The 70,756-nt window shown below is 36.8% G+C and overlaps 1 protein-coding gene and 2 long non-coding RNA genes across 3 annotated transcripts; 1 reads left to right on the forward strand and 2 right to left on the reverse strand.

Annotated features, from left to right (window-relative positions):
* Positions 1–12,432: 12,432 nt before the first annotated feature.
* Positions 12,433–13,914, reverse strand: LOC148771473 (uncharacterized). Its single transcript, XR_016030192.1, has 2 exons — positions 13,288–13,914; positions 12,433–12,702 (listed from the first exon to the last, which is right to left on the reverse strand). It is a non-coding gene; the product is annotated as an uncharacterized LOC148771473 (long non-coding RNA).
* Positions 13,915–44,660: 30,746 nt separating this feature from the next.
* LOC148771474 (uncharacterized) lies at positions 44,661–45,653 on the reverse strand. Its single transcript, XR_016030466.1, has 4 exons — positions 45,310–45,653; positions 45,128–45,170; positions 44,808–44,894; positions 44,661–44,724 (listed from the first exon to the last, which is right to left on the reverse strand). It is a non-coding gene; the product is annotated as an uncharacterized LOC148771474 (long non-coding RNA).
* A 17,468-nt stretch (positions 45,654–63,121) lies between these two features.
* LOC148771475 (uncharacterized) lies at positions 63,122–65,781 on the forward strand. The gene is made up of 3 exons (XM_088815367.1): positions 63,122–63,286; positions 64,612–65,409; positions 65,517–65,781. The coding sequence occupies exons 1-3, from the start codon at positions 63,277–63,279 to the stop codon at positions 65,543–65,545; spliced, it is 837 nt and encodes a 278-aa protein (XP_088671493.1). The 5' UTR covers positions 63,122–63,276; the 3' UTR covers positions 65,546–65,781.
* The last annotated feature ends 4,975 nt before the right edge of the window (positions 65,782–70,756 follow it).

Here is a 70,756-nt window from a genome sequence, read left to right on the forward strand (position 1 = left end):
CAAGCCCAGTCAAGATCCTGTTACGTCGAAATGGTCAAAGTGGCGGAGAAAGGGCGACGTGATACCTTCACTAAAGAAGATCTAGGGGACGAGAAGCGCCATCGAATTGATCCGGAAGATAAATTCGCTCATGTACAGCCCATGGATGAGTTGATGACAATTGACCTTGACCCCGGCATGTCAAAACAGACCCAGATAAGCAAAGAACTAGAACCACCTTTTCGAGATGAGTTGATAGCACTATTGCGATCTAATGTAGACATCTTCGCTTGGCAACCCAGCGACCTGACTGGCATCGCACCCCGCACCGCTGTACATAGGCTCAATCTGCGACCCGAGTGCAAACCTATCAAACAAAAGCGGCGACACTTCGGCGTCGAAAATGACGAAATTATCAAGCAAGAAGTCCAACGACTTCTCGATATTGGGCATATTAGGGAAATCCAATTCCCTACATGGTTGTCTAATGCGGTGTTGGTACAAAAGACTAATGGGCAGTGGCGGATGTGCATTGTTTTCCGGGACTTAAACAAGGCCTGCCCGAAGGATGACTATCCCTTGCCCCGTATAGACCAGCTTGTAGATGCTACCGCCGGATGCGAGCTACTTAGTATGATGGACGCTTCGCAGGGGTACCACCAGATCCCGTTGGAGGAAAGGGACCAACCTGCAGTAAGCTTTATCACAGCCACGGGCACCTATTGTTATGTGGTGATGCCTTTTGGCCTAAAAAATGCAGGAGCCACGTATCAGAGATTAATGGATAGGATGTTTCGAGCTCAGCTCGGGCGCAACATCGAAGTTTACGTCAATGACATGCTGGTCAAAAGCAAGAAGTGTTCCACACACCTTGCTGACTTGGCTGAGACATTCGCCACCCTTCGCCTTTATGGGATGAAATTGAACCCTGCAAAATGTGCGTTCGCAGTAAAGGCCGGGAAATTTGTCGGATACGTAGTTAACCGAGAAGGTATCAAAGTAAACCAAGATAAAGTCGAGGCGGTACTCCAAATGACCCCTCATCGGTCCATCAAAGAAGTTCAATCTTTAGCAGGAAAGGTGGTGGCCTTGGTTCGCTTCATATCGCGAATGGCTGATAAGAGTCTGCCTTTCTTCAAAGTCTTGAGAAAAGCGGCACAGTTCGAATGGACCGAAGAATGCCAACTCGCATTCGAGGCGCTAAAAATTTCACTAACTCGCATGCCCATCCTTAGCACCCCTGAAAAAGGTGAAACCCTATTCGTATATTTATCGGTGGGAGACGAATCGATTAGCTCGGTCTTGTTCAAAGAAGTAAGTGGTCAACAACGACCGATCTATTACATCAGCAAGATCCTCACCAATTCGAAAATTAGGTATTTAGAAGTTGAAAAAATAGCATACGCGCTGGTCCTCACTACGCGGCGAATCCGGCCTTACTTCTTATCACACACAATGGTAATCTGTACGAGCTTACCACTTCGTCAAACTCTAGGCCAGCCTACGGCATCCGGACGAATTGTTAAATGGGCGGTCGAGTTAGGACAATATGAAATCCAATATCAACCTCGTACCTCGGTTAAGGGACAAGCGTTGGCAGATTTCATCCGAGAAACCACTAGGATACCTATGGAGAAAGAGTGGAGAGTCTACGTGGATGGGTCATCCACAGCGACAGGAGCAGGGGCAGGGATAATAATCATCGATCCTACGGGAATAAAGGTGGAATTTGCTGTTAAATTACCACGAGTATCCCATAATGAGGCGGAGTATGAAGCCTTCATCCGAGGTATGGAAATCGCCCAAGAACTTGGTGCGCGGGTGGTGCGAATAAACTCCGACTCTCAATTGGTTATACACCAGTTAGAAGGAGATTACGAAGTGAAGAATGATAGAATGAAGGGATATGTAAACAAAGCCCGAGCGATACAAGAAACTTTCGAAGCTTGCACTGTGCATCAGATTCCGAGAAATGACAACCAGCGAGCTGATTTCCTCGCTAAAATTGGGTCGTCAGCCGTCGACTGCGTTGAAAGAAAGATCTCCATTCTCATTGCCCCTACTCCGACACCCGGAGTCATGATGATCGACGAGGAGCCCGATTGGCGAACACCTTTGTTCGCATATTTCAGAGGAGAGTGAACCGGTACAACTAGAGAGCAACATCGCTTAGCATATAAAGTCAGACACTTCTACGTGCGACATGGGATATTATATAAAAGGAACTTCACCACGGTGGATGCGAGATGCTTAGGAAAGCAAGAGGTGAAACACGTTCTGGACGAAGTACACCGAGGAGGTTGTGGAGAACATGGAGGAGCTCGGGCCCTCATACAGAAATTACATCGGGCTGGATACTATTGGCCCGGCATGAAGAGGGACACCCATCAGTATGTGCAACGCTGCATACAATGTCAGAAATTTGCCCCACTTATCCATAAACCAGGAGAGGAAATGATCATCATGAGCGCCCCATGCCCCTTTGCCCAATGGGGAATTGATCTAGTAGGACCTTTCCCTCAAACCACCGGTAGGAAGAAATTCCTCATTGTCGCGGTGGATTATTTCACCAAGTGGGTTGAAGCCGAGGCCTTGTCAAAAATAACAGAGGACGAAGTCATGCATTTCATTTGGAAATATATCTGTTGCCGATTTGGCCTCCCCCGAAGCCTCGTGTCGGATAATGGCACTCAATTCAATGGCAAGAAGATTCGCGCGTGGTGTGAAGAGATGAAAATTACACAGAAGTTTGTGGCAGTGGCGCACCCGCAGGCCAATGGTCAGGTCGAATCCACAAATCGAACCATCATCAACGGCCTAAAGAAGAGGATAGACGAGCTAGGAGGCAGCTGGGTAGACGAGTTACCTTCGGTCCTTTGGTCTTATCGAACCACGGCCAAAGCAGCTACCGGTGAAACACCTTTTCGGTTAACCTACGGAACCGAAGCAGTCATTCCAGTAGAGGTGGCAATGGACACACTCCGCATAGCCACATTTGATGAAGAGACGAATGATGGTGCATTGAGAACCCGACTGGATGAGATCTTTGACTTACGAGAAGCAGCCTATTTACACATGGAACGAAGCAAGAACCTGATCAAAGCCCGATATGATCAAGGGGTCCGATCTCGCTCGTTTCAGATTGGTGATCTCGTTCTATGACGAGCTGACGCCCTAAAGCACACAGGAAAACTGGAAGCCAATTGGGAAGGACCATACGTGGTCACAAAGTGTTTGGCTTGCGGAGGATACGAGCTGGCGGATATAGAAGGAAAACCATTGCCACGGGCATGGAATGTCATCCACTTGAAGCGCTTCCTCGCGTAAAAAAAAAAAAAAAAAAAAAAAAAAAACAAAAAAAAAGGAGAGAGAGAAATAGTCAGAGAAGCAGAGAAGCAACACATCCTGTAAAAGAAAAACCATCAATAAACATCTATTTTCCGAGCTGGGCTAGGCCCCGTGGTTTTTTCTCTCCTTATTTGGAGGGTTTCCACGTTAAAAAATCCTTGTGTTATTTATTTAAGTTACCACCGAGGCGTTAAATCGCGTATCACACCGAGGTGTTAAATCGCGTATTACACCGAGGCGTTAAATCGCGTATCACACCGAGGCGTTAAATCGCGTATTACACCGAGGCGTTAAATCGCGTATCACACCGAGGCGTTATATCGCGTATTACATCGAGGCGTTAAATCGCGTATCACACCGAGGCGTTAAATCGCGTATCACACCGAGGCGTTAAATCGCGTATCACACCGAGGCGTTAAATCGCGTATTACACCGAGGCGTTAAATCGTGTATTACACCGAGGCGTTAAATCGTGTATTACACCGAGGCGTTAAATCGCGAATTACATTGAGGCGTTAAGTCGCATACTAAAATGAGGCGCTAAGTCGCGTACTAAAAAGAGGCGTTGAGTCGTGCGCATAAGTGAGGTATAAAAACCAAGTGTTAAACTAGAATGAAAGCAAATTGTTGCACTAAACAAAAGTAGCTTGCCAAAAATCAGGCTAAGTCCTAACTCGATGAAATCAAGGGATGATCACTGATGTGAATTGTTGGTTCAACCCGAATTCATAAATAAGTTGCTAAGTCTAAAAACCATTCTTGAGTACATAATATCAGGATATAAGAAACACCAGTGGGTATGGAAAACGAAACTTAAACAAGGCGGATTTCCGATACATTGAAATACGAAAGATGAAATAGATTGTTTAAAACATACAAGAAGAGAAAAAAGAACACATCGTTCAAAAGTACATAGTCAAAACAAAATATAATAAACTAAGTATTTTCGGGCACTACTACGGGCGGGTCTACCCTGGCTTCAGCTTGATCCCCAACAGGCGGAGGGGAGGACGAGATAGAATTCGGCTGCGCCTCATTAAGGCTAGACAGCGCCTCGATGGCTTCTATGTCCCCAACGAAGTCAGTAATGGCTACCGACGAAGCCCCTTGGCGAGAAAAATCTTCAACAAGTCCTTGGTGAACTTGTCTCCACCACTCCAAGTTGGGATCTTTGTTCACGTCTCCCTCGAAACCCGGGATTTCGTCATCCGGAAGGTCTTCGGCAAGTTCGTTTTTGACTAACGGGAACTCGATCCCGGCACCGCTCAATCGTTTCCGAACAGCTGTTACCGCTGCTGAAAAGAATAAGCGAGCTAGACCCGACGCCTCTCGAGTGAAGGTAGTCGAACGCCATAACCGATGGAAGAAACGGCGGACGAACTCCTCCATGAAGCGAAGACCTTCAGGGGACCCCGGAAATAGCTTGTGCCCTTCTCTCACCCCCTCGGTGAAGTTAGAAGATGCCTGCACCCCGGCCGCAAACAGCTCGTTAGAAAGCCCTTTCGCCTTTTCCTCCAAACTTGCATTGTGAGATGCTAGGGAGTCCTTCTCCGCCTGCAAAATCTTCTCCTTCTCCTGCAGCCTCCTCACTTCGGCAAACAACCCCTTCTTCGCCGACTCAGACACTGCCAAACTCTCCTTTAAAGCTCGGACCTCTTTCCGGAGCTGGGTAACCTCCTTCTTCTGATTATCATACGCCTCACGAGAGACGTCATCCCACCCTAAAGGACCCGAGAAGGCAATGGCGAATTGCTGCACGAATAAGAAACTCAAACCAAGTTAATTTTTTAAAAGAACACACAGAGACACACATTAAAAAGCACGGGTACAATATAACAACGCTCAACCTGAGTAATATTGTGTAGAAGCAGCTCGAGCCGGTCACCTTTACTCATTTGCCCGAAGTGGGCAACGTCTCGGGGAAAAGCCAGAGCCCGGCAGGCAGCAATGGCATTCTCTGCATTCTGGCAGAGATGGAGTGCAAAGTTCGGGGGTGGAGTTGACCCAACTGGCCCAAGGGCCAAATCGGCCCTCCTTTTCTTCGAAGAAGGCTCCTTCTCAACCACTTCTTCAGCGGAGGAAGCCGGCGGAGGAGAAGCCACAACTATGGCTGATGATTGCCGAGGAGGCTCAGCATCCTCAACGCGTGCTCCACTTCGCGGACGCGAAGGCCCGGTGTTCTTCTTAGAAGGCCTCGGCCTCAAAGCCCCTTCCTCCGAAGACCGTTTCTCGGAGTCAGCAGCTAGAGGACGCTGAAACTCAGATGCCTGGAACTCAGGTTCTGGCTCGGAAGGACGGGTTGTCGCCTTATCTCCTCGGAACATCCTCTTCATCCTTAAATCTGTTCGCAAAATTTGGGAATGCGGGGTGAGCAAACAAGGAAAATAGACAAGTATAAATATAGTCCGAACTAAGACAATAAATCTAGACAAAAACCGATGTCGCGTCTAAACCCACCTAAATCCTCCTGAGTTAAGGAGTGGGTGCCGTTGTCATGAAAATAGAAGTGACGGAGCATTGGCGGAAACCTGGTAAGGCTATCCGGGACACCGTAGCTCGGTTGAAAATGAATTATCATTCGCAACAAACATTCATCAATCACCAAGGGTTTTCCCCTCCTCTTTTCGGGCAGGGTGGCGAGCCAAGGGCATAGATAGGGGGTGTCGACAGGTTTCTCGCAAAAAAGTAATGACCTTGCCACCCATCAGTCTTGTTAGGTGGCATTAATATTTTGAAACCCGGACGAGCCGAGATAGAGATATGAAAGGGACTGGAGTTTTTCAACACCATAACACTCCGGAAACGAGCTGGAGTAGGAATCACTCCTGACCAGGCACAGAGCATGCGAAACCCGGTCATGAGGATTATAGCATGAGGATGGAATTGGTTAAGGGACACGTTACATAATTGGGCAATTTCGGAGAACCAAGGCGAGATGGGGAAGGAAAAGACCGAAGTAAAACTGTTCTGAAAACCAGGTGCTAAAACCTAGAGGAGGATTTAACGGACGGTCGTCTCGGGCGGGCAAGACTAATTCAACATCGGTGGGGAGACCTATGTCGCGAGCTAAATTAATTAGATCTACTTCGCTTAAGGTGCTAGGCCCCCATTGGTCGTCTAAATCCCGCCCCTCAGATAACGAAGGAGAATCACTCCTCGCAGAAGACAGAGCGTCATCTCGACCCCTCTTCTTAGATTTTTTCAGGAGTTTGCCTGAGGGGGAGAAGTAAGGTCCCTCTTCCGAAGAGGAAGAGATAGTAAGAGTGGGGTGTTCATCCCCCTCCCCGGAACAGTGGCTAGAGGGCATCTTTTGGCCAAAGGGTTCAGGGGAATGCGAGGACATAGCCGATCGAAAGAATAAGACGAGGGTAACAAACCAACTAAAAAGAAAAGTAGTACCTTTGTCGGGGAAGAAAATGGGCACGAAGAATAGGAGCTCTGTTTCGGGAAAGCAGGATCGCCGGAGAAGAAATAATAAGAGAAGAGAAAGCACGAGGGTGGAAAAAGGAAAAAATTTAGAAAAATGACAGGGGTCAGATACTTATAGAAGGAGGAAAAGAGGAAAACTCGATCGTAACCGTCTATTCGGACGGACGAGATTCAAAGTAGATCGTCCCGAACCCGATGCAAGAAGCGCCGATTGGAATTCCTCAATGATGACCTAGGAAAGAGGGGAAATCAATCATAACCGTTTATTCGGGCGGACAAGATTTAATGCAGAGCGCCTCGAATCCGGCGCAAAAAGCATGATGACCTAGGGAACTCGAATCGACCAGACGGGATGTCAGAGTAATTAATGGAGGAAAAAGGGGAAGGGTTGCGTGTACCAACTATACGTGAACCGAAATCCGAACTCACACCTCGTACTCCGTACTTATAAAACGAGATAAGGAAAAGCGAACTCGTCTTATAAATAAGGAGTAGGGGGGATTAGTTGATACGGGCCACTATGACGAGACGAGTAAATACAAGTTGAGAAGAGCCGAATAATAAGACACGATGTCGGACGGCGACCTTCGAACAACGAACTGGCAACACCATGACTGGGATTCTAGTACAAGCATGACCTAAAGCAGGCCCAGTAAAAGAGGCCCAAACACTTGACTTGAGGGGGGAGCAAACCCTAAAAAAGGAAACCTTGGAGGCCAAGGTTTCCTCATCTATAAATAGGGGGATCATTAAACACACATGGACACGAAAAATACATTATTTGCTACAACATTATATACATACTCATCTTTTCCGATCACTGACTTGATCGTCGGAGCTTTCCCGCCGGGACCCCTCCCGGCGTTGCAGGTACCCTCATCGGAGTACGGACCAAGGTGACTTGGGGAAGACGGAAGCCCCACGGACCAAATCAATAAAATATGTATACTTATTTTAACAATAGAATCCGTGTATAATATATTTAATTTTTATGGATATATTCAAACAATATAGATTTTATTTCCTTTCTACTAATTAATATCGATTTAATCTTTCATATTTGTGTAGGTTATCTATTATTAATATAAATTAGGCATATAAATATGTTCCTAATCGAAACTTATGCAGCTTATTTATAGGAAATTGCTTATTTTTAGTTCATTACATGTAATATGAATAGTTATTAACTATAATTTACTCTAATTATAGAACTATTAATTAATTATATTCCATTTATTATTATGATTTAGGAAATAATAGAATCCGTATATATATATATATATATATATATATATATATATATATATATATATATATATATATATATATATATATCCGTAACAATAGAAACATGCTTTTTTTATGATGTAATCTTTTATATTTATGTAGGTGATCTATATTTAATATAGATTAGGCATATAAATATATGCCTAATCGTAATTTATGCATTTTATTTATAGGAAATTGCTTAATTTTAGTTAATTACATGAAATATCAACATTTACTAACTATAATTTACTCTAATTTCGGTACTATTAAATATAATTGTATTTTATTTACTATAATTACGGAACTAAAATTTAGGAATTATAATTTTACTTCCATGATTGTATTTCATTTACTATGATTTAGGAACTATTAAATATCATCATATTATAAATACACGGATCATTTCATTGTTATTTTAAACTGCAGGATAATATTGTTCTCTCGATACTTCATCAGCCGAACATCGTTCTCTTTCTGTGAATCGTGAGTATAATATTATTTTAGAATAATCTTTTACTTTTTTTATTTTTTTTTATTTTTTTCTTTCACGATACCCGAGCATATGAATTAATGTAACTTTATCATATAGATTATATGATTATATATTATACTTTATTCATATTTTGGAATATATATAATTCAATAGTTGTTATCGTATATTCATCTTTTATTATTGTTTGATTTAATTCGCTAACAAATTTTTGATTATATGTATTAAACACATATAGATGTCAAGGCAAGTAGATCTCATTAGAAACTTGGGAGGTGAAAAAAAGTCATGGAATCTCAAAATCCGTGTTTTGCACATTTGGAAACAACCAAATTATTTTAAGAAAGATCTTCAAGACATGGAAATGATATTCATTGATGAACAGGTGATTATTTTATTTTAATACGTCAAATAAGATTGTTAGGAAAATATATTTTTCACATTTGTTTTTTCATTACGCAGGGTGATACAGTGCAAGCTTCCATTAAATATACACTGTTATACAGATTTGAGTCTAAGATCAAAGTGAACTGATGTTATGTAATGTCAAACCTATCTGTTTTTTTTAGTGTCAAGACCTACAAGCATGCCTTGAATGATTATAGAGTCACTTTTGAATATACATCTACTGTGAGAGAAGTTGACGTTCCGTCCATTCCAATGTATTCATTTAAGTTCACACCTTACGCAGATATACAACAAGCGTCAAACAACAATGAGTATACAATAGGTATTAAATTTTTCCATTGATGTTTTTCTTAATATTTAACATTTATTTACTGGATGTATTCTTACAATTGTTTAATATTAATTGCAGATGTTATTGGTTCGCTTTTGTCGATAGGTTCATTGAATCACCTATCGGGTGGAACAAAACAAAACATTCCATTTGAACTTGAAGATATTGAGTATTTTAAAAAATCACTAAAATATATTTTTTTGGATTTTAAATCATTTATATTTTCATGTGTTTTACATATCAATTATCATTCTATTTGTTATGCAAGTGGTTCGAATGTCAACTGTTTGTTGTAGGGCCGTATATTGTTGTAATACAATTTGCAACGACTGAGATAAATAATGGTATTAGTTTGTTCAATAATTTCTTTTATGCATTTGGTATAATGAATGTTAGGGAAATTTATTACATTTCATTATTATTGTTATGTTTTCGTAGGTCAAGTTCATGGGATGATTGTTTTCAACTTTTAATTTTAATTGCACACATGGACAATTCGTGCATTTAATTAGTTGATTACATATTTATATTTAATTTATTACATCTTATTCGCATATCTAATATTATGTTATCTTAATAAATATTTTAATTTTTAATCTATTTTTAATAGTTATTTTGCAACGAACAACAAAGACGAATGACTAATCCAAATAAATCAACACCAAAAACCAATCACACATGCTTTACTTATGTCGAGAAAAGTTGATTCGTATTTGACTTATTAATTACGATTTCACCATTACAAAGTTACAATCTACTTCTGATTTTTTTCTCAAAAATCCCGATTTTGACTGCAATGTTTGCTAACTTAAAACAAGCCTCAAATTCATAAACTTTCCCCGGAAAATCAAAATTAATTAACAAACTCTAAACTATTAATTAATACAATTTGAGATTGAAGTCGAGAGTTGATTAAACATGCCTCTGGATTTGGAACGGAGCCTGGAGGAACTGGACTCGCAACATGGAACACTCCGTCACATCGGCCGGAAAAACGGAGTTGAAATCCAGTAAATCTGCCTTTACGATTTTCAGCTTTTCGGCTGAATTTTCGAGTTTTTTCAAATGAACATTTTTTCATCTCCTGCAAAAAAAAAAAAAAAAAAAAAAAAACAAGCAAACTTATAGTTGGTAGCAAAAGGACAACAATTAAACCTTCAAATCAAACAATAACCACACGTATAGGTGGAATTCAGACGGATCGGATCGGAATTTACGCTTCCTTACAAAAAAATCAAATTCGAAAGTGAAAAACCAATTCAACTCTGTTCTGAAAATTTCGAAAAAAATCCCAAGTCGGAAATAGAACTGGAAAAAAAAAGAGTCATTCCAAAATCGAAATAGGTGGAAACCAGAAATGCCATTTCTATATTCACTATAACATAAAAATACATAATAATATTGGCACTATTAAGTGTAATTTTTTGGCTCGAATTTTTTGAAATTACATTCGAAATTAAAATCAGATTGGAAATCGGAACCCTTATCCCAAAAAAGGGGAAATTGGAAAATAGTATTGGGAATGAATAGTATTGTTCCAAAATCGAAAAATTTCGTTGCAATTTCCATCCGTACCGGCCTACTCATTCCCCAATTATTAAACAAAAATCATATATTGCAGAATAATCATTAAACAATTACTAAAACTGAAAACTAAAATTAGAGAGAGAGAGAGAGACACCAGAGTTTCTGACGGTGCCGTTGACGGTGTAGCCCGAGAAAGGAGAAGCTTGACGCAACGCTCCAAAATACAAATATGGAAATAATAATAATAATAATCGCGAAAACAGTAATATTAGATTCAACAAAACAACGGATACAAGAACCACCCGGGAAGCTCTAACACTGAAAGTGCTTCGAAGGTTAAGTCCCTGTCCAACACACGCTCAGACGCTTGGAGAAGACGAAGATAGACTACACAAAATCAGCTGCTCTTCTCCTACTAAAACGTAATATATATATATATATATATATATATATATATATATATATATATATATATATATATATAGCCCTAAAAATAGAAAATGCTAGCTAGGAATAGAAAGCGTGAAAAGGAAACACGATTTGAGTTATTGAACTTGAGCTGAAAGTACGTCCCTCTTGTGCCACGTGTTGTTCCTCCATTCGCTGATGCGGTAGATAGAAAATATAAAATTGCTACTGATATTACTAATAGAAACGCATTCACAAATTGCGCTTTTTGCCTTAATACGATATTGCACTATGGAAGCAATTCTGACTCGATGAATAACAATAGATTGCATGAATTAAAGTTGCATGGCTGAATTCCTCTCCTTCTTCCTTCCTCTGTCACTCTTATTTTGCACGTAACAATTCCCCCTTCTCAAATTGTCCTTGTCCTCAAGGACAAAACGATGGATAACGCCTCTGGAAATCTTCATAGTCTTCCCAGGTGGAATCTTCTTCCGCCATATTGAACCATTTATTTGATTAAGGGGGCTATATGCCAAACACCCTTCAGTGAAATTTTAATTCTTAATAAATCCAAATTTTAATTTGATTTTTGACATAAATCCAAATGGCATAAACTACCCAAAATGCCCTAACTAATCCCATTAAATGCACATTACCTCCATTTAGGGTCTTTTTGATTTTCTTTATTTTTTTATATTTATTTTATTTGACTATTTAATTTAAAAAAATTATACCCATAATCTACACCCAAATCTTCTCCAAAAATTATTCCCCTCATCACGTTAATTCCGTTTTTTTTTCTTTTTTCTTTTTTATTTTGTTTAATGGCTTTCTTTATTTCGATTTAAAATAAAATTTTGTAATTATATTATTTTTTTTGTTTTTTTCATTTTCGGTTTTTTATTTTAAATTATCTTTTTTCTTATTTATATTTTTCATATTTTTAATTTTAATTTAAAAAATGGTTTTATTTTTATTTTCGTTTTTTCATGGTTTTTCTTTTTTCTTAATTTCGATTTTTTTTGAAAATGTTTTTTTTTTCTAGTTTATTTTAAATAAAAACCACTCTATATAAACATGAAAACTACTCTATATAAATAAATAGCTATATAAACATGAAAACCACTATGTATAACAATTATATAACATGAAAACCACTATGTATAACAATTATATAACATGAAAACCACTTTGTATAACAACTATGTAAACTTGAAAACCACTCTGTATAACAACTATGTCAACATAAAAACCACTTTGTATATACAGTTATATAAAAATTTGTACAAAAATTATTGAAAACCACTATAATTATTTATACAGATTTTTATAGTGGTTTATGTAAAAATATTGAAAACCACTATAAAAATAGGTACATAATTATTGAAAAACCACTATAAATAAAAGGAAGATGCAAGTCGAGAATATTGGAAAATTGCCGAAGTTTTATAACTGCTTTGTTTGGCATCAGGTGGATCAATACAGCATGGTGAGCTTCATTCCTCTCGGCCTGAGAAAAGAGAGCAGGTATATTATCTTGAGACAGAACTCTCTAGATTTATTAACAAGTCTTCGTTATGCATTACTCTAATCTTGGCATCATTGCACTTGAGAGAAACCCAATTAAAAATTTCGTAGAATTTGTTTGAGATGTAGGTGGTGATTGAAATTAATAATATTTTTTTTATTGTTTTATGCAGTATACAGTACATTCTGTCGCAAATTGACAACTCCATTCAATACCGAGAAGATGCTAATGTGAAAATTAAGGATTTTATCTAGAGCGTATACTGCTTCCCCTGGAGACTAACCTGTACCCAACCATAGTTTATTAAAACTCCGTTACATTGCTACTATTTCATAATCTCCTATTCATAATCAAATTATTCTTGCTGAATAAAAAAATATTAAAAAAATTTAAAAAAATCATTCAATTTGTTTTAGAAATAAATATAAATAAGTTATAATAATAATAATAATCTATTTACTGTACTTTAAAAAAAAAACAAAGCACACAGTTATAATAAAGAATAAATGAAAATTTTCCGTAATCAATTTACATTTGCGGTGAAAAAAGTCTGAGGAATCAATTTACCTTTGCGACGAATCAATTTACATATCAGCAGCGTCGTGGCCTCAACGGAATAATTTGCGCCGACAAAATTCACTTCGGACTCACTCAAATGAGAGGAGGATTATCAAGATCCGAAAAAAGGGGAGCCCGTCCATGTCATCTTCCTCGTCGAGAGTCTATAACTATAGACTGAACAAGCGGTCCATTCTAGTGGGCAAGAATCGGGTCGGGTTAGGGATCGGACCCGGAAGATCCAGATCCAGTACACCGGCCCTTGCGTGGAGCACCGCCGCCTTGAGGGGCGCCGTTGACTCGCCCAAGATATTCCTCTATAACCGGCATCGTCAACAGAGATGAGAGAAATTTGGCGATTGAGAGAGGAGAGAGGCGGTGTGGGTTGAGAGATGAGAGAAATATGGCGATTGAGAGAGGAGAGAGGCGGTGTGTGTTGTCGGTAAAGATTAATGACTGAGATTTGTAGGGTTTTAATTATGAAAAATATATTATGCAATTATGTATTTTAATTGTAAGATATGTCTAGATTAGTGTGAGGGTATAATAGTGAAACTTAATTAATTTTAATTAATTAAAAATAATTTGGATTTATCTAAAAATATAGAGAAAAAATCGGACTACTTGTAAATACACAGGTGTAACTAGGGGTGTTTGTCAAATAATCCCTTCATTAAGAGTTGAGTTGCAGCTCGGTTGTTGCGCTTCACTATCCTGCGATCAATAACAAACTGTGGTTCAAGTATAATGTGCCCGTGTGCTGTGATTGAAGTGGGGAGATGTTTTTGACTGATATGTGTGCCTATTTTCTTCTTCAATTGAGAGACATGAAACGTGGGATGGATCTTAGAGCCCTCTGGCAAATCCAATGTGTAAGCAACCTTTCCAACTCTGCGGATCACTCTGTAAGGCCCAAAATACCTGGATGATAAGTGTGACCCATCACTGACTGCTGTCTATATGGTTGTAACTTCACAAAAACCCAATCTCCCTCCTCGAAGAACCTCTCACTCCTTTTCTTATCTGCTTGAACCTTCATTATGTTTTGTGCCTTCTGAAGGTGCTCTTTTATGATTCTGAGTGTAGCTTCCCTATTTTGTAAGCATATGTCCACCATGTCATTAGGGGACTCCATAGGTAACTAGGGTAGGTGTAGAGGAGGCTTCTATCCAAACATGACCTCATAGGGTGTGGTGTGGGTAGAAGAGTGATAGGTGGTGTTATACCACCATTCTGCTAGAGAGAGCCAATTAACCCACTTTTTGGGTATGTCTCCAGTCATGCACCTCAAATATGCTTCCAAACATTTGTTTACCACTTCAGTTTGGCCATCTGTTTGTGGGTGGTAGGCAGTATAAGTGTGTAACTGAGTGCCTTGCATTTTGAAGAACTCTTGCCAAAAGTTGCTCATGAAAATGGGTCTCTATCACTCACAATCACCTTGGGGATCCCATGCAATTTATACACATAATCCATAAAGACTTGTGCTACCATACTGGCTGTGTATGGGTGTTTGAGTGCTATGAAATGTGCTCCCTTGCTCAATCTGTCAACTACCACCAAACTGGAGTCTTTTTTTCCCCAGAATTAGGTAGTCCACCAATAAAATCCATGAAAATTTCTTCCCAAATTCTGTTTGGTATAGGTAAAGGCTGCAGTAATCCTGGAGAAGCTAGTGTTTCCCCCTTATTCCTTTGACACACATCACAACTCTAAATGAACTTATAGACATTAGATTTTTAAACCCATGCAATACAGTATTTGTTTAAGTCTATGTAAGGTACTGTGGATGCCAGAATGTCCTCCTACTGCTGAGGCATGAGAAGAAGTTGCTTCAACCCATCTTGGGATCCCACCATGAGCTTCCCTTTTTTGAATAACAGATTGTTGCCCCAAGTGTAAGTTGTCCTCTGATTGGTCCCATTCTTGATGGCAGCTATGATTTTCTCTAGTTTAGGATCAGTTGTATAAGTCTTCTTAATCTATTCCACAAATGCACATTGGTGCCATGTTATAGTAAACAAGGAGGGATCTGCCTTGATTCTAGAAAGACCATATGCCACTACATTCTCCTTTCCTCTTTTGTACACAATAGTGAAATCATATCCCATCAACTTCACTAACCATTTTTGCTGGGCTGGGGTGGATACTCTCTGATCCATAAGGTGTTTTAGACTTTGATGGTCAGTTCTAACCACAAAGTGACTGCCTATGAGGTAAGGTCTCCACTTCTGAATGGCAGTCACCAATGCTAGTAATTCCTTCTCATAAGTGGATAATCCTCCCTGGTGCATAGTTAATGCCTTGCTCATAAAGGAAATAGGTCTTCCTTGTTGCATGAGGACTGCTCCTAATCCACTGCCAGAAGCATCAGTTTCTACTACAAATTCCTTGGAAAAGTCAGGTAGTGCCAAAACAGGAGTTTGTGTCATAGCTTGTTTCAGTTCTTGGAAAGCCATTTGTGCTGAATCATTCCATTTGAAATTATCCTTCCTCAAGAGTGCAGTAAGAGGTTGTGCTATTCCATAATCTTTAACAAATCTCCTATAGTAGCCTGTCAATCCTAAGAACCCTCTTTACTCCTTCAGTGTCTTTGGTATTGGCCAATCTACCATGGCTTGGGTCTTGGATGGGTCTGCTGCCACTCCCTCTGGGGTAATAATATGCCCTAAGTATTCAATGGTGGTGGTGCCAAATGAACACTTACTCTTCTTCAAGAACAACTGGTTATTTCTCAATATCTCCAATGTTTCTCTCAATTGTACCAAATGAGAGTCCCAATCTCTACTGTAGACTAAAATATCATCAAAGAATACCAATATGAATTTCCTTAATTGGTGTTGAAATACAGTATTCATCAAGCTCTGAAATGTATACGGTGCATTAGTTAATCCAAATGGCATTACTAAAAATTCAAAGTGGCCATCGTGTGTTCTAAATGCAGTCGTCATCACATCCTCCTTTTGCATTCTAATCTGATGATAGCCAGATCTTAAATCCAGTTTAGAGAACACACTAACACCATGGAGTTCATCCAAAATCTCTTCAATCACTGGAATGGGAAATTTATCCTTGATGGTATGCTTATTCAGTTCCCTATAATCTACACACATCCTTCAAGTATGGTCCTTCTTCTTTACCAACACCACAGGAGAAGAAAATGGACTAGAGTTCGGCCTGATTACCCCCGATTGTAACAATTCCTCAACTATCTTCTCAATTTCAGTTTTCTGAATAATAGGATATCTGTAAGGTCTAACATTCACTGCTTCTGTTCCTCCCTTTAAGTGAATTATGTGGTCATGTGATATGTTGGGCGGTAATGCCTTGGGTTCCTTTAACAACTTCTCATACTCAGTGAACAACTGTTGTAGGGGTTGGTCCATGTGAACTTCCAAGGACTGGAAACTTGCCTCAGTGCTTGCTGGTTCCTTTTCAGACTCTTCATACTATTCACGCTCTTGCATGGTCCCAATACATTGATATGCAATTTGTGAAGGGTTCTGTAAGATCCTATTGAGTTTTTGTTGGAAACCATCTTAACATTATTCTGATGAAGGCCTCTAAGCATCACCTTCCTGCCACCATAATTGAACTCCATTCTTAATTCTTGATAGTTACTAACTATATCTCCTAGAGTAGCCAACCACTGTATTCCCAGTACTAGATCACAAGTACCCAAAGGTAGGGTCATCACATCTGCTGTAAATTCCACTCCATGCATCTTCCATACAAAAGCTATACATTTGTACTAACTTCTCAGTCTGTTTCCCCCAGCCACAGTCACTGAGAAAGGTTTAGACTCTACCAACTTACATCCCAACAACTTAGCAGTTTCCAAATCAATGAAATTGTGGGTAGCTCCATTGTCAATCAAGATTCTAATGGTCTTTCCTCTGGCCGAACCTTTTAACCTCATGGTTTTGAAATCATGAGCTCCAGTTATGGCATGAACAGACACATGAGGGATGGGTTCATCTCCTTCCCACTCTTGTTTATCCTCAGTTGTCAAAGTAGAGGGAGATTCAAACTCACTCCCAGGGCTTCCTTCCTCATTCCCAATCTCCATCACATACATTTGTCTTCTTTTGGGGCAGTGATGATCTCTAGAATACTTCTCATCACACCAAAAACAAAGACCCTTAGCTCTACGCTCATCAATGTCTTGGTTGGGTATTCTTCGGTTTGGGCTCATGGAAGGATTTCTGGGTGGGTAATTGTTTGGTTTAGGTAGGATAGGGGGTGAGTAGTGAGGGTTATGGTGAGGTTGGGGTGGTTGGAAGTGGGGTGTGTGAGTGGGGTTTCGGTTAATGGGCAAAGGGTTGGATCTGTGGTGAGTGTAATTGGCTCGAATAGGTAGTTGAGTTGTGGTTCTTCTTGGTGAGTTCATTTCCATAGATGGCTCTTGCAACTTGGCTAAACTTACTACTTCCATCATGGTTTTGGGCTTAAACATTCTAATGGGAATTGCAATTTCTGGTTTTACCCCCCGAAGAAACAGCTCACTGTCTGAGCTTCTGAAAGATCCACACTGTTCATCAACACATCGAACTGGTCCAAGAAGTCTTGTAATGGTCCGGTCTGTTTCAGATTCATCAACTCGGACATGGGGTCTTCGAAGAGCAAGGTCCCAAATCTGCTGTTGAGGGCTTCAATGTACTCTACCCAGTGAGGAATCTCCCTGGTTAGTCTGGCCTTCATGTACGTTTGATGCCACTGCAGTGCTCTTCCATCCAAGTGCATGGAAGCCAACTAAACCTTAGACCCAATTGGAGTTTCATCTACATCAAAGAATTGTTCGCATCGATGCACCCATCCCTTCAGATCTATACCATCAAACCGTGGAAACTCCACCAAAGAGCATTTTGTAGGCATCTGATACTCCGGGTGTCCTTGGTTTTCCACTCTATTCCTTCTTCCCTCTGGATCTGGCACTCGAGGCCCCTCCGCCATTGGATCTGGAATTCCGGTGAGTTTAGTTAACATCACCGCCATTCCAGCACGCATCTCTTGCATATTCCAGCTACTCTCCTCTCTACTCTTATCATTACTCTCTACTAAGGAATGGATCTGATCTCGCAGCTGGTCCATTTCTTTGTGCAACTCAGTATACCTAGTTCCTTTCGCCATGACTACTCTTCCTTATTTCCAGACTCTGAGCCGCCGAGGATCGACGGCTCTGATACCAACTGCAACGCTCCAAAATACAAATATGGAAATAATAATAATAATCACGAAAACAGTAATATTAGATTCAACAAAACAACAGATACAAGAACCACCCGGGAAGCTCTAACACTGAAAGTGCTTCGAAGGTTAAGTCCAACACATGCTCAGACGCTCGGAGAAAACGAAGATAGACTACACAAAATCAGCTGCTCTCCTCCTACTGAAACGTACTATATATATAACCCTAAAAATAGAAAATGCTAGCTAGGAATAGAAAGCGTGAAAAGGAAACACGATTTGAGTTATTGAACTTGAGCTGAAAGTCCGTCCCTCTGGTGCCACGTGTTGTTCTTCCATTCGCTGATGCGGTAGATAGAAATATAAAATTGCTACGGATATTACTAATAGAAACGCATTCACAAATTGCATTTTTTGCCTTAATACGATATTGCCCTATGGAAGCAATTCTTACTCGATGAATAACAATAGATTGCATGAATTAAAGTTGCATGGTTGAATTCCTCTCCTTCTTCTTTCCTCTTCTGTCACTCCTATTTTGCACGTAACACTTGATCAGCCATGAAGCCACGTACCCACCGGCGCCTGTTACACAAACGTTGCTAGTTTTTCCTGCCATTTTTTGTAATTCCTTAAATTAAAAAAAAAAATTGAAAAAATAATACAGCTGATAAACACCACCGATTAATCCTGCCACAACCACCGCATATATACGATGCACCGCCTCCGATCATTTTTATTTTCAGGTGGCTTTGTACGCTTTCGTCATCAATGATGTCACTCTCTCTCTCTGCGTGTGTCATATGCCTGGGTGGAAATTACAATATCGGGAAATAAAATCCATTTTGACTTGATGAAAAATTCGATTCGATTACATTCCCATTTCGGTTCCGATTACTCCAATTTTCGACTTAATGAACAAGTAGTGAGTACATTCTGATTTTGATTCAATTTTGTTGGACATATGTATTTTCCTTTTGTAATCGAGCTCGAGTTCAAGCTGAATTTCATAGCATTATCGAATGAAAATATGTGTTTTTTAAAATTGGTTAATTGTACTAATAAACCGAGCTCAAACGAACTTAGATTACTTATGATTTAGTTACCTAGTTAAACTCTATTACCTTGCAATATTTCTCTATATATATTCGTGTAAATCAATCCATAATATAATGGGGGTTTTCTATTACGTATTATTTTATCTCCTTTCTCCAACTCTATTCTTCCTATAGCGACAAAGCGAAAATAAGATTATCCCATCTTATGTGAGTCGGAAATAATAACTAATGGAGAAACAAATGTGCAATCACAATCAAAAGCAAATTCAAATGACACGAGGAATTTTACGTCGAATTCTTTAATGTGAGGAGTTAACAAAAAACACAGAACCAAAGTTCACCGACCCATCCCCTATTGGATAAAGAGTACGAAAAGTTGGAAAAGAATCCGGATAGTTGCAACTGTTACCTAAGCCGAACCCACGGACTCCCGTGTGGGTGTATGATTGCAGTTAAAATTGCTGAGGGAGATACTTTTTATCCGCAACAGTTACATCCATTCTGGAGAACGTTGGTTGTCGAGCCGAAGTCGGATCCATGGGAGGACGAGGAGGAACCGTTTGATCGCACAATTGCAATTAAGAAAGTTCTTCTCGATGAGTTCGAGAAGTTATCAAACAAAGATTACATGTCCCTAAAAAATGCGGCCGACTATTTACGGGACCTAAATAATCCTTCTTCAACGTATTTACAAGAGCCGTCATTTGTGAAGGCCAAGGGACGACCTAAGAATAACTCGACGAAGAGGAACTTGTCCGGACATGAGCACGTGATGAATCGGAAATCCGAAGTTAAATCTTCTTCGGGCTCTAAGGGTCGCAAAACCCTGACCGAAAGGACGCCAAAGTCAAAATTTAAAGATGGTACGCCAGAGTCAAAGGTTAAAGGTCGTCCTCGCGGACGTACTAAATCGACGGAAGAATCAGTTGTTACTGCCGGGGACCGGGTCAATTTCTTTTCATTCCTTCCTCCGTTTCTCGCACAGTCCGTAGCCTCATATGTTAATGTGAGGGCCGATGGAAATTGTGGCTACCGGTGCATAGCCGAAGTTGTTTACGGCAGTCAAGAGAGATGGCCACAAGTCAGAACTGACTTGGTTGAGGAGTTTATGGAGCGTTACAATCTATATGCTACTATTTTTGGTGGGGATGAGGGGGGTCGCAATACAGTCGCTGATTATATCTTGACATGCAGTCATGAGAGGGGACCGGCGCCACAGACGAAATGGATGTCAACAGATATGGGGTTGGCGATCGCTACAAGATACAACGCAATGGTATTAATATTCACTGAACGGGGTAGCATCACTTACCTACCACTAGTTGGGAACCCCGCGTTATCACGTATTATTCCTATGTCGCTACATAACGATCATTTTATGATCATACGAGTACCGGTTTCATGCCCTCTTCCTCGTCTCTATCCTCATTTCAACAGTGCTCGCATGCTTTTGCACGAGCACAACTTATAATTCAACTAATTAATTTATAAAAAAAAAAAAAAATGCTCGCGTGGATTTACACGAGCGCAGTGGATGCGCTCGTGTAAATCCACGCGAGCAACCAAAAATCGGACGTTTTTAAAAAAAAAAAATTATAAAAAAAAAAAAAAAATTAAACACTCGTGTGAATTTACACGAGCGCAGTGGATGCGCTCGTGTAAATTCACACGAGCAAAAATCGGACGTCAATTTAAAAAGAAATAAATTTATAAAAAAAAAAAAAAAAAAAAAAATTAAATTCACGCTCGTCTGAATTTACACGAGCGCAGTGGATGCGCTCGTGTAAATTCAGACGAGCGTGGCCAAGATCGATTTTTTTCGTTTTTTTTTTGGGATTCGTAATCTACATAACAAGAGGATCGTAAAAACGTAAAAATTACCTCCGATCTGTTCACGATTTGCACGGGCTTTGCGAAAGAAAATCGAAAGGGTAGAGAGAGTTTTTGAGTTTTTTACTTTTTGTTTTTTGAAGAATGGTAAAAAATGTGCCTGACTGTTTAATTTTAGCCTGCACAAATCATTTCAGATACCAAAATTATGCTCAATTCATTGAAATTCATTTCAACTCCAATTTCATGATTTAATCTCAATTTAGCTCAATTTCACCAATTAACTAATTTTTACCCTAATTTTAATTTTGGCCCCAATTTTGACTCGCCACGACCGGAGACCGGCTCTTCGGCGTTGACCTTTTTTTTTTTTTTTTTTTTTTTTTTAATTTTGTTTTCTCTTAGAAAAAATATTTTAATAAATATTACTGTCTTGGCTGCTAAGTTACTGTCTCCAGCAGTTATTTAACTGTCGTAGATAGTAATTTAACTATTAATTGACTTTTTTTTTTTCTTAATTTTATTTTAAATTAATATTACTGTCTTGGCTGCTACATATCTGTCTCCAGCAGTTATTTAACTGTCGGAGGCAGTAATTTAACTGTTAATTGACTTTTTTTCTTAAAAAAATATTTTAATTAATATTATTGTCTTGGCTGCTAAATTACTGTCTCCACAAGTTATTTAACTGTTGGAGACAATAATTTAACTGTTAATTGAATTTTTTTTTCTAAAGAATATTTTGATTAATATTACTCTCTTGCCTGCTAAATTACTGTCTCAATTATTTATTTAACTGTAGGAGCCGGTAATTTAACTGTTAATTGACCTTTTTTTATTAAAAAAATATTTAATTAATATTACTGTCTTCGTTGCTAAATTACTGTCTCGAGCAGTTATTTAACTGTCGGAGACAGTGATTTAACTGTTAATTGACTTCTTTTTTTTTTGAAAATTTGTTATCTCTTAAAAAAATATTTTAATTAATATTAGTGTATGAGACAGTAATTTAGCAGCCAAGAAAGTAATATTAATTAAAATATTTTTTCTAAGAAAAAAAAGAAAAAAGTCAACGCCGGAGACCGGCCGGAAAAAAAATTTAGAAAAAAAAAAATTCAACGCCAGAGGCCGGCGGTCAACGCTGGAATCTGGCCGGAAAAAAAATAATTCAGAAATATTATATTCATAAATGCCAACCGAGAATGTTTGGTAGATCGTCAAGAAATATCTGCATATTATAGAACATGGTTCATTGTTATAATCATCTTATATAATTTATTTAGCAATCGAGATGCAAAAAATAATCGATGATTATCTCATTTATATCCCATATTTTATTGAAATAACTTATGGGATTCTCGGTATTCTCGAGAGTTGATACCGACTTTTTGATATCGGGCTCAACAGATTCATCTAGAGCATGCTCACTAGGAATCACATCATTCAAGGGTTCATTGATTTTCCCCTTTCTTTTTTCTAGGAACGGCACCCTTTGAACCAATAGGTCTACCCCCAAAAAAATATTATTTTGGGGATTAATGTGATATATTTGTTTAAATCCATGGTCAATGTGTAATATTAAGGAAATTAGAGCATAATGAATGGAATTAATAAGAATTATATTATCGATGGTATTTTAGACTAAAGACATGGGAATGGGTTTATTTGAAAGACTCTTTTTTTTGTGGACCAATGTGCATTTAAGTCTCTTGTGATGGTAATTTTTGTCATTCGCCCTTAATTCTATAGTCTATGACTACTTTTATACATGTACCATACACATGTGACGTATATTTACGATAAATGATTGCTTATGTTTTGCAATTAACTCGTAATTTTACATATACTTATACAGTTAAACCTTTATAAACTAATACAGTCGGGACTAACAAAATTATATTACTTTAGTGAAATATTAAATTAACAAACTAATAATTTAGTAAGTTTTTATCGAGTTGGGATCGAAATAAATTATTAATTAAACGATGTTATTAATTTATCGACTATTAATTTATTGAAGTTCTACGATGCATCTATTGACATGTTCGACTTCTTGATACATCTTATTATAATTGCAATTATAATAACAATAAATAATTATTATTATGAAAATTACGACCACCCTTGAATTATGGTCGAATTACGAAAACTCCCCTCCTGTTTGGGTAACTACTGTCGCCCCCTCAACTATGTATTATCTTATGAAAATACACCTCTAGATGTAAATTTAGGGATGTTGATTTAACTATGCATGGTGATTGTCGAGAAAAGGGGGAGAAAATGACAATAAAGCTGACATGAACAAAGGGGGAATTGAAACATCTGTTTATTTGAATGTTGATTATCATTGATCAGACGCTGCTAATGATAAACTTGCAAGTTATTTGAATATCTATTGTGTGATTGATTTTTTATTGATTGTAATATTTATTTGTATTTCATTTCAACTTTGGATTAAAAGATAAAGTTTATTTATTTTATAATTTGACATCATTTTTGGTAGAAGAATGGGTGGGCATTGTAGGTTCTAAAACGGGCCAATAGTACATATAAAATGAGGCCTAGTACTTATATTTAGTCGATTCCAAAGCTTTGCATTTTTTTCCTTTTTACAAAACCTAATCTTTTATTTCATTTTCTTCTGTTATTCCTTAGTCATATATCGTTACCTCTTCGTCTTCTATTATTCGACCGATCCATCGATCTCTCAACCATCTAAATAGGTAATTTTTTTTCTATTTTTTATATTTAATTTTTTTTTTTATTTTTTCTTCTGTTTTTGGCATATTTGGCGTAACAAATGAAAAAAAAATAACAAGGATGTCCAAATTGCCATATTATATGTATGTTGGTATCAGAGAATTCAGTACAGTTGTTTGAGAATAATCAATTTGAGGATAATGAAAGGATAAACCTATTCTACTGTTAGCTATTATGTTAATTTTATAATGGTTTGTAATTTGAAACCAATTCATATTATTTTTTTAGTAGATTTCTTGTTATTTTATAAAATATTTTATGTGTAAGAATACTAGTTCTTGATTGTCCGTGCTCCAGGTTTTTTTTTTTTTTTTTTTTTATTGTTTTCAATATTTGTTCTTCTTCTTTTTTTTTTTGTAAAGAAAATTACACTCCTCTTGTTTTAGATCCTAAAAGAATGTCGTCTTCGATGCTCCTGCGCTCCATTTTTCGTAATGTGATTTGTGCTCGGCCAACACTCCGACGACGAATATCTTCGTCATCTCAACATGAGGCCGCGCCTACTCCTGCGCCATGGCTGTTGATTAAAGACTGGTCCAACAAGATGTTCTACAACTTCTACGATCTCGCCGTTGATAAAGTTCAACGATTGAGCAAAAAAGGGAAAGATGGTACGTTGGTCGGATCTTCGCACGGGTGGCTAGCTTTGTACATGTGGCGCCACAAATACTACAAGTGGAATTATAGCTTCGATTTACTCCTATACAATCCCGTCTCTCGTCTCTTTGTAAATCTCCCGCCGGTCGATACCGTGCCTGTTTACAGCAGTGAATATAACCGACCGAGAAAGGTCATTCTTTCATGCTCTCCCGACGACAAAGACGACAGCTGTCGGGCAATCATGTCTTTCGGTCCGGAACATAGGCTGGCCGTATGCTGCCCTGGACACAGTAATGAGTGGACTCCCATTGGTGATCTTTTTCACCAAAACGAGCCTATCAACGACAAGTTCGGATTTACTAAGATTCCTAGGGTTTACGAGGACTTTGTGTATTCTAAGAAAAAAAATCTATTGTTTTGCGCGACAAAGTACAACAACTTCGAGTGTTGGGATCTTCTGGGCGCTTCTCCTAGACTTATTTGGAAGAAGGGAAACGATGACATGGAATACAACGCGGATAACTACCCTTGGTCCGCTAGACTTATTTGGAAGAAGGGAAACGTTGACATGGAATACAACGCGGATAACTACCCTTGGTCCGCCCGATCGCCTAAAGAGTACGCGCTGGAAAGAGATGCTTTCTGCTTCGCATCATTCAAATACCTTGTGTTTGCGGAGAAGTCCAATCGCCTTTTTCTCGTGCGGCGTATTGTCATGGAGAGACTCTGCCGTAAAGAAAAATCTGACAGTCTCTGGTTATACGATCCCAAACAGGGTCCGTACCTTACATACGGTTTCGAAGTTCATGAATTAATTGTTGATGAAAAGAAGAAAGAGAAAGGAGAGATCAAGTACATGAATGGTACATTGGATGGTATGGCGTTCTTTATCGGTTCTACGGGACATGGATTTGTCATCGAAGAAGAAAACGATGACGGAATACCGATCAAGAAGAAGAAGAATGTGAATCCCAATTCGATCTATTTCACCGACACAAAGGAACTCACTCTCCATCTAAACGATGTAGATCCAGAGGGCGAGAACTCATACGGAGGCCACGATATAGGCATCTTCGATTACGAAAAAAAGACTTTCTCCCCGTGCTACTTTCCGCCTGATCTCCGAAGCATTACAAGTATCGACCCCGCCCCAACATGGTTCAACCCATCCCAGGCTTAGTTAGTTTTACCTTTTATTTTTTTTATATGCCATTTTTCTTTCTTGTACTATTATTAGTGTTATTTTGATTTCGTTTACCTTGATAAAAACCTTATTGTAACTCTTTCTCTTATTTTAATTGACTTATTTATAATGGAATTACATTATTGAATTATTGCTAGGTTATTGTTTTATGTTAAGATTAACTAGTAGTACGTGCGTGCGTGCGATGATTCAAAACAAATCAAATGTGAACATAAATATGTATTCAAGTCCATACAATCATGTTTTTTCAAGAAAAGAAAAAAAACTGTAATTGGCTTTTTAATCACTCAAAACAAATGTGGACATAAATATGTATATTTATATATATTCAAGTCCATACAATCATGTTTTTTCAAGAAAATAAAAGAAACTTTAATTGGCTTTTTAATCACTTAGTAGGGGTTAGTAGGAGTTGTCTAGGGTTCGAGAGTGTCTGTACTACTCGGATCCAAACGTATGATTAGTACGAGCCCCATTAAAAAAAGTACGAAGCATGGCTGTGACAGTACGAGCCCCATTAAAAAAAGTACGAAGCATGACTGTGACACGTATGATTAGTGCAACCCCATTAAAAAAAAGTTGGAAGCATGGGTTACTAATAAAATTACATAAATACCCTTAAAACTAAAACCTAATTAAATATTAAATATTAGTGACTTTTCCAAAAACAAAAGTATTAAAATGAAGTCTTAAGATAAAAGTCCCTGGTGACAAACCTTATTAGTACTAAATGACAAGCCTAATTAAAAATTTGTTTCACATCCTTTATCAAAATTCATTTCAACAAATGCCCCTCCACTCACGAATTCAAAATTACACCATATTGTAAATATTCTATGATGTACTATGGTGTACTATGGTATTATTTAACATTTTTAATTTGCATCTAGCATTTTTGTTATTTTATTTTTTTACGTCGAATACGTTTCTCTTTTTGTTTTTTTTCATTACTATAAGAATCTATTTTTTTTCTACATAATATTGAAAATTGTGATTTTTTTTAATTTTTTTTTTCCGATCGTAGTCATCTGCAGACACCCATAGTTTTGTTTTTGTCAAATAATACAGTAAATTTTAAAAAAATACTATGATATGCTATGGTACGCTGTGGTATGTACGGTATACTGTGGCGTACTACTCCGAAATCTATCATTCACCAACTCCTAGCCACCGCCAAACCCTAATTTCAACATCTTCCAGCCACCGTTAAATCATAGCAACCAACAAATTTCAGCCGCCGCCGAACCCTACCTGCAAAAACCTAGTCGTCCACCAACTTTAGCCGCCGACCAAATTAAACCCTAGCCATCGACCAAATTAAACCCTAGCTGCCATAGCCGTCGACCAAATTAAACCCTACCCTATCTTCAAAAACCTAGTCGTCCACCGACCCTAGCCACCGACCAAAATTAAACCCTAGCCATCGACCAAATTAAACCCTAGCCGCCATAACCGTCAAGCAAATTAAACCCCAGCCGTCAACCAAATTAAAACCTTGCCACCATCCACCGTAGATCTGACCAAATTAAACCTTAGGCATCGACCAAATTAAACCCTAGCCGTCATAGCCGTCGACCTAATTAAAACCTAGCCGCCATAACCGTCGACCAAATTAAAACCTAGCCGCCATAGCCGTCACCATCTGCCGTAGATCTAACCAAATTAAACCTTAGGCATCGACCAAATTAAACCCTAGCCGTCATAGCCGTCGACCAAATTAAAACCTAGCCGCCATAGCCGTCGACCAAATTAAAACCTAGCCGCCATAGCCGTCACCATCTGCCGTAGATCTGACTTCCACCAACATAGTCGTCGTTGCCTCCTGCCTCCATAACCACCCCCTTATTAGCGCCACCTCCACCACCATAGTTGCGCCATAGCCATCGCCCCCTCAGCAATGGTGAAAAGTGATGGAGAGAGAGAGAGAGAGAGAGAGAGAGAGAGAGAGAGAATATTAGCCCTAAAATTAATAAGTAAAATTCGATTAGTCGAGTTCAATCGTAAGTTCGAGTTCATTTCAACAACGTATCAATCTTAAGTTCGAGTTCATCGAAAATTAGTTGAATTTAATCTCTTATTTTAGATGATAGCTGATGATTTTTGTTTATGTTATTTCTTCCGATTAATATGATTCATCATGTTTGATTATGAATTATCTAATGGTCATGTTTGATTATGATTTATCTGATTGATTAGGTTTAAATACATTGGGTCTGATAGAGGAAAAATGAGAGTCGGGGGACAACAAGAATAAGAGGAAAATTACATAAAAGAAAGAAGAGAAACTTGTTGCGATAGTGTGATCGTTCAAATTTCGATTACAACGATTACAGTTGCTGAAGTTGCTTAATTATGATAATAGTCATATCTTGAAAGAACTGTGTTGGCGCCAGATTTCCGAGTATTGAAGATCGAGGAAATCCGCCGAGTTTTGGAATTAAAAGATTGGCAAAGATTTGTTTTCCATGTTTATTTTGGAATTTATTAGAGTCCTATTTTATAATACTTCTATTAGGACTTAGATTTATTTCCATGTATTTTATTCTAGTTAGGTATCTTTTGTACTTATCTATAATAGAAGTAGAAATCAACTAGGATTCTATTACCTAGTTAAATAGATTTCTTAGGGTTCAAGTTAGGTCTTAGGGCTTATTTTCGTGGCTATATAAGCCTCCTAGACAGACAAGAACTGTGCGCATTATTTGGAAGAAAAACCACTTCATAGCGTTGAAGGTTTGCTAAGGCGTTCTGCGGAGCAGGACTGTGCCATCGTTGCACTGTGTCATCGTTGTGTGTGCCAATATATACAGATCTGCTGTATAGATATCAAGGGAGATCAGCCGCGTTTCTGAAGGGAGTTCGAGGCACACGGTGTGGAGCTGCTGATTGGAAGAGACACGGAGTTCAAGTTGTGTACAAGAACGACATATTACATAAAGAGGGAGTCTTTAGTGTTTTTAATAAGTCCTATTAATGTACACTGTAAATCTGAACTAGTGAAATCGTTTTTGCAGGTCCACGTGGATGTAGGGCACATTTGTGTCTGAACCACATTAAATTCTTGTGTTTGTTTACTCGCTTTTAGTAGTTTATAACTGTGTTAACACAAGAATTGTAGTTGTAACTGCATACTGTTCCCACAACAACTGTTACAACTTCGTTTAACAGATTTTCATAGGCATTCAAAATCAACAATTGGTATCAGAGCCGGTCACTAGATATACTTAGTGTCTGATTTTGGGAATTTGATTTATTTGCTTTACTTGTTGTAGGATGAGTATTCACAAGGAAAGCAGTTCAACTACACGACCCCCGTTGCTAGATGGAACGAACTATACGTATTGGAAAACCAAGATGAAGATGTTCATCAAATCAATGGATGAAGATTCTTGGCGTACAGTTCTAACAGGGTGGACGAGACCAGTGGCCAAAACCAGAGAAGGTGTTGAGTATGAAAAACATGAAGAAAACTGGAGCAAGAAAGAACAGACAGTGGCAAATACCAATTCAAAGGCTTTAAATGCTATATTTAATGCGGTTGACACCAACCAATTTAAATTGATATCTGGTTATGAATGTGCCAAATGGGCATGGGATATTCTTCAAACTGCGTATGAAGGAACAACCTCAGTAAGACTGTCAAAACTCCAGATGCTTGCCACTTGCTTCGAAGATCTTAGAATGAAAGAAGATGAGATTGTAGCTGACTTCAATTCGAAGTTGTGCGACATTGCTAATGAAGCTCATGGCCTTGGAGAAACAAATTCTGAAGAGAAACTTGTGCGCAAAGTTCTAAGATATCTTCCAGATCGATTTGCATACAAGATAACTGCAATTGAAGAGGCTAATAATGTTGATGAACTCCATCTTGACGAGCTCATAGGAAACTTGCAAAAATTTGAGAATAAGCTGAGTATGAGTAGAGTGGACAAAGAAAGAAATTTAGCTCTGCAGTCAACCGATGTTCCAACTTCTGTTGTTCCGACTACTATTGTTTCCACTCCTGATGTACCAACAGTGTCTGCTGTTGAAGCAGAACTTATCAAATTAATGGCACGTATTGCTGAAAATTTTGATAAGATGGTCAAAGTAAATGAGAATCCCTCAAAGGCTGACACACGCCTCAAGAAAAGAAGAATTCAGTGTAAAGAATGTCAAGGATTTGGTCATACTCATTACGAGTGTACCAATAGACTAAAGAAGCGGGGAAAATCTGTTACTACTGCCAAGAGTGATGACATGAAAGACTCCAATGAGGAAGAAGACAAAAAGGATGGAAACCTTTTCTGTGGAACTAGCACGATTATTCAACCAATAGCTGAGGCTACAGTGCCTGTGCAGACATCCATCAGGTATGAACATTCTTTGTCTGATCACCTTGTTAGTCTAAACTCTTCTTTTAATACAGGTGAAACCAGCTCAGATGATGAAGAGGAGATTATTGCAGAAATGATTCAGCAACAACAAGATGAATTGCTCAAAACATGTCTTGCTGTAGATGAAATGAATAAGGCCTTGAAGACACAAGTTGCTGAGCTCGAGAAAGATAAAGAGGTACTTTTGTTCAAATTGAATGCTGCTACAAAAGATGTAGAGAAACTAAAACAACAGTTAAATTTAAAAAAATATCAACCTCCTGCGAGTAAGAAAAAAACATGTGCGTAAGTTTGACAAAAAGGTTTGTTGAATTTTGAATGCCTATGGAAGTTCACTCATCTGTTGAGACAGACTACATGTTACGACATTAGGTGACGTAACAGAATTGTTGTGTTGTCACAGTAATAAATCTACGAAAAGCAGAATAAAGAACACAACAATTTAATGTGGTTCGGATACAAATGTACCCTACATCCACGAGGACTTGCAAAACTAGTTCAGATTTAAGTGTACATTAATAGGACTTAATAAAACACTAAAGACTCCCTCTTTATGTGATACGCCGTTCTTGCACACGACTCGAACTTGTTGATAATCAAAGCAATTCCTCCTCCGCACTCTTGGACTTCCTCCAATGTTGAACTCTCTTCAAACGGCAGATCGACCTCTCCCGAGATCTTTTAAGCACTTCTCCCGAAACGCCGATCTTCTTTATGGCCTGGTAGAAGAAACCTGTTCTGTTACCGCACCTGATGTGCCGACAGGGCTGCAGCACGGGCTGCACCCTTCAAAGCCTTTATGCTGGGATTTTTCTTATTAAAGCTCCATGGGACTCATATGAGGTTAAGGGCCTTATATAGGCACGAAATCCACAACCCTAAACCTAACTTGAGCCCTAAGAAATCGATTAACTAGGTAATAGAATCCTAGTCGATTTCTACTTCTATTCTAGATAAGTACAAAAGATACCTAACTAGAATATAATACATGGAAATAAATCTAAGTCCTAATAAAAATATTACAAGAATAGGACTCTAATTAATTCCAAAATAAACATGGAAAACAAATCTTTGCCAATCTTTCATTTCCACGTATGGCGGATTTCTTCAATCTTCACTAACGGAAATTTGGTGCCAACAATCTCCCCCTTTGGCATAGATTGGTTAGAATCCATGTTTAACAAGAGCTCCCCCTGCAGATGAGATTTACCCCCCCTGCAACAAAGATGTCACTTTCATTCACCCATCTTGATCTTCTATCAGAGTGTCCCATCACGGGGCACGTTACAACGCAGCGGAATTGGGTGAATGCCGTGACAGACTTCCGTCTCAACCTTCCTTGTGAACACACGTCATCCAATAAGCAAATCAAACAAATCAAAACCCAAAATCAGACATTAAGTATATCTAGTGACCCGCTCTGATGCCAATTGTTGAATTTGAATGCCCATCAAAGTCCACTCATCTGTTGAGACAGACTACATGTTACGACATTAGGTGACGTAACAGAATTGTTGTGTTGTCACAGTAATAAATCTACGAAAAGCAGAATAAAAAACACAACAATTTAATGTGGTTCGGATACAAATGTACCCTACATCCACGAGGACTTGCAAAACTAGTTCAGATTTAAGTGTACATTAATAGGACTTAATAAAACACTAAAGACTCCCTCTTTATGTGATACGCCGTTCTTGCACACGACTCGAACTTGTTGATAATCAAAGCAATTCCTCCTCCGCACTCTTGGACTTCCTCCAATGTTGAACTTCCTTCAAACGGCGGATCGACCTCTCCCAAGATCTTTTAAGCACTTCTCCCGAAACGCCGATCTTCTTTATGGCCTGGTAGAAGAAACCTGTTATGTTGCCACACCTGCCGTGCAGACTGGGCTGCAGCACGGGCTGCACCCTTCAAAGCCTTTATGCTGGGATTTATCTTTTTAAAGCTCCATAGTACTCATATGAGGTTGAGGGCCTTATATAGGCACGAAATCTCCACCCTAAACCTAACTTGGGCCCTAAGAAATCGATTTAACTAGGTAATAGAATCCTAGTCGATTTATACTTCTATTCTAGATAAGTACAAAAGATACCTAACTAGAATATAATACATGAAAATAAATCTAAGTCCTAATAAAAATATTACAAGAATAGGACTCTAATTAATTCCAAAATAAACATGGAAAACAAATATTTGCCAATCTTTAATTTCCACGTATGGCGGATTTCTTCAATCTTTACCAACGGAAATTTGGTGCCAACAAGGTTGATCCTAAAAACACTTTTGTGGAGAAAAATGATTGTCCTAACAATTCGCATGTCTTAACAAACCAAAAGTTTTCTTGTAAAACTAATGGAAAAAAGTATGTTCCAACTTGTCACTTCTGCCATAAATTGGGTCACATCAGACCAAAATGTTTCTTAAGATGGAAGTTGATAAATAAGAGTTTTCACAACATTTTACCCAATTCCGCTGCGTTGCAACATGCTCCTAAGATGGGACACTCTGATATAAAACAAAAATGGGTGAAAAAGATGATATTAGTTGTTTTTCCGCTGCAACTACTCTTAATGCTTGTGCTAGTAACTTGTGGTACTGTGATAGTGGTTGTTCTAAGTATATAACAGGTAATCCGAAGCACTTGAAGGACTATCAGAAATGTGCAAGTGGACATGCAACTCTTGGTGATGGAACTATGAAACAGGTAAGAGGTAACAGAACTGTTAATCTTGGTAGAGATCTAGTTGAACAAAAGGTTGTGTCAATAGACTGTGTGTCAACAGATAATCAGTTTGCTGATTCTTTTACAAAACCTTTAGATTCCCCTCGATTTGATTCCTTGCGTAAATCGCTTGGAAATTGCTGTATTCATAAATGAACAATGAAATGATAGTGTAACCATCCTTCTGTTATGTCCGGGTTACACTTGAAAGTTTGATAGGACATACTGAGTTACCACACGTATCTTGTGGTAACATGTTTCAGCCTTTGTTGATCCTTGTTTTACTTTGAAAGGTTTGATTGTTTATTCTTGTTATCTGAATTTGGGTCGATAATTTTTGTGGATTAATTTTTTTGTTCCTGCGAGGACTCTAGATAGAAGAGAGCTGCCACCCTCTATCGGGAGTGATCAATGCCTATAACCTCATTCATCTCAAAGATCATACTTCTATAGGAAGAATTATGCCATTTGCATATGCATTCCCGACTTCTAATTAAAAGCTATGTGAATTCTTAAGAAGGTTGCCCTCCTAATATTTGGTTGAACTACATATCAGGAATCACAAAAAAAAAAGGAGGAGATGTATCTGCCAAATCTACGGATTGATATGCTATTAAAAAAAAAAAAAAAAAAAGGGCAGAATAAAACAAGGGTGTGATTTCTTGGGATGTTGTTCAGGTATTTATTAGTGAAATTCTTCTTGAAGTTCACGATCGAATTGCTGTGCTAATCGCATATGCATTCATAAACTAATTAAAATACCTTATTTATGATTTCTTGAGTATGGTCATGAGGTTATAGGTATATCGTGCATCCAAGAGCTTGTTGATAGCATTTTATCTAGTTTCTTTCAATGTTCTTTAAGTTAATCCTTGAAAAAAATCAACCTATTTGGCTAACTTGGTCTACTTGATTTCCTTCATTTTTCAAACTTGGTTCATGCTTGGGCTGATGTTCTTTAGTTTTTCGAAAATATTTTAAATTCCAGATTTATAAGGATTTTTGAATTAAGGGGATCTAGATATTTTGTATTTTCTGCGGCTTACCTTATTTGCTGACTGCGTGTCTTAACAGACCATTGTTCTAACTAGGACTCTAAGGCTATCTTTGGCACAGACTGATCAGAAAGGGGGAGTAGTAACAACCTCTGCCGTTACAACTTGCGTTGTGATTTCCTGCGCTTTGAATATTTTTGTTTGATATGTTATGCGTTTAAGTTTATATATTGATATTGCAGGAACATTTAGTTGGTTACGACATTTTTATGTCGAACCATTTAGTGTCCTAACAGTCTGTGTTACAGGGGGAGTATATCTCTTCTACAGGTGGAGTAGTTCTATTTTGCAGGGAGAGTTCTTGTTAAACATGGATTCTGACCAATCTATGCCAAAGGGGGAGATTGTTGGCGCCAGATTTCCGAGTATTGAAGATCGAGGAAATCCGCCGAGTTTTGGAATTAAAAGATTGGCAAAGATTTGTTTTCCATGTTTATTTTGGAATTTATTAGAGTCCTATTTTATAATACTTCTATTAGGACTTAGATTTATTTCCATGTATTTTATTCTAGTTAGGTATCTTTTGTACTTATCTAGAATAGAAGTAGAAATCAAAGTAGGATTCTATTACCTAGTTAAATAGATTTCTTAGGGTTCAAGTTAGGTCTTAGGGCTTATTTTCGTGGCTATATAAGCCTCCTAGACAGACAAGAACTGTGCGCATTATTTGGAAGAAAAACCACTTCATAGCGTCGAAGGTTTGCTAAGGCTTTCTGCGGAGCAGGACTGTGCCATCGTTGCACTGTGTCATCGCTGTGTGTGCCAATATATACAGATCTGCTGTATAGATCTCAAGGGAGATCAGCCGCGTTTCTGAAGGGAGTTCGAGGCACGCGGTGTGGAGCTGCTGATTGGAAGAGACACGGAGTTCAAGTTATGTACAAGAACGGCATATTACATAAAAAACGAGTCTTTAGTGTTTTTAATAAGTCCTATTAATGTACACTGTAAATCTGAACTAGTGAAATCGTGTTTGCAGGTCCACGTGGATGTAGGGCACATTTGTGTCTGAACCACATTAAATTCTTGTGTTTGTTTACTCGCTTTTAGTAGTTTATAACTGTGTTAACACAAGAATTGTAATTGTAACTGCATACTGTTCCCACAACAACTGTTACAACTTCGTTTAACAGATTTTCATAGGCATTCAAAATCAACAAACTGAACAAAATAACACGAAAGCAGGTATCCTGCATCATATCCTGCAGATTTTGTTCCTTGAGCTTGATAACATTCTTGATTTTGTTTTTTCTCTCTTTGTAATTGTAAATGAAATTAGAATTATATGTCATATGCCTTTTCTCATGTTGCCTAATCATATTGCCCATAAAATATTTTATATTACAGTTCTGTGTTGGATTGAGATTATTTTCACAAACTTGAGTTGTTTTATGTTCTGTAAATGTTAGAATATTTATATTATAGCATGGAATTAATCTTGACAGCTGATGGTGTTTTAGCATTTTTTCCGTGTTTAGCCATTGTCGGTACCAATTTATATCAATAAATCGCCGTGTATTTGATATGGCCTTATATAACAACACGAAAGTGTTTGTCAGTGTTATTTTTTTTTTTACCAAAATTTTCTCTCATTTGATTAGCTGGTTTTGGAATTCGATAACAGAGTTGAAACGTAACTCCGCCGACCTTGTAAAGTACGGGAAGTGGGTTTGTACACATGAGAGGTTTTGCAGACGGCCAAAGGATGATAATAATATAAAACGAGAGGCGAAAGCTCTTACTAGATGTGGATGCAAAGCTAGCTTACGTGTAGCACATGATCGTTTTTCGAGACATTATACTGTGACAAATTTTGAATAACAACATAATCATGATTTGCAACGGACATTATGTTAGTACTGTGAAGTACTAATTTTCACAAGGACCGACGATTTTCTAAAATAAATATCACTTCATAAAGAGGGCTAAGGTCCATTCATGTATCAATATGTTTTGGTGGATTAAACACCATTGCAATAAAGGGATAGTTGATTCATTTAGCCTTTCTAATTTCGCTCAATTTTGTTAGCTTTCACCCAATTTTATATTGTTATATAGTGTAGTTTTAGTTAATCAACCTTTTACTTTGTCCTAATCACTTTTTCACTTGAAGTAAAATTTAAATTTAGCTTGAGTTTATCCCAATGTCACATTCTTGGCTTTGACTATTAGGCACAGTGTTACTGCAAAATATTAAACTCAAAAAATATTTCTTACATCAACTTATCTATGCTGATTGTTGAGAAATTAAAACAATGATTAATCAGTTTGAGAAATGATCTACGAACATATTGCACCTGTAAATATGCCTCAGATTTCTAGAAATCATCATTAAAATAGCTTTAACCATCACTAATCCGACCGGATTAAATTTTATACAAAATCTTATTGAAGTACTATGGAGGGTGTTGAATTTTGAATGCCTATCAAAGTATATTCATCTGTTGAGACAGACTACATGTTACAACATTAGGTGACGTAACAGAATTGTTGTTTTGTCACAGTAATAAATCTACGAAAAGCAGAATAAAGAACACAACAATTTAATGTGGTTCGGATACAAATGTACCCTACATCCACGAGGACTTGCAAAACTAGTTCAGATTTAAGTGTACATTAGTAGGACTTAATAAAAACACTAAAGACTCCCTCTTTATGTGATATGCCGTTCTTGCACACGACTCGAACTTGTTGATAATCAAAGCAATTCCTCCATCCGCACTCTTGGACTTCCTCCAATGTTGAACTCCCTTCAAACGGCGGATCGACCTCTCCCGAGATCTTTTAAGCACTTCTCCCGAAACGCTGATCTTCTTTATGGCCTGGTAGAAGAAACCTGTTATGTTGCCACACATGCCGTGCAGCACGGGCTGCAGCACGGGCTGCACCCTTCAAAGCCTTTATGCTGGGATTTTTCTTATTAAAGCTCCATCGGACTCATATGAGGTTGAGGGCCTTATATAGGCACGAAATCACCACCCTAAACCTAACTTGGGCCCTAAGAAATCGATTTAACTAGGTAATAGAATCCTAGTTGATTTCTACTTCTATTCTAGATAAGTACAAAAGATACCTAACTAGAATATAATACATGGAAATAAATCTAAGTCCTAATAAAAATATTACAAGAATAGGACTCTAATTAATTCCAAAATAAACATGGAAAACAAATCTTTGCCAATCTTTAATTTCCACGTATGGCGGATTTCTTCAATCTTCACTTACGGAAATTTGGTGCCAACAATCTCCCCCTTTGGCATAGATTGGTTAGAATCCATGTTTAACAAGAACTCCCCCTGCAGATGAGATTTACTCCCCCTGCAATAAAGATATCACTTTTCTTCACCCGTCTTGGTCTTCTATCAGAGTGTCCCATCACGGGGCACGTTACAACTAGGGGTGGTAAACGAGCCGAGCCGGCTCGTGAGCTCGACGAACCGGCTCGTAAAAAGCTCGAACTCGGACTCGAGGTTTTCGAGCTCGAGCTCGAGCTCGCGTACTATGGAGGGTGTTGAATTTTGAATGCCTATCAAAGTCTACTCATCTGTTGAGACAGACTACATGTTACGACATTAGGTGACGTAACAGAATTGTTGTGTTGTCACAGTAATAAATCTACGAAAAGCAGAATAAAGAACACAACAATTTAATGTGGTTCGGATACAAATGTACCCTACATCCACGAGGACTTGCAAAACTAGTTCAGATTTAAGTGTACATTAGTAGGACTTAATAAAAACACTAAAGACTCCCTCTTTATGTGATATGCCGTTCTTGCACACGACTCGAACTTGTTGATAATCAAAGCAATTCCTCCATCCGCACTCTTGGACTTCCTCCAATGTTGAACTCCCTTCAAACGGCGGATCGACCTCTCCCGAGATCTTTTAAGCACTTCTCCCGAAACGCTGATCTTCTTTATGGCCTGGTAGAAGAAACCTGTTCTGTTGCCACACCTGCCGTGCAGCACGGGCTGCACCCTTCAAAGCCTTTATGCTGGGATTTTTCTTATTAAAGCTCCATCGGACTCATATGAGGTTGAGGGCCTTATATAGGCACGAAATCAACACCCTAAACCTAACTTGGGCCCTAAAAAATCGATTTAACTAGGTAATAGAATCCTAGTTGATTTCTACTTCTATTCTAGATAAGTACAAAAGATACCTAACTAGAATATAATACATGGAAATAAATCTAAGTCCTAATAAAAATATTACAAGAATAGGACTCTAATTAATTCCAAAATAAACATGGAAAACAAATCTTTGCCAATCTTTAATTTCCACGTCTGGCGGATTTATTCAATCTTCACTTACGGAAATTTGGTGCCAACAGAGGGTTTGTCCTGTAAAGCTTGTATTTGTTCGATTGGCAATTCTAGGCTCGTTCGAAGTTGATAACAGACTCTCCAATCGCCATGAATCCTTAAGTCTATGTCTCGGACCTGTTCATCGTTTTCATCGTTTAACCTGCAAAAGGATCGGGAGAGGTGCTCCCGGCGTTAGCACTCTGACGCTCTAGTCAGAACACTTCTTAAATTCAGTTGTATATTCAATAAAAATAAAGAGAGAGGAAGAGCAGTGATTATGTTGTCTCTCGTTTCTATTAACGTCTTTTTGAAGAAGAAGATAGAAACATTACTACCAAATCGACATGCTCACACGTATCAATAATTCGTCAAAGTTAGATATATGCCATATTTATAGAAAGTGTACATATTTCGACCACCAAATCCGATCAAAGCTAAATCAAGTGGCCGGAATACAATTAATTGCTTATTTTGACGAGCTAACATGCTTGCACAAATGGGACAAACAATTCCAGATCTTTATGAAATGCATTTCCAAAGTTCAGATCTTGTCTTATAAACATTTGGAGTTTCTCACAATACAAAATCGAGTGACGATTCAGAGTAATACGAAAGACCATAGCCACATGTTGGCTTGTTGGTCACCTACTCTAACAGAGCCCCCCGATAACATCGACTCCGACTAGTCAGGTATTTTCTATCCTTAAACTTTGTGCTAATTTCGTAGAGGGCAACGAAAATTTTAAGTTTGGGGGTGGAAAAACAGTTTTTGTGCTTATTTACTTTATTTACATGCCTTGGGTTTTTATTTTAGATGTTTTATTTTTTATTTTATTGCTTTCATCATAAAAAAATAAAAATAAATAAATAAATAAAAGTTTGCTTGAGTCGAATGCATCGATGAGTTATGATGATGAGAGATCAATGTTTGATGATGAGATTGCTTGTTTTGTTGTGATAAGGATTAGATGTTTGTTTAGCTTCCGATTCAACGGAACTTAGAAACGAATTATTGCTTGGAATCACACCTTGTACATTGCTTTGGTTGAATGTTTTGTATTTTAAATTTAGAATTAATTTGTGTTAGATCATGCTATGTTCGGTTTTAGAGCCCACCTTAGGAAATTTATGATATGAAGTCTTGGGTAGTGGGTGATTTGGGCCTTCTTTGAACCGTTTGAGCCTTCAAGCCGACTTTTTTTTTTTTTTTTTATCGAAATTATCCTTAGAACCTTGATTTGAGCCGCGGAGAAAAGGTGTTCTTTCTTTTCGCTAATATGTGTAAAGTAAAATAGATGGAGATTCTTGAAAATTTACCCCTTGGAGTTTGGTTGGAAAATTTTATAAGGTCCTTCTTCTTCCTCTTCGAAAAAAAAATAATATTAACAATAATAAATAAATAAAAAGAGAGAGAGAAAGAGACTAGAAGGAAGAAGAAAGGACTAGTCGTTGAATTGTTTTTGAACGCTCGATCCATTGTCTTAAGAGAAAAAGTGGAGACTTTTGAACTCTTAAGAATCGAGTTTATTAAAGTCCTTAGAGGTGAATTCATTGTTTTAAACGCCTATCTTTCAAATTTTGTCGTAATCACCTCAATTCAAAGAAGCATAGCCACATATACCCATATTTCCTAGCTCAAACCAAAGAGCCTAACAATTGAAAGCCAAAAAGCCCCAATGATCCCAAAGAGCTTAATATTCAGTATTAGTAGAGTAGAAGAATTTGGTGAGTATTTGGAGTCAAACATCAGCATATTTTTTTTCTATCTTTAATTTACAAATATTGGATGCTTGAAGCAACTGCATGATTTGTGGTTTTTGGCAATGATAAGTGACTAAGTGCTTTTGAATTTTGAGCTTGCGAATGCCTAAGAATTGTCATTATAATTACAAGTTCTGAAAACGTGAAGTTGGTCATTAATCTATGTGATGAGATGCAATAGTTGAGTTATTTGTTTACGATTAGTTTTTGCTCGAGGACAAGCAAAAGTTCAAGTTTGGGGTGTGTGTTAAGTGTATATTTTTACACTTAATCATACCTTTTAATTGGATCTTTTGGTGTATTTTATTGATAATTGGTGCTTAAAGTGTTGATTTATTGTGTTTTAGGTACAAATTGAAGAATTGGATAAATAGAGGGTCAAAACAGCAATTTTGGAGAAAATATGGGCGAAAAGTGAAGAAGTCAAAAATCTGAAGAATAAGAGCCCTGGCGGCCGTCCGAGAAATACACTTGGATTTCGGACGGCCGTCCAAATATTTTCATGGGAGAACAAAGTCTCAGGAATTGAGACGACCGTCTTGAATTTGAACTGCAAATCCAGACGGTCGTCCGAGAAGACGTAGAGGCGCAGTAAAAGGAATCCTAATTGTACAAGGAAACTACCTTATTCTCCAAGTTTTTCACCCTATATAAGACCAATTCAAGCACACAATTAGGGACTTTTCCGATAATGCAAGAGTGAGAAGAGCAAGAGAACGGAGAATTGAAGACGAAGACTTGACTAATTTTCATCATAGTTCTTTCTTTACTTTTCTTTTCTACTTTTATGAATTTTCGTATTTTTATTATGTTTTTCGTAGAGAACATGAGTAGCTAAGTTTTAAATCTAGGATTTTGTTGGAACTCTATGCGGTGATTCGAACCTATTTTTCTAATATTACGCAAGTTTAAATTCCATGATTATTTCTTCTATTTGATCTTATTTAGTGCATGAACCTAGCTAATTTATGTTGTTATGTATTGTTGTTAGAATTGAATCGACATATCATTTTAATAATTAGAACGGGGATAGTAGTTCCTTTGAGTAGTTTTCACTAGATGAGTGTGTCAATTGCATATATTATCGTAGACATACAGATACTACTACCACTACCACCACTACTACAACTTCTACTACTAGTAAACAAAAAAAAACAAAAAAAATAAAAAATTGGGTTACTAATTTGTTGCATGGATGAGTTACGCGCTTTAATTTCGAGACAGAAAAAAAATGTACGATTATACCCGGACTTACTAATTTTTTGCACGGATGAGTTAAAAGTCTATGTTTGCAAAAAAAAAAACTCCCAGAGTTGCACATGTGAGAATGGAAGGACAACCTGAACAAAAAGCAAAAACTCCCAGGGCACCCGTCAGGTCCACCTGAATAAAAAAAATATCAATTTTGAAATTTTGAATATGTGAAGGTTCTAAACCGAACCCGAATCGGACCCGATCTGAAATTAAATTTTTTTCCAACGGCTATTTTCTCGGGCCCACCCGAAACCGACTCGAACTCGAACTGGACCCTGACAGTATTCAAAAAAAAATTCAAAGGTCAAGATGATCTGACCGTTTGAGATAGAGGGCTAGGATGCGTCAACCGTTAGGACCTGAGCCGGACCCGACTCGAAATGGACCCGAACCTGGTTTGACAATTTAAAAAAAAAAATTACCTATAAATACCCCCTTCCCCCTCTCAATTTTCTCACAAAATCACTCACATTTCTCTCTACTCTTTCAGTTCTCAATACTCTCGAGTGTTTACAGTTCTCGGTTAATTTTGCAAGTATTCTCGGTTTTTCATTTTTCAAATCCCAAGTGTTTTCAATTTTTGTTTTGTTACTCTCCCAAATTATATATATTTCGTTACTCTAAAAAAATGTCTTCAAATGATAATCATTGAAAGAGAAAATGCGTATTCCCTCCCTAATTGGAGTGGGATTGTTCCGATGATTGGCAACAATCAATTCCCGAAGTCGGAATTCATACTATCGATTATCGTCATCTACTTCTTAGTGATGATAATGATGATGAGCTGACCGAGGTACCTCCTCCTAGCCGATCGACCGAAGTGCCACCTCCAAGGCGATCGAGGGCCCCTACGCCGTCTCAATCATTGCACGGTAGAGGATCTCAAATTCATGATACGAAAGCAAAGTCCGAATTGTTCCGTGTCCATTTTACTAGAGCGGTTATGGAGGACGAGAGCATACGAGCGTTTTGCAATTATTGCAAGGTAATTATTTGTCCTTTTATTTTTAATTATTTATCTATTTTAGTTATCAAGGGTATTAATCCTTATATATATATATATATATATATATATATATATATATATATATATATGTATATATATATATATGTATATATATATATATGTATATATATATATATGTATATATATATATATGTATATATATATATGTATATATATATATATATATATATATATATATATATATATATATGTATATATATATATATATATGTATATATATATATATATATACATATATATATATATATATATATACATATATATATATATATATATATACATATATATATATATATATATATATATGGTGCACCTAAATCCTACGGGTAGAAAAAGGGCGATGGGAACGGGACCTTTCGTAAGCATTTGAGGACCAAACATCCGATGGAATTCGGCCACGACAAAACTCAAACACAAATACGAACAAATTCTTCACATGGAGGTACCGATTCTCAACTTTTAAAATTTTCAAAACAAGTAGAAAGAGAATGATGGGCTAGAGTTATTGCAATAGGATCACTTTCATTTAGTTGGGCTATTAATGATTGTCTTATAGAGATCATTTTAAAAATATATCATATTTTGAATTTATATGTGCAATGTGGTTTACGAATCTTAGCAACAGATATTACTGAAATTAGATTATGTGAACAATACATATGGCGACACAAGTCAGCTACCAAATAATGGTGGTAGTTTTGTCACCCACCACGTGCATCCTGTTAAATTTAATAGAGATACTCCCCTTGCTGGAACTCAACATATAGACTTTAAAAACAAACTTTTGAATATAAAGATTATGTCAATTTTTTAACTCGAAAGTTCTGATTTATTGTCTGGTACTTATTATCCTACTGCTCATTTAATTTTTTTTGTCAATTATGCAATATTGCCGGTCTTATTAACGAAGCTATGCAAATTGAAATTTTAGTTCCGTGTCAAAATAAAATTAAGAAAAAATTCTGCAAATATTATATGAATATTCTTGAGCTATATTTGGTTGCTACAATTTTACATCATAGCCTAAGGCTTGACTTGTCACCTGATATGCTACAAATATATTACAAGAATTTGTCCAAGGATATATAATTGTTTGATTTCCCCCAATTTATGACGTACCTACTCTTGCACCAAAAGGCGAAATCTCTCGCCTCCAGGGCCCCCATCCCTTGGCCCGACAAGGATTGATGGAGGAATGTAAATCATGGTAACTCAACGGCCCGTTAAGGTAGCGGACCCGGACCTGGTGCCCATAAGGAACCAATCTCATTGGAGTTGAAATTCCCACACTGCGGCTGCCAGGATTCGATCCTAGGACCTTGCACCAACTTACCACCTCCGGAACCAGTTGAGCTACACCCATGCGGGCTGACGTACCTACTCTTGTTAGCACTTCAAGTGCATTATTAAATAAACTCTATGAAAGCTTAAGTCCTTTAAATTTAGCTGTTATTATTTTTTTTATTTTTTTGATATATGTGAAAAAAAAAATATAAAAACCGGTAGGGGCCATGTCCACTCTGTGTGGAAGTCAAAACGCACTACAACAAAAATCATCTTTGTGGACACAAAAAAATGTCCCAATATATAACATTTTGGGACACTTGCACTTTATGGGGCAAATAAAGTATATGTCGCGTAGTTGTGTGTCGCATTAGCCTTTGGGACATTTATTATATGCCCCTAAAAGTTTCTCTTTTCAAGGCATTCATTTGTGTCCCAATAAATGGTTATTAAGACACAAATATATGTCCTCTTAGGAAACCCATATTTCTGCTAATCAGTTTTTCGAGACAGTTATACATGTCATCATATATATATACTTCATATCCTGCTAATATAATTAAAATATATATAAAATACAAATTCAATTAACAAACACAACATAACAATAATCTCGATTTTCATAACAAAAATTTCAAATATATTCAACTTAGTAAAATCATAGTACTACAAAGGATCTTCCAAACCAACCAACATTATGGAATCATAGTCCTATAATGTAAAATTTGAATATCTTAATTAACTAAACTTTTAATCTCTAGCAGCTCTAAACTTCAACAATATGATTCAACTCCCATCATATTCTAGATGGCTTGCATCTACAATAAAATTCATCATTCAAAGCAACTGCATAAGCAACATGTAGGAAAGAAAAAAAACATTACGAAGCAATAAAAAAGTAAGTTACAAATAACAGTGCCTTCATTAATGAGTAAACATATAAAAATACAAAATAACATACCATCTTCCATTTATATGAATATAATCATTGGGGAAATCCCTTCTCTTTTTTCTACCTAGCATAAAAAAATTATATTTTTATACCTCATAAAAAAATTAAAAAGTTACAGAAGATGAGGAAAAAAAAAATAATACATACCAGTAAAACGGCCCAAATAATCTGTATTCCAAGAGCCTTCCAATTATTTGAAAATAATACCAAGAATCTCAACTTAATCAACACCTTCTGCAAAAATAAACAAGATAGCGGATGAACATAATACAAATGTAAACTCTAACCTCTTGCCATGTTTCTAGACTAAATCAAAATCTTTAAAACATAGGTCTACAAGACATGAATAGTTCAACACACAATTAAGCAACAGTAAAATATACGGAACATCTCTTGATGCCACAAGTACAAAACAAAGAATATGAAAGATAATGTTATAAGGAACTATAATTGAGAACAAATAATACCCGAATAGTCTTCACTATAGGTTTGTTAAAAATCAGCCTTCCCCTTTAGCGACCAATTTTTTTTAAACAATTATCAACGAAGAAAACAGGTAAGAAAAGAATAAAGTTGAGTATTACATTAGCTGTTGCTTAAGATAAGTCTCAGTAATAAGATCACTTCGTTAAATAAATTATAGCCATACCCAGATGTAATAAAGAGATTATGCAATCTGATGCAAACTAGCCAGAGCACATGAGATATCTCCTCCGGGACCTAAATAACCAAACATATACTACAATTAGTTTAAATAGTTTTATTCCATTAAAATAACAATTGATGCTAAATAAAACAAAATACCAATTAAATAAGAGTAATTAACAAACATGAAATTTGTTTATGGTTACTATCCAATAACATTGTGTTGAAAAATATATTGGAAAGAAAAACACAGTAAATGCATTTCTCAAGGACTCCAACATCAAAATCTCATATTCAATCTTAAACTTAGTTACACAGACCCCATCAATTGTTTTTTAGCAGTACAAACTAATTTTCTCACAATTTTTTTTTAACTTGATGTAGTATTCTTAACAATAAAAATCATATTTGGAATAGCAAAATTTAATCAGTTATATAACCAATTACATTACCAAATTTTATAATAGCTAGGTGGTAATCGGGGACCAAATCAAAGAACTCATCACATTAGAGTGAAAAATCGGACAAGTCACATGCCTTTTCCTTCACAAGTGAAAAATCACGGTTAAGCATAAAAAATTATCAAGCAAGGTCTTCGGAGAAGTTCAAGAAATACATATAATAAGGTAAATTTATATTTGTCAAAAGAAAGAAAAAACAATACCTTTCTTTTTCATTGCTACCATAGCTGATTTTTTTTTTTATTAAACTCTTATATCGTAACTCATCAACCATTGAATATTCCTGACATTGTTGTTGTCGAACTGCAAATGGGAAAAAACCTTCATAATCCTTGCCCTAAACAATTTTCGTCGAATTTAAATGTCATTAAACCATAGTATCAATTGATTCAGAGAAACAAAAATTGATTGCCGTCAAATGAAAATTGGGAAAAACGTTTCAAGCCCTAACTTTGTTTCGCCCAATTTAAAATTTTGTTTCTAAACCCTAGTTTCAGAAGATTAAAAGGATTGGAGAGAGACGCAAAATTGTAAGATAGAAAAGAGATCTTACCTTCATAAGTTGAATCAAGAAATCCTCGACTTCAAGGAGATGAGACGTTCGGTTCGGGGCATAAGAAGTGAACGCTGGGAGATTAAATGGGATGGAAAGAAAATAGAACTAATAAACAAGAATTTATTTTATAATCTTTTTTTTTTTTTTTTTTACCGCAAATTCAATTTGAGGTATAAGTGACCCAATAAGTTAAATAATTAGATGCAATTTATGAAGTGCCTCAATATCGTTGATTTGGGACGCTTGTGAAAAAGTGTCTCTAACTATATGTCGCAATAGATGTTTTTTGTTGTAGTGACGATGATGATGGCTGCCCAATTTGTTTTTTTTTTCCTTCTTTCTTTTTTTTTTTTTTTTTTAATAAACCTTGTGAATTGGCAAAATTGCCCCTCCATTCTCACGTGTGTATCGCACGTGTTCAACTCCGCGAGCTTTTTGGCCGAAAATGGACTTTTTATTCGTCGGTGCAATGAATTAGGAAGTCCAGGTATGATCGTGCAAAAAAATTGTTTGAGAGGTAATGCCCAAAACTGGCAAGTATGAGAGGCAAACTGCATTTAACCCTAACCTTTTTAATCTTCGCTACATATGATTTATCACTAATTAAACTATTCTTTTTTATTTTTCAATTTGAATATGTCAAATATTTTGAAAAAAATGTTCATGTACCTTAGACATGTACAACAAATGTTGTTTGTCTAAGCTTATTTTAAACATTCGGTAAGAAATGTTTTAAAAGTTGATAAGAGTTATGTCATATGTTTAAATTGTTTGTACTATGAGCTTATATACTATTTTTATACATTATACACTCTTAAATAAAAATGTAGGGTAATCGTACTTTTTAAAATGATTTTAAAATTTCTCCAACAACTTACTTTTTGAATTTTTAAAATATTTTTGTTAAAATTACGTAAAACTTTTGAAGAGCCGACAAACTCTTAAACATCTATAAGTTATTTGGAACAATCTATAAGTTATTTGGAACAATTTATTGTCTTAGCCAAACACCCTCTTAGTAGTAATGATTAAAAAGCCTATTAATTTTTTTTTTCTTTTCACGAAAAAACATGACTGTATGGACTTGAATATATATATAAATATACATATTTATGTCCTCATTTGTTTTGTTTTGAATCATGGCACACGCGTGTATTACTAGTAAATCTACAAAACATAAAACACTAATCTACAATAATCCAATAATGTAATTGCATTATAAATAAGCCAATAAACTTGATTGCACAAACCGATACAGAGTTGCAATGAGAGATTTTTATTAAGGCAAACGAAATCAAAAAATAACACTAATAGAGTAATAGTACAAGAAATAAAAATGGCATATAAAAAATAAATAAAAAGGTAAAAAAACACTAGGGTTGGGATGGGTTGAACCATGTTGGGGCGGGGTTGATTCTTGAAATGCGTCGGAGATCTGTCGTATGGTAGCATGGGGAGAAAGTCTTTTTTTCGTAATCGAAGATGCCTATATCGTGGCCTCCGAATTTGTCCATTTCATCTTCATTGATTTGATATAGAGTGAGTTCCTTTGTGTCGGTGAAATAGATCGAATTGGGATTCACATTCTTCTTCTTCTTGATCGGTATTTCGTCATCGTTTTCTTCTTCGATGACAAATCCATGTCCCGAAGAACCGATAAAGAACGCCATACCATCCAATGTACCGTTCATGTACTTGATCTCTCCTTTCTTTTTCTTCTTTTCATCAACAATTAATTCATGAACTTCGAAACCGTACGTAAGGTACGGCTCTTTTCCGCGATTGTAACGCAAGTAAGTGCGATGTGGTTCTTTAGGTCTGATTCTTTCCATTACAATACGCCGCACGAGAAAAAGGCGATTGGACTTCTCCGCAAAAACAAGGTATTTGAATGAGCAGAAGGCATCTCTTTCCAGCGCGTACTCTTTCCGCGATCGGGCGGACCAAGGGTAGTTATCCGCGTTGTATTCCATGTCATCGTTTCCCTTCTTCCAAATAAGTCTAGGAGAAGCGCCCAGAAGATCCCAACACTCGAAGTTGTTGTACTTTGTCGCGCAAAACAATAGATTTTTTTTCTTAGAATACACAAAGTCCTCGTAAACCCTAGGAATCTTAGTAAATCCGAACTTGTCGTTGATAGGCTCGTTTTGGTGAAAAAGATCACCAATAGGAGTCCACTCATTACTGTGTCCAGGGCAGCATACGGCCAGCCTATGTTCCGGACCGAAAGACATGATTGCCCGACAGCTGTCGTCTTTGTCGTCGGGAGAGCATGAAAGAATGACCTTTCTCGGTCGGTTATATTCACTGCTATAAACAGGCACGGTATCGACCGGCGGGAGATTTACAAAGAGACGAGAGACGGGATTGTATAGGAGTAAATCGAAGCTATAATTCCACTTGTAGTATTTGTGGCGCCACATGTACAAAGCTAGCCACCCGTGCGAAGATCCGACCAACGTACCATCTTTCCCTTTTTTGCTCAATCGTTGAACTTTATCAACGGTGAGATCGTAGAAGTTGTAGAACATGTTGTTGGACGAGTCTTTAATCAACAGCCATGGCGCAGCCGCCGCATGTTGAGATGACGACGATATTCGTCGTCGGGGTGTTGGCCGAGCACAAATCAAATTACGAAAAATGGAGCGCCGGAGCATCGAAGACGACATTCTTTTAGGATCTAAAACACAAGAGGAGTGTAATTTTCTTTAAAAAAAAAAAGAAGAAGAAGAACAAATATTGAAAAAAATAAAAAAAAAAAAAAAAACCTGGAGCACGGACAATCAAGAACTAGTATTCTTACACATAAAATATTTTATAAAATAACAAGAAATCTACTAAAAAAATAATATGAATTGGTTTCAAATTACAAACCATTATAAAATTAACATAATAGCTAAATTGATTATCCTTTCATTATCCTCAAATTGATTATTCTCAAACAACTGTACTGAATTCTCTGATACCAACATACATATAATATGGCAATTTGGACATCCTTGAATTTTAGTTAATTTTTTCATTTGTTACGCCAAAAACAAAAAAAAACAAAAAAAACAAAAAATAATAATAATTAAATATAAAAAATAGAAAAAAAATTACCTATTTAGATGGTTGAGAGATCGATGGATCGGTCGAATAATAGAAGACGATATATGACTAAGGAATAACAGAAGAAAATGAAATAAAAGATTAGGTTTTGTAAAAAGGAAAAAAATGCAAAGCTTTGGAATCGACTAAATATAAGTACTAGGCCTCATTTTATTGGGCCATGTACTATTGCCCCGTTTTAGAACCTACAATGCCCACCCATTCTTCTACCAAAAATGATATCAAATTATAAAATAAATAAACTTTCTCTTTTAATCCAAAGTTGAAATTTTTTTCCAGCCCCTCTCTTCTAGTTTATTTTTTTAGCCCCTCTCTTCTAGTTCATACTTACGACCTATGAGGTCTAACAAGGGGCACAATCCCCATCAAATAATATTGAGAGATTGATCCCCACATCAAGTACATCACGCACAATGCTAAATGTATTCACATACAATCAACGCGTCCAACCAATAATAATGCCAAACAATATCAACCCCAAACGAAATAGTATTGGACATACACATCTTCTCCAAGTATCAAGATTTGGAAATACCATCTACACTAACATCATTCTCCACATCGGTGCCCGCATCATCGACTATCCCACTCTAAAGATGATGCATCCCCTCACCTCTCTACATCAATAGGACGACCAACCTCCAAACTCGAGAACAATGTGGAAGAAACACCTACAACATCTACTTAGTATAAATTTTATTATTTCGAGCCATTCGCTCCCTACACGTTTATTTCGCTGCGCCTCAAGTAAGCTTGTAACATTCACATTTTCAATCAATGAATAAAGCAAGTTATTTCCCTTACTGTCAGTGTTATTGCTCTTTCACTTAACGAATATCACCTCAAGTTAATATTATTACAACCTTGGTACCACTTACAGATGTTATGTTAATCTATATAGCCTGGCCAACTTGATTACCTAAATTTCCCTACCTGTTTTTATCGGGTCCTACATTTAAAACGTGGCCACAGTCCTAACATACTTACGACCCATGAGGTCTAACAAGGGGCACAATCCCCATCAAATAATCTTGAGAGACTGATCCCCTCATCAGGTACATCACGCACAATGCTAAATGTATTCACATACAAGCAACACGTCCAACCAATGATAATGCCAAACAATATCAATCCCAAACGAAATAGTATTGGACATACCCATCTTCTCCAAGTATGAAGATGTGGAAATACCATCTACACTAACATCATTCTCCACATCGGTGCCCGCATCATCGACAATGGATGAAAAATCATGAATTAATTGTTGATGAAAATTAAGAGAAATAGAGAGCTGAAGTACATGAATGGTACATTGGATGGTATGGAATTCTTCATTGGTTCTACATGAGATGGATTTGCAATTGAAGAAGAAAGCGATGACGAAATGATCAAGAAGAATGTGAATCCCAATTCGATCTACTCACCGCCCCAAAGGAACTCACTCTACATCTAAACGATGAAGATCCATATGGTGATTACTCACACGGAGGCCACGATATAGGCATCTTCGATAATGAAAAAAAGATTTTCTCCGCATGCTACTATCAGCCTGATCTCCGAGGCATTACAAGAATTGACCCCGCCCCAACATGGTTCAACCCATCCCCCTCCTAGTTTTACATTTTTTTTTTATTATTGTTTTTTGATGCGATTTTTCTTTCTTGTGCTATTAGTGTTATTTTGATTTCGTTTGCCTTAATGAAAATCCCATTGCAACTCTTTATATTATTTAAATTAAATTTGTTTTTCCATGTTTCGGATTGTGCAATCAGTTTATTGGCTTATTTATAATGCAATTACATTATTGGCTTATTATTAGGTTATTGTTTTATGTTTTGTAAATTAATGAGCCTCGTATTATAAAACAAGAGAAAAACACAAGAAGATAGCAAGTGTATATATGTATTGTATTCTTATTCAAGTGTCTCTCAACTCCACACAACTTTTATAGCACAAGAAGACCAATTAAATGGTCATGACTTACAAGAGAATGAATGGCCTTAATATCGACCATTATCACCTCTAATTATATACACTAATGCTTTTGTAACTCCCATAGACATCCACCATATCTTACATAATACTCCCCCTTGGATGTCTATGACTATATGAGAGTGTGATACATTGCCTCGTTAAAACCTTGCCAAGAAAAACCCATTGGAATAAAAACTTGGACGGAAGAAAAAAGTTCAGTGTTGAGTTATTAATCACACTCCCCTGATGCCGGCAATAGATCGTTAAGTCGGCACATTCAAATATTGTAGATCATCTTCTTGAATGATGTAGCTTGAACGCTTTCGTGAATAAATCAACAAGGTTATTACTTGATTGAATCAGACGAACTTCTATTTCACCATTTTTCGGGATAATTACAGTTTTGGTCCCCCAAGTTTGCACGTTTTTCACTTTTGGTCCCCCATTTACCGCCGTCAACAAAATACACACTAATGTTATCACATTTTAACACATTTAGTCCCTCCGTCTGTTTGACCGTCAATAAGTAACGGTCAACTGTTGAATTAGGGCTGAATTTGGGATTTTTCATAGATAAAAATTGCACTAAGACCCCAACATTCTTTTAAAATATTCTAAAACCCCCTAAAATTTTATTCAACCATAATTTAACCCCAATTTCATCATTTAATCAATTTTGACAAACGACCCCAATTTTTACCACCATTGCCGCTGATCGTTGACCACCGTTGATTTTTTTTTTTTTTTACTTTTTCTTTTTCTTCTGCATTGACTTTTTTATTTAATATTAATTTTGACGCCGTTCACCGACATTTATTCTCAGTTAACTTTTTCCTTTTGACTTTTTTTCCGATCAACACAATTACTGTATAACTCATTAATAATACTATATTAATATCTAGTATCGTAATATTAAAATTACAAACTTTTAACAAAGTTTTTATCTAAAATTCTAGGGCCTAAATACAATTTGACAAAATCTAAAATTCATAGTTTCTTTCAATCAATTTTTTGTTCGTGGAACCGCCTGTGCATCCTAAATTTATTCCCAATAAAATATGAAGAAGATGAATTAGGCATGTGCGGAGTAATTTGAAATGAGATAACCACGCTAGTACAACGGGTTTTGGGGCTAACACCGGCTATTAAGTCTTTTGTTTTTTTTTGTCTTCAAAAATTTTCCGTCATTGAGATGCGTTGACTTTTTTCTTTTTTCTTTATTTTGATTTTTTTTATGATATTATTTTCTCGCCAATTATCTGTTTTGATTTTTTTTAATTATATTTTTCCATTACTCAACAATTTAAATAAAAATAAAATAAAAATCAAGACAAAAAAAAAATGTCAACGTTGTTAAGCCGACATTCAACATCGGTCAATAGCGGGAAAATAGATCAATCGATAAAAAAGTCAACCGAGTTAAAAAGAAAGTCAACGTCGGATTACCAAGTTTTGAAAAATTGGGGTCATTGGTTAAAATTGGTTAATTGATGAAATATGGGTTAAATTATGGTTGTATAAAATTTTAGAGGTTTTTAGAATATTTTGAAAAAATACAAGGGTCTTATTGCAATTTTCTCAAAGAAAAACCCCAAATTCAACCGTTGACGGTTACTACTTAACGGTCAAACAGAAGGAGGGACTAAATGTGTTAAAATGTGACAACATTAGTGTGTATTTTGTTGATGGCGGTAAATGGGGGACCAAAAGTGAAAAACGTGCAAACTTGGGGGACCAAAACTGTAATTATCCCCCATTTTTCTCTAGTTCATGGGTATAAAAGAACTTTGGCGATATGTGCTTTGTTCGATCTCCTTTGATATAACCATTATTTATTTGAGAAATATAACCCATGTTGTCTTCATACAATAAATTTGGTGAATTCTTCAATGAAGATAATCCACACGTCTCTCGAATATGATGAACCATAGATCTCAGCCATATGCATTCACTGTTAGGATAGTAGACTAAAAGTCTCGCTTTTAGCTACATAATTTTATTATTGAATTAATAAAATTGTATATTATCATTTTATGAGAATCTGCACTAAGGTATTTAATGCATTTAATCGATTGTTTGTCAATTAATTAAAAACATAAGTCTAATAGTCTAATAGTATTCGAGATGGTGTGCTACGGCGCACAGAAAGATCATTTTGAAAGTTCGTTTAGAATATAAAGATAAACGTTCACAATCTAGATGGAAATGGACTAACCATTGGTAAAAGATTGTAGCATAATATTTAAGTGATTGGTCTTGATCACAGTAAACAGCGAATAACTTTTCTAGTTATTGTTTTGACTTATTGTGCTACCACACACGGCATGTGTTGAACCGGACAAAGTGAAATAATTGTTTCATCACTGTTCAAAATGAAACTGTATTATTTCTAGTTGAAAGTAAATTACTTACTCTCTTAATCCCTAGATAATTAACGTACATATTTAATTGATGATCTCTACTTTGATGTCACAATGGGAAAGATTCCTATATTGAGTCAAATGGCCCCCGGTGTGTTGGGTAGAGACATTAAGAATTAATAGGTGGAAATTAATTATCGAAAGGAATCCACATCTTTGAAATATGAGATTGATAATAACCCTTGAGTAGCTTCTAAGATTTGTTTATGTCAAGTCCTGGCCAGGTGGATTTCGTATCCGGCATACTTAAATAAGTTAAGCGGGTAAGACTCATGAAAAGAAACCATTTAATTTATTTAGTAGTGAATAAATTATTTGGTGGTTATAAGATATCTTAATGTGGGGAGAATCTAAGTAATGGTCGACCGGAGCTCGAATGTAATATTTGAGAATATAAACGGGAGTTCAATAATTATTTGGTAGTGGAAAATAAATAATTATTTAATGATTAATTAAATGAATTCTTTTAAGAGTTTGGATTTAATTAATTATTAGTTGCCCGATTTATATTTTCTCCTTTAGTCCCTATTGTAGCCCAATGGATTTTCTAATTAATCGAGAAAATAAAGTTCAACCAATATTATATATTGGAATTAATATAGGCGAAAATTAAGTCCCATTCGACTGCAATTTTCGACCATATAGAGTTATAGAAGGAGTGGGATTTGTTTCCATGTAATCCTCTCTAAGTGAGACTCTAATTACTTGTGCTATATATGATAGAGATTGGGTTGATGAGAAATAAGTTTTGACACACGCCTATTTCACGTGAAGAGAAAATATTTTTCTCTTCTTATTTTCTCTCTAAATTTCTCGATTATAAGTTTAGATTTATTCAAGTACAAGTCCACCCTTGTAGAAGAATTATTAGTCCACCATTGTACAAGAATTATTAATCTTGGATATACAATAGAAGACTATAGGTTTTTCGAGCAAACTATTATTCCCGAAATTTCTGAGCAGTCCTGCGAAGAAATTCTCCATAAATCAATTGTTTGTCCGATTGGCTTGGAATTTATAAAGTAGCTTCCTAACCCATGGAACTATAATCCATCCGAAGAGTTTCTCAATCAGATCAACCACCACGAAGATATCGGTGAAGGAAGATGGCTGGAAATTTCTGGACAACAGTTCTTCGAGAATTGAAGGCTTAGTGTGGATCCTCGTTCGTGCGCCGAAGATAGAAACGAATCTGCTCGCGAAAACTGTAAGTTGCTAGATTATATTTACTCCGCTTTAAACGAATCTAATCAAAGCATGTTAATAAAATTAAAACCGGCTAATCTAGAACCTATTGCGAATTTTCATTGAATTATGGGCTTCACATCCCAACATTCACGACTTGCTTCATGTAATGCCAAAATTTCGAAATGATTAGATGAAGTGACTACTAATGTTTGCTTCCCTGAACACGATGATATAGCAGCACTGCCGCAAGTAAATACATATCCACTTTGAGATCTACTTTTATGTGGATCAGAAAGATAATTTGCGTCAGCGTAACCCACTACAAGAGATTCTGAACCTTTTGAGTAAAATAAACCCATATTGGTTGTTCCTCGAAGGTACCGATAAATATGTTTCACACCATTCCAATGTCTTCATGTTGGTGTAGAGTTGTACATTGCTAATAAGTTAACAAAAAATGCTATATCGAGCCTTGTGCAATTAGCGAGATACATTAATGCATCAATAGCACTTAGATAAGGTACTTCCGGTTCTAATAATTCCTCATTTTCTTGTCGAGGATGAAATGGATCTTTCTTCATCCAATGAACCATAGGGCTACTTAATGGATGAGCTTTATCCATATAAAATCGTTTTAAAATCTTTTTCTTATACGTTGATTGATGGATAAAGATTCCATTCAACAAATGCTCGATCTGTAGGCCGAGACAAAATTTTGTTTGTCCACGGTGTTTGATTTCAAATTATTTCATCAAATAATTTGCGGTTTTCGTGAGCTCTTCGGGAATCCCAACATGATTTAAATCAACTACATATACCGCCATAATGTCAAATCCATTCTCGGATTTTTTAATGAAAATACATGGACATATAGGATTATTTATATATCATTCCTTAACAAGGTAATCACTAAGACGGTTATACCACATTCTTCCAATATAAACCGTACAAAGATTAGTGTAACATAATCAAGTGTAACTCACGAGACTAATCAAGTATAACTCACGAGACTTGTTGTTATATGTCTCGGGCATTTTAAATTTTTATGAGATTTTCATATAGATATCATTATCTAATGACCCGTATCTAATGACCCGTGTAAGTATGCAGTGACAACATCCATAAGGCGCATATCGAGCCCTAGTATGACTGCAAAACCTATTGAATATCGTAACGTGATTGCGTCAATCACAGGGAATATGTTTCTTCATAATCAATCCCAGAGGTCCTTGAAAAAAAATATGTGCTACAAGTCTTGCCTTGTATCTCACAATTTCATTTTTCTCATTGCGTTTACGCACAAACACCCATTTGTACCCAACGGGTTTAACATATTTAGGGGTTTGGACCAGTGGCGGATCCAGGATAAAATCCGGGGTATACCGCGTAGAAAAAAATAATATTCAAATATTCGAGTACAAAATAGTAAAAATATACCAATGTTTTAATTACAACTCAGATTGAAAATTTATTTTTAGTACAAGCGTAAATCCATTCTCCTTTTACTCATGGCTTGAAAAATAAGAGATTTAGGGTTCTGATTTGGGAGAGGCGCGTTTTTTGGGAAAATGCTAAAATAAAATTTTATTCTCCTTTTACTCGTGGCTTGAAAAAAAAGAGATTTAGGGTTCTGATTTGGGAGAGGCACATTTTTTTGGGAGAAGGCTAAATAAAAATTTATTGAGGCAAAAAAAATGAACTAAAATCTTCTGCGTTTTTTAGGAGAGGGGCTGAAAAAAATATTAATCGGGGCAAAAAAAAGTAAGAGGGGCTGAAGAAACAAAAATTGGGAAAGAGGGGCACAAACAAAATTAATTGTGGCAAAAAAAAAATGAAATACAATTTTTCGTGTTTTTTGGGGAGAGGTCTGAAAAAAAATTAATTGAGGCAAAACAAAAAGGGAGAGGGGCTGAAAAAAATAAACTAGAAGAGAGGGGCTAAAAAAATAAACTAGAAGAGAGGGGCTGGAAAAAAATAAACCAAAAGAGAATAGAGGGGCTGAAAAAACATAAACTAGAAGAGAGGGGCTGGAAAAAAAATAAACCAAGAGAATAGAGGGGCTGCAAAAAAAAAAACTAGAAGAGAGGGGCTGGAAAAAAAATTAACCAAAACAGAAGAGGGGCTGAAATATGTAAGAAATATATATATTCGCAGGGGTCGAGCGCAAGACCCTCCCATATAACAATTCAAACAACTTTACCACTACAACACATACTAATTTAGAATTTAAGATGGTCCATGGCATACATTGCCGCCCCCTAAATCTGCCCCTGATTTGGACTATTGGTTCGAATACTTTGCGATCTTCTAAAGATAGCAATTCAGCTTGCATAACATCTTTTCATTTTGGCCAATCATTTATATGTCGACATTCTTCAACTGATTTATATTAAGGATCCTCATTCGCAATATTTAATGCGACCCCATAAGCAAAAGTATTGTCAATAATAATTTTCTTTCTATCCAAGTTTTCTATTGTATTCAAATAATTCATAGATCTCTTCACATATGAGGTCTTTTTTGTTAGCCTCTTCAATGATAATTTCATCATCTCTAGACTAATCAACCATTTTTTTCATAGCACTTTCGTTTTCATTTATATTCTCTTTAGGAGAATTTATTTCATGTACCCTTTTCCTTCGAGGGTTTTTATCTTTAGCACCAATAGGACGTCCATGTTTCATGCACGATTTTCTTTATCATTATATTGCCATGTGGGGACATCAATTTCCGCAGGTGTGTTTACCGCCGGTATATGGGATTTTTTTTTTACATTCTTTATATCAGTGAAAGCCTCTAACAAATACGCATAAAATCCCAAATATCACAACAGATTCACAATGGAACGATGCAATTCCACACCGGTAAAGATAAAAGAAACGCAATTCCACACCAGTAAGGATAAAAGAAAAGGGAAAAGGTTGCCGGAGCAAGTCGGAGTGGCGCCAGCAAGAAGATTAAGAATCCTACCGGGCAAAAAAGTCGGCGGTGACATTGAAACTTCTACAAAGAAAGATGGACCAGAAATCAGATAAATAAAGATGGTGTTGATCAAATGGTGAAGCACATATAACCAACCAACTTAAAGGAGGTGGCTTTCATAATTCATAGAACCAACCTAAGGAGGTTGCTCGAACGACCACACGGGTGCGTGATCGACGCTTTGGAGACGAGAAGAATAGTACAAGGGAGATACTTTCTTCGTTTCGTAATTAAAGATGCCTATATCATGGCCGCCGCCGCCAGCGTGTGTATCGTCGTCATCACAACGTAAAGTAGTCTTCTTGGGGTCGGTGAAATAGATGGAATCTGGCTCGATATTATAACGGACAATTTTGTCCTTATCTTCAATGACAAAACCATCTCCTACAGAACCAACGAAGAATGCCATACCATTCAATGTACCATTCATGTACTTGACCTCTACTTTCTCTTTCTTCTTTTCATCAAAAATAACTTGATGAACGTCAAAACCAACAGTCTTTTTGTTGTTATCAACATTGCGTCGGACAAGAAAAAGCCGATTGGACTCCCCGGCAAACACAATGTATTGGGAAAACCATTCTTCATTAGTTTCTTTCATGGTGGCGGCCGTCTCCCATTCCAGTATTGGATAACGTAAGTCCCTAAGATCCCAGCTCTCGACGCGCCCACATTTCGTCGTGCAGAACAATCGCTTCCCTCTGTTGGAATACGCAAAGTCATCGTAATTAATAGACATTGATTTATTGATGATGGGAGTCCACTGCTGGTGGTGTTGGTCGCAGAGTCCAAGGTTGCAGTAATACAGCCTATTTTCTGGACCGAAACACATAATTGCACGCCAGCCGTACTCAACGTTTATTTTGCGTGAAACTATGATCTTTGTCGGCTTCTTCAATTTGTCGACGGGAATCGACAAGTTTTCAACTCCTGGGAGTTGAATGAGTTCACACATGAGGGGATCATACACAAACATATCCAAGAGTTTGTTGCCACGGCAAGTGTAATCCATATTTAACAAATCAAGCCGCCACCTGTACGAAGCTAGCCACCCATTAGAAACACCAACCAATATCCCATTTCTCAGTTTCCCATCTGGCTGTTTTCTCCTAATTACCTTCTTATCGGCTACGTTGTAAAACTCGTATAACGTGTCCAGTCTCTCTTCACCGTTGTCTTGAAGAGTGTACCCAATTAGCAGCAATGGTGAATCAGCAAATGACGATATTCGTCGTCGGAGTGTTGGCCGAGCACAAATCAAATTACGAAAAATGGAGCGCCGGAGCATCGAAGACGACATTCTTTTAGGATCTAAAACACAAGAGGAGTGTACATTTCTTTAAAAAAAAAAAAAAAAAGAAGAAGAAGAAGAACAACAAATATTGAAAACAATAAAAAAAAAAAAAAAAAAAAAAAAAAAAAAAAAAAAAAACCCCTGGAGCACGGACAATCAAGAACTAGTATTCTTACACATAAAATATTTTCTAAAAGAACAAGAAATCTACTAAAAAAATAATATGAATTGGTTTCAAATTACTAACCATTATAAAATTAACATAACAGCTAACAGTAGAATAGGTTTATCCTTTCATTATCCTCAAATTGATTATTCTCAAACAACTGTACTGAATTCTCTGATACCAACATACATATAATATGGCAATTTGGACATCCTTGTTATTTTTTTTCATTTGTTACGCCAAATATGCCAAAAACAGAAGAAAAAATAAAAAAAAAAATTAAATATAAAAAATAGAAAAAAAATTACCTATTTAGATGGTTGAGAGATCGATCGATCGGTCGAATAATAGAAGACGATATATGACTAAGGAATAACAGAAGAAAATGAAATAAAAGATTAGGTTTTGTAAAAAGGAAAAAAATGCAAAGCTTTGGAATCGACTAAATATAAGTACTAGGCCTCATTTTATTGGGCCATGTACTATTGCCCCGTTTTAGAACCTACAATATTGCCCACCCATTCTTCTACCAAAATTGATGTCAAATTATAAAATAAATAAACTTCATCTTTTAATCCAAAGTTGAAATGAAATACAAATAAATATTACAATCAAGAAAAATATATCACACAATAGAGATTCAAATAACTTGCAAGTTTATTATTAGCAGCGTCTGATCAATGATAATCAACATTCAAATAAACAGTTGTTTCAATTCCCCCTTTGTTCATGTCATCTTTATTGTCATTTTCTCCCCCTTTCTCGGCAATCACCATGCATAGTTAAATCAACATCCCTAAATTTACATCTGGAGGTGTATTTTCATAAGATAATACATAGTTGAGGGGGCGACAGAAATTACCCAAACAAGAGGGGAGTTTTCATAATTTGACCATAATTCAAGGGTGGTCGTAATTTTCATAATAATTATTATTTATTGTTATTATAATTGCAATTATAATAAGATGTATCAAGAATTCCAACATGTCAATAGATGCACCGTAGAACTTCAATAAATTAATACTCGATAAATTAATAACATCGTTTAATTAATAATTTAGTTCGATCCCAACTCGATAAAAACTTACTAAATTATTAGTTTGTTAATTTAATATTTCACTAAAGTAATATAATTTTGTTAGTCCCGACTGTATTAGTTTATAAAAGTTTAACTGTATAGGTATATGTAAAATTACGAGTTAATTGCAAAACATAAGCAATCACTTATTGTAAATATACGTCACATGTGTATGGTACATGTATAAAAGTAGTCATAGACTATAGAATTAAGGGCGAATGACAAAAATGCCCATCACAAGAGACTTAAATGCACATTGGTCTACAAAAAAAAAAAAAACAGTCTTTCAAATAAACACATCCTCATGTCTTTAGTCTAAAATACCCTCCATAATATAATTCTTATTAATTCCATTCATTATGCTCTAATTTCCTTAATATTACACATTGACCATGGATTTAAACAAATATATCACATTAATCCCCAAAATAATAAATTTTTGGGGGTAGACCTATTGGTTCAAAGGGTGCCGTTCCTAGAAAAAGAAAGGGGAAAATCAATGAGCCCTTGAATGATGTGATTCCTAGTGAGCATGCTCCAGATGAATCTGTTGAGCCCGATATCAAAAAGTCGGTATCAACTCTCGAGAATACCGAGAATCCCATAAGTTATTTCAATAAAATATGGGATATAAATGAGATAATCATCGATTATTTTTTGCATCTCGATTGCTAAATAAATTATATAAGATAATTATAACAAGGAACCATGTTCTATAATATGCAGATATTTCTTACGATCTACCAAACATTCTCGGTTGGCATTTATGAATATAATATTGCTTCGAGCACATATGAGGCGATCGAACCAAGTCCTTTCCGACTTCTACATTTGAGAAATTTGTATATGGCGTTGGAATGAGACAAGCCGATTTGGAGAAAGATTGATAGCTCCCCCGAAGGTTTACAGTGCTCATTTCAGGGGGAACAATAGTGCGCATCACTTTTTTTTTTTTCCTTTTGACTAATTTTGTCCCTTTGGGTTTTTCAGCAAAGGTTTTTAACGAGGCACCTTATGCACACAGTTTGGATTGAGTTATGCACTAGTTTTCCCTTCTGATCGGTTTTGTCCCACTGGGTTTTCTGGCTTGAGGTTTTTAATGAGGCATGCATATATTAAGGAGGTTGCTTTCATATAACCAACTTAAGGAGGTTGCTCGAACGACCACACGGGTGCCTGATCGACGCTTTGGAGATGAGAATAATAGTACAAGGGAACGACCACACGGGTGCCTGATGATCGACAATTTGATTGATCATTATCAAGAATTTTAATCTACGAGGGTTTTAAAAGAAATAATATGTCCTTGATAAATTATCAAATACTTTGAGACCAATAAATGAGAAAGGGGATTTTTGCAACGTTAATTTCTTCAGACCATCATTAGTCAATATTCTTCCTCATCCTTGCTATTACCCGCTGGGAAAATCCAAAAACCGTTGGAAAGAGCGCCGCCGATCGCGACGACCACAAAATCAACGCTAACTTACACCACCAAAACTTAGTAAACCCACAATTACTTGGCGGCGACTCCATTTCCATGGAGGCTATTGAACGTCCATGTAGCTTTCTCCTTCTCATACCTCACTATATCAAAACTCGCCACTTCGTATTTCAAATTTCAAATATATAGTTGAAGCGGTTTATATTTCTTCTTCCATCCGGAATATAATGTCTGCAAGAATGGAAAATGAGCACGATAAAAGGGGGAGGAGAATCAAAGATAAAGAAATTTGTGTGGGAGAAAATAAAAGATGCAGAATATGAGTAAAATTATGAATCAAATTATTAGATGAACAACTTTTAAATTTCTAAAAAAATAAAAGAAAGATTAACATACATGTCTTCAAATCCCACAAATATGTAAGCTTCCATCATAATCCACAACTTCTTCCGAGCTGTTCGTCCAAGAACTTAAATACATATATACTTAAGCAAACAAGATGAACTAAGATGCATTATAAATAAAATTAGAGGTCCAACCAGCAATAAAAAAAACAAGTAACAACTTAACATGTAGTACAAGAAAGAAAAACCTTGAAAAAAAAAAAGGGTAAACTAACTACTAATGAGATGGCGAGAACCATGTCGGTGCCGGGTTATTAATTCTTTTAAAGTTTCGAATATCATGAGAATAGTAGAAAGGAGAGAAATTCTTTTCTTCATAATTAAAGACGCCTACATCGTGGCCACCGTATGGTTTATCATGATCCCAAGGTGGTGGAGTGAGTTCCTTTGTGTCGGTGAAATAGATCGAATTGGGGTCCACGTTATTCTCGACCGTTTCTTCAATGACAAATCCGTGGCCGGTAGAACCAATGAAGAATGCCATACCATCCAAGGTAGCCATGCCTTCCAACTTTAGTTTATCATCTTCGTCGTCTTCATCATTAGCAGTAAGATTTGTTGGAATTATTTTAATAATCATATGGGCTCACATATGTAATTAGATGTGTATGGCTATCTATCGGATAATCTAATTAAAAGTGATTAACTAAAGTTATTTGGGCTAGATTAATGGGTATTGGACCAATGTTGTGGGCCCAATGTGTAGAGACAAATAAAGTACAATTAGGTTTTATTGATGGGGCTGAACCCTAATTGTAATCCTATATAAAGGGTCGTGGTCCCCAAAGAAACATATCATTCCTTCTCTACTGCTAATCCATCGATCAGAAGAGAAAACAAGAGGAACTGTGTATTCTTTGGAAGACCGACTCTCTTCCGACTTCAAAGGTTCCATGGATTCAGGTACGCTTCCGCTTATTCGTTCTTGTTCTTTTCGATTGATGCTTGATGGTCTTGGGATTTATTCGAGTATATGCGAATTAATTCTAACAAGTGGTATCAGAGCCATCTTGTATTCAATCGAAAGGGATATTACAGTCTTGATAATTCATGTGTAAAACATGGTCGTGTTCTTTTGGAATTGATTCTATTCTGTGTGAATTAATATTATATTAACATTGAATAGATTATGTGTTATTCACGTTTTCCAAGCCTGTGATTTTTATTTGATTTTCAGATTCAAATTTTTTTTTCCCCTTTTGTGTAAATCTGAAATTTAAATAAAATTTTGAAACCCTAATAAAGAATTTCAAAAGGTTTTGTCTGCCTCTTCCCCGTTCAACCATAGTCGGCGGCGACGGTTGATTTCGGCTTCTTGGCCGTCGTCTCCACACTGCAAAACTATTCCCCTCAAATCAAGTTTTAAATTTTTCCGTCTCCTTTTGTCGGCGAGGCGTCGGCGGCTTTTTGGTTTAATGGTCGTAGCGTCTCGACGACAAAGAAGATGGGTTCCGGTGAGGGTGATGGTGGGGCTGTACAGAGGTTGTGTTTTGATAGGGGTGTTTTGGTGGGGACGAGATACAGGGATGGGTTTCTGAATCAAGATTTATTAAAATTGCAATCTGACCCCTTCTTTAGTTTATGCAATTTTTCAGAAAAATTCAATTTAGTCCCTACAGTTTTCAATTAGGTTAATTAAGGGCTGGGCTATTTTGATAATTTACGGGACCAATAAATTCAATTTAAAAGGATTTGTATGGTCAAACTATTAAAGTCTGTTTAAATAATTTTAATTGATCTAAGTTTTGTTTAAATAATTATTTGAATGCATCTATTGACTTATTATTAAGTTTGTCTTACATTTAAATGAACTAATTGAAACATGAAGCCACCCTCGTGACCTCTCTGCGTAGATTAGTTTATTGACAATGTCAAGATGTTTATATGTATATGAATTCATGCGAATATTTAATTGTACCCCTCGGTAGGTTAGTATTTGGCCGAATCATATATGTATATGTGGTGATAAATATGTGATGATTTTTTGGGCGCCATGTGGATAATAAGTTACATCCCTCGATGGATTTATTATTTGACAGGATTTATTATCAATATTTGATTACTGCAACAAGAGTGCCACTTACATTTAATATTACTGTTCCTTCGACTTGATATTAATTTTGTGCTAGGCATCTTGAGATGTATTCTACATTTATTTAAACTCAAGTATTTGATCTTATGGTTATGATGTGAGCATGCATATTTAATTGATTTTATTCTCTGTTCAGCTATTATGTCTTCTACTGCTATACCTTCAAGCATTAATCATATTCCCATTCTCAATGGGAATAACTTCAAGGATTGGAAAGAGAGTGCTTTAATTGCTCTTGGCTGCAACGATCTGGACCTTGCTCTAAGGACAGACGAACCTGCTCCTCTTACGGAGGAAAGTTCTTCCGATGATCGGAGGATTTTTGAAAAGTGGGAACGTTCTAATCGCATGAGTCTGATGATCATAAAGCGCGCCGTTCCGGAAGCTTTTCGGGGCGGCGTATCCGATGAGGTAACTTTGGCTAAAGATTTCCTTGCCGAAATTGAGAAGCGTTTTGCAAAAAACGATAAGGCGGAAACAAGCACGCTTTTAGCTAGCTTGATTTCCATGAAGTACAATGGCAAGGGAAACATAAGGGAGTACATCATGGAGATGTCGAACATTGCTTCTAAACTTAAGGTTTTAAAGCTCGAGTTGTCTGATGACTTACTCGTGCATTTGGTGTTGATCTCTCTTCCTGCACATTTCGGTCAATTTAAGGTCAGTTATAACTGTCAAAAGGAGAAATGGACTCTTAATGAGCTCATTTCGTATTGTGTGCAAGAAGAAGAGAGGATGAAGCAAGAGAGATCTGAAAGTGCTCATTTGGCAAGTACCTCAAAGGGTAAGGGCATAAAGAGAAAGTTGGATAAAGCTGCTAAGGGTCCGGTGCAAAAGAAACCCAATGAAGAAATTAAAGGTTGTTTCTTTTGTGGAAAGCCCGGACATCAGAAGAAAGAATGTACCAAGTATGAAGCTTGGCGTGCCAAGAAAGGTATGTTCTTTACTTTGGTCTGTTGTGAGGTTAATTTAGCTTCAGTACCTAGAAACACTTGGTGGTTAGATTCCGGTGCTACTACTCACATAAGTGTTTCTATGCAGGGTTGCCTGAGCTGCCGAAAGCCAAGTGATGGTGAAAGATACATCTATGTGGGCAATGGAATATCGGTAGAAGTTGAAGCAATAGGGCATTTTAGATTATTATTAGGAACTGGTTTTTATTTGGATTTGAAAGATACTTTTGTCGTACCGTCTTTTCGACGGAATTTGGTTTCTATTTCTAAATTGGACAAGTCTGGTTATTTTTGTTCCTTTGGAAATAATAAATTCAGTCTTTCTTTAAATTCAAATAATGTTGGCACTGGTTCATTATGTGTTTATGACAATCTTTATATGCTTGATACTGTTGCATCATATAATGAAACCTTGCATGTGGAAACACGTGGTACTAAACGAAAGCTTAATAAAGAAAATTCGGCTAAGTTGTGGCATAAGCGTTTGGGTCATATATCCAAATCAAGAATCGAACGACTTGTGTCACAAGGTATTTTGGATTCACTTGATTTTACAGACTTAGATGTTTGTGTTGAGTGTATCAAAGGAAAACAGACCAATCATAAGAAATTAGGTGCTAATAGATCTTTGGATGTCTTAGAATTGATACATACTGACATTTGTGGACCATTCCCTAAGGCTTCTTGGAATGGTCAACGATATTTTATATCATTCATAGACGATTATTCACGTTATGGGTACCTATATCTTATGCATGAAAAATCTGAGGCATTGGACATGTTCAAAAGTTTCAAAGTTGAGGTGGAAAATCAACTCAACAAGAAAATTAAGTGTGTTAGATCTGATCGTGGTGGTGAATACTACGGTAGATATGACGGTTCGGGTGAACAACGTCCAGGGCCATTTGCTATTTTCCTAGAGGAATGTGGAATCGTCCCACAGTACACCATGCCGGGTTCTCCTAGCATGAATGGTGTTTCTGAAAGACGAAATAGGACTCTTAAGGATATGGTAAGGAGTATGATTGCTCATTCTACTTTGCCAGAGTCACTTTGGGGAGAAGCAATAAAGACAGCAGCGTACATCCTAAATAATGTACCAACTAAAGCAGCTGCAAAAACACCTTATGAACTTTGGAATGGGCGAAAGCCCAATCTAAACTATTTTCGCACTTGGGGTTGTCCATCTGAAGCTAGGCCTTATAGGCCAAATGAAAAGAAATTGGACTCCAAAACAGTAAGCAGCTACTTTATTGGTTATCCAGAGCGATCTAGGGGCTATAAATTTTACGATCCCGCAACAAGATCAATTTTTGAAACGAGAAATGCAGTATTTTTTGAGGATGTTGAGTTTGAGGGGAGAAATAAGGTTAGAGATATTGTCTTTGAGGAGGAATCAAGTACGATTCCTACTTCTGTTTCTGACAGTGTACAGGTTTCTTTACCTATCATTGTTCGAGAGGCAGATATGGAACCTCAACAAGACAATATTGAACAACTTCCCACTCAAGTTGAGGTAGTTATTCCTGAAGAACAAACTCAACAACCTCAAGAACAAGTGCCAATAAGGAGATCCACGAGAGAAAGAAGAAATGCTATTCCGGATGATTATGTAGTATTTCTCCAAGAACATGAGGACATAAATGGATTCGTGGAAGATGATCCAATCAACTTCCACCAAGCCATGCAAGATTCTAACTCTCAAAATTGGATTAATGCCATGAATGAAGAATATAAGTCTATGCAAGACAATCAAGTTTGGGATCTTGTCCCATTACCTGAAGGAAAGAAACCCATTGGTTGTAAATGGATATTTAAAACCAAAAGGGATTCGAAGGGTGATGTGGAAAGATATAAGGCTCGTCTTGTGGCTAAAGGCTTTACTCAAAAGGAAGGCATTGACTTTACAGAGACTTTCTCTCCAGTTTCATCGAAAGACTCTTTAAGGATAATGATGGCTCTTGTTGCGCATCTTGATCTTGAGTTACATCAGATGGATGTTAAGACGGCTTTTCTCAATGGTGACATTGAAGAAACGATATATATGGTGCAACCAGAAAACTTTGTGTTTGGTGATCCAAAGCATATGGTTTGCAAACTAAAGAAATCCATCTATGGGCTCAAGCAAGCTTCTCGTCAGTGGTACCACAAATTTCATCAAGTAATTGCCTCATTTGGTTTTGAGTCAAATATTGTTGAAGATTGTGTTTATCACAAGTTCAGTGGGAGTAAATTTGTGTTCTTGGTTTTATATGTCGATGACATACTTCTTGCAGCCAACAATAAGGAAATGTTGCACGAAACTAAGAGATTTCTATCAAAGAAATTTGAGATGAAAGATCTTGGTGAAGCTTCTTTTGTATTAGGAATCCAAATACATCGAGATCGATCTCGAGGTATTCTAGGATTATCTCAAAAGAGCTATATAGAAAAAGTGCTTAAAAGGTATGGCATGCAGGCAAGTAAACCAATGGATACCCCGATCGCCAAAGGTGATAAATTCAGTCTCGAGCAATGCCCTAAAGATGACCTTGAAGTTAAGAAAATGCAGGAGATTCCCTATGCGTCTGTTGTTGGGAGTCTTATGTATGCTCAAGTTTGCACACGTCCGGACATAGCATTCGTTGTAGGAATGCTAGGAAGATATCTAAGTAATCCTGGGATGGATCATTGGACAGCAGCAAAAAGGGTTCTTAGGTACTTACAGAGAACTAAAGATTATATGCTCACATATAAAAAGTCAGAACAGTTGGAGATCATTGGGTATTCTGATTCTGACTTTGCTGGATGCCAAGATAGTAGACGATCCACTTCGGGCTACATTTACCTATTGGCTGGGGGAGCTGTATCTTGGAAGAGTGCCAAGCAGACACTCGTGGCTTCCTCCACTATGGCAGCGGAATTTGTAGCGTGTCATGAGGCATCAAATCATGGATTGTGGCTGCGAAACTTTGTCACCGGGCTGCGTGTTGTGAATGGTATTGAAAGACCATTAAAGATATATTGTGACAATAACTCAGCGGTTCTATATTCCAATAACAATAGGAGCTCTTCTAAGTCAAAGCATATTGACATAAAGTTCCTAGTTGTGAAAGAAAGAGTACAAAGTGGTCAAATTTCTATAGAGCACATTGGAACAAACTCCATGGTTGCGGATCCCCTTACTAAGGGAGTAGCACCAAAAGTCTTTCATGGGCATACTGCTCGTATGGGTGTTATACCACTTAAGGATATCATGATTTAGTGGGAGTTTGTATTTTTTTTTTTATGCATTTTTTGTGCTTTAGTTACTTTTGGATAATACTTTCGTATTTGAACATTTTCTGCAGAAATAAAGTATTCAGTTAACTACACTTTGTATGTTTAAGTTAAGGTTGATCTCAATTAAGCTTAAGTTGGGACCAGTTGAAAATAGGCATGTTACGATCACATTACATGTAATTTTCATGCTACACACCATAACTTGATCTATGTCATTTGGTTATATTGATATGTGTGACTACTGTTGGGTTTAGCCACGCTCAATGTGGCGAAAGCTTCTTTAATCCCATATCAGTATGGTCAATGGACGAGATTGTTAAAGAATACCCTATTATATGATAGCAATATTTGACGTCATAAAGTGTACACATTTATAAATAAGTTAACATATGTGGCCCAAGTGGGAGATTGTTGGAATTATTTTAATAATCATATGGGCTCACATATGTAATTAGATGTGTATGGCTATCTATCGGATAATCTAATTAAAAGTGATTAACTAAAGTTATTTGGGCTAGATTAATGGGTATTGGACCAATGTTGTGGGCCCAATGTGTAGAGACAAATAAAGTACAATTAGGTTTTATTGATGGGGCTGAACCCTAATTGTAATCCTATATAAAGGGTCGTGGTCCCCAAAGAAACATATCATTCCTTCTCTACTGCTAATCCATCGATCAGAAGAGAAAACAAGAGGAACTGTGTATTCTTTGGAAGACCGACTCTCTTCCGACTTCAAAGGTTCCATGGATTCAGGTACGCTTCCGCTTATTCGTTCTTGTTCTTTTCGATTGATGCTTGATGGTCTTGGGATTTATTCGAGTATATGCGAATTAATTCTAACAAGATTAACAATTAATTCAATAACATAAAATGAAAACGTCTGATGCGGACCGTCTCGAGTGGCACCGTACGGTCTGATGTTTTCCACTACGTAACGATCTACAAGAAAGAGCCGCTCCGACTGCTCCGCAAACACGAGGTATCTCCATGTGGACCAACTTACACCGCATCGTATCTTCCAAATCTGTTTCGGATTCGCGAGGTCCGCGAGATCCCAACACTCGAACATGTCGGAACTGTTGATGCTGAACAATAGCTTTTGTCCCTTGGAATACACAAAGTCTTTGTACATCGTTGGATACCTACTAGTCTCGGCCTCGTCATCGATGGCAGTCCACTCCTCGCTGCGACCAGGGCAGCAGTAGAGCAGCCTGTTTTGTGGACCGAAAGACATAATGGCACGACAGCCATCTTCTTCAGGAGAGCATGAAAGGATGACCTTTGACGGTATGGAAATAGGACTGGTTTGAAACAACGGGAGATCGAAGATACTCTGAGAGACGGGATTATAGAGATACATATTATTATTATTATTATTGAAGCTGCCCAACTTGCACAAAGCTAGCCAACCGTGTGAAGATCCCACCACCATCCCGATATCTTTCGTTGATTTCGTATATTTCGCTTCTTTTTTGATTACTTTTTTATCGGACATGCTGTAAAAATTGTTGTACAACACCCCATCTTCAACACTGTCTTCAATCAACAGCCATGGCGCAGCCGCCGCATGTTGAGATGACGACGATATTCCTCGTCGGAGTGTTGGCCGAGCACAAATCAAATTACGAAAAATGGAGCGCCGGAGCATCGAAGACGACATTCTTTTAGGATCTAAAACACAAGAGGAGTGTACATTTCTTTAAAAAAAAAAAAAAAAAAAAAAAAGAAGAAGAAGAACAACAAATATTGAAAACAAAAAAAAAAAAAACCTGGAGCACGGACAATCAAGAACTAGTATTCTTACACATAAAATATTTTCTAAAAGAACAAGAAATCTACTAAAAAAATAATATGAATTGGTTTCAAATTACTAACCATTATAAAATGAACATAATAGCTAACAGTAGAATAGATTTATCCTTTCATTATCCTCAAATTGATTATTCTCAAACAACTGTACTGAATTCTATGATACCAACATACATATAATATGGCAATTTGGACATCCTTGTTATTTTTTTTCATTTGTTACGCCAAATATGCCAAAAACAGAAGAAAAAAAAA

This window comes from Erythranthe guttata, chromosome 3 (genome assembly GCF_056151865.1).
Source record: "Erythranthe guttata isolate IM_541 chromosome 3, IM_541, whole genome shotgun sequence".
NCBI classification, from domain to species: domain Eukaryota; kingdom Viridiplantae; phylum Streptophyta; class Magnoliopsida; order Lamiales; family Phrymaceae; genus Erythranthe; species Erythranthe guttata.

Excerpts from the sequence above, each read along its gene's own strand:
- LOC148771475 (XM_088815367.1), top strand. Across the intron at positions 65,410-65,516 it reads AGCTTGGCGTGCCAAGAAAG|GGTTGCCTGAGCTGCCGAAA; the intron begins GTATGTTCTTTA and ends GTTTCTATGCAG.